General features: G+C 39.5%; 5 protein-coding genes, 4 non-coding genes and 2 pseudogenes across 10 annotated transcripts; 6 read left to right on the top strand and 5 right to left on the bottom strand.

Annotated features, from left to right (window-relative positions):
- Nucleotides 1–4,155: 4,155 nt before the first annotated feature.
- LOC147945405 (uncharacterized) lies at nt 4,156–4,710 on the bottom strand. The gene has a single exon (XM_087509235.1). The coding sequence runs from the start codon at nt 4,708–4,710 to the stop codon at nt 4,156–4,158; it is 555 nt and encodes a 184-aa protein (XP_087365361.1).
- Nucleotides 4,711–16,101: 11,391 nt separating this feature from the next.
- LOC147945406 (uncharacterized) lies at nt 16,102–19,674 on the top strand (annotated as a pseudogene).
- LOC147945407 (small nucleolar RNA R71) lies at nt 16,498–16,604 on the bottom strand. The gene has a single exon (XR_015597809.1). It is a non-coding gene; the product is annotated as a small nucleolar RNA R71 (small nucleolar RNA).
- A 6,232-nt stretch (nt 19,675–25,906) lies between the features above and the next one.
- LOC147945408 (small nucleolar RNA R71) lies at nt 25,907–26,012 on the bottom strand. Its single transcript, XR_015597891.1, has one exon. It is a non-coding gene; the product is annotated as a small nucleolar RNA R71 (small nucleolar RNA).
- Nucleotides 26,013–28,650: 2,638 nt separating this feature from the next.
- On the top strand, nt 28,651–28,757 carry LOC147945409 (small nucleolar RNA R71). The gene has a single exon (XR_015597938.1). It is a non-coding gene; the product is annotated as a small nucleolar RNA R71 (small nucleolar RNA).
- A 9,971-nt stretch (nt 28,758–38,728) lies between these two features.
- On the top strand, nt 38,729–40,563 carry LOC147945410 (uncharacterized). The gene is made up of 5 exons (XM_087509236.1): nt 38,729–39,046; nt 39,128–39,334; nt 39,379–39,786; nt 39,892–40,057; nt 40,142–40,563. Exons 1-5 carry the CDS (start codon nt 38,729–38,731, stop codon nt 40,561–40,563), a joined length of 1,521 nt encoding a protein of 506 aa, XP_087365362.1.
- Nucleotides 40,564–42,007: 1,444 nt separating this feature from the next.
- On the bottom strand, nt 42,008–43,443 carry LOC147945411 (uncharacterized). The gene is made up of 2 exons (XM_087509237.1): nt 42,777–43,443; nt 42,008–42,732 (listed from the first exon to the last, which is right to left on the bottom strand). Exons 1-2 carry the CDS (start codon nt 43,441–43,443, stop codon nt 42,008–42,010), a joined length of 1,392 nt encoding a protein of 463 aa, XP_087365363.1.
- An 855-nt stretch (nt 43,444–44,298) lies between these two features.
- On the bottom strand, nt 44,299–45,638 carry LOC147945412 (uncharacterized). The gene is made up of 3 exons (XM_087509239.1): nt 45,510–45,638; nt 44,755–45,425; nt 44,299–44,575 (listed from the first exon to the last, which is right to left on the bottom strand). The coding sequence occupies exons 1-3, from the start codon at nt 45,636–45,638 to the stop codon at nt 44,299–44,301; spliced, it is 1,077 nt and encodes a 358-aa protein (XP_087365365.1).
- Nucleotides 45,639–48,308: 2,670 nt separating this feature from the next.
- LOC104779858 (BTB/POZ domain-containing protein At3g26490) lies at nt 48,309–51,018 on the top strand. Its single transcript, XM_010504271.3, has 4 exons — nt 48,309–48,842; nt 48,983–49,052; nt 49,148–50,389; nt 50,464–51,018. The coding sequence occupies exons 1-4, from the start codon at nt 48,784–48,786 to the stop codon at nt 50,851–50,853; spliced, it is 1,761 nt and encodes a 586-aa protein (XP_010502573.2). The 5' UTR covers nt 48,309–48,783; the 3' UTR covers nt 50,854–51,018.
- A 433-nt stretch (nt 51,019–51,451) lies between these two features.
- Nucleotides 51,452–52,728, top strand: LOC104779859 (cytosolic sulfotransferase 18 pseudogene; annotated as a pseudogene). Its single transcript, XR_015596576.1, has one exon. The product of XR_015596576.1 is annotated as a cytosolic sulfotransferase 18 pseudogene (transcript).
- A 15,119-nt stretch (nt 52,729–67,847) lies between these two features.
- LOC147945413 (small nucleolar RNA R71) lies at nt 67,848–67,954 on the top strand. Its single transcript, XR_015597934.1, has one exon. It is a non-coding gene; the product is annotated as a small nucleolar RNA R71 (small nucleolar RNA).
- Nucleotides 67,955–71,180: the final 3,226 nt, after the last annotated feature.

Genomic DNA, 71,180 nt, shown 5'->3' on the forward strand with positions numbered 1-71,180 from the left:
ACGTTGAATCATACACGATATGCACAAAGAATTCTTGAAGAAGCAAGGATGAGAGACTGCAATTTAGTGCATACACCGATGGAGATTGGTCTGTAATTGTGCAAAGCAGAAAAGGAGAAGGAGATTGATGCAACAGGGTATAGGAGAAATGTGGAATGTCTTCGTTATTTGCTCCATACTCGACCTGACTTGTCTTTTGCAGTGGGAGTTTTGAGCAGGTACATGCAGAGTCCTAGAGAATCACATGGAGCTGCCATGAAGCACTGTCTACATTATTTAAAGGGAACAATAAGTCTTGGTTTGACATACGGCAGAACAGAGATACCTCTGGTCACATTTTTTATCTAGGTGAAAGTCCAATAACTTGGTGTTCACAGAAGCAAGACGTTGTAGCTTTGTCCTCTTGTGAAGCCGAGTTCATGGCTGGAACAGAAGCGGCAAAACAGGCAATTTGGCTGCAAGAGTTGCTTTGTGAGATCACCGGTGCACCTTGTGAGAAGGTTACAATACGTCTTGACAATCAATATGTGATTGCACTGACAAAAAAATCCAGTGTTTCATGGACACAACAAACACACACACAGGCGGTTTCACTTCATCAGAGAGTGTGTCGAGAATGGAAGAATGGAAGTAGAGCATGTCCCTGGAAGTGAGCAGAAGGCAGATATTTTGACAAAGGCCCTAGGAAGAATCAAATTCAAGGAGATGAGGGATCTTATTGGAATGAGTAATGTGAAGAGTGAAGTCAAGCTTAAAGGGGAGAATGTTGTTGTTAAGCTTGAAGGAAGCTTGAAGAAGAAGGAATCCTTGTCCTAATCGAGTTATGATTAGGAAAGTGATAAGGCTCAAGTCTTGTCTAGGAGTTATCTAGACAATAGTGTTTTCCGATTAGGAATAGGTTTTGGTTTTCACTATATATATGCTTGTCGAGTTATGACAAACATAAGAGTTTTGAGAGATTGACTTGAGGTTTTAAGAGAAAGCAATTGTGAGAGAACTTTAGTTTTTGAGAGGAATTTTTCTAAAGTTAATAATATGAGAGAAATTCTTATTTACATCTTTGTTCTTATAAAACCTGCAACTTTTCTATACCCCCTCCGCTGTAATCCCTAGGGTTTGTTTGATCACCATCTTAATAGTGTCAGGCATCTTGCTTCCAAAAGTAACCGCAGACTTCTCAAAACTGATTTGCTGCCCAGATGCCTTGCCATATAATTGTAGACATCCTAGGATTTCTTCGCATTCCTCCTTGGCTTCACGACAAACCAGGAGACTATCGTCTGCAAACAGTAAGTGTTGAACTACAGGACATGATTTCTTGAAACGGAAGCCAGTGAGTCTCCCCTGTGATATCCTTTTTTCCATGACATGAATCAGAGCCTCGTCACAAAGGATAAACAAAAATGGTGAAAGAGGATCTCCCTGTCAGATTCCCCGTTTTGGTGTAACAAAGCCAAACGGACTCCCGTTGATGAGTACTGAATAGCTTACAGATCTCACACACATCATTATCCACTGGATCCACTGATTGTTAAAACCCATTCGAAATAGAAGATGCTCAAGAAAGTCCCATTCAACTCTGTCATATGCCTTTGACATATCCATCATAATAGCAACAAAATGAGAGTTGAACTTAGCATGAGTACGTAGAGCATGTACCGTCTCGTGTGCAATGAGTATGTTGTCAGAGATTAGTCTCTTAGAAACGAATGCACCTTGGGTCTCAGATACCAAATACGGAAGACATTTTTTAAGCATAGTACACAGCACTTTAGAAACGATCTTGTAGAGAACTGAGCACAAGCTGATTGGCCGCATATCCTTCACCTGATTGGCATTGTCCTTCTTTAGGATAAGACAGATTTGTGTATGATTCCAGTCTTGTGGAAAGACTCCAGACTCAAAAAAACATTGAATCTCCTTAACGATATCAACACCAACTATCGACCAATAGCGGCGAAAGAAAGTGCTTGTCCATCAGGTTGACATTAACAAATGTTTCTAGCCGGTACAGTGCTCGAGGATGCTTATCAAAGAACCATTACTCTTTCCAAACAAAGGTGTCCATGCCATTCCCAATCATCTTCATTAAACCCTTCTTAAAAGATTACAACCATGTAATATGCTCCTCCATGCGTAAGATGGTCTCGAACCCGAACCGCACTCCAATATAGAAGATTTGCAAAAGTAACGACTTTTGTAAAAGCATGATACCAGCGACTCCGGTTTGTTGAGGATCCGCCAAGCCTGCTTGGCAAGTAAATCTTGATTAAAATCTCCCAAATCTTTGAAGCCCATACCATCATCATCTTTGGATTTACGCATTGCAGACCAAGCCACCCAAGCTATTTTTCTTTGCCCCTGACAACTATTCCAACAAAACTCACGCATGTGACTTGTGAGTTTTCTGCAGAGATGCTTGCTCAATCGAAAACAAGACATTGCGTATATCGGCAATGCCATCGCTATAGAATTAAGTAGGATCTCTTTTCCACCTAAGGATAGAGACTTAGCATCCTAACCATGCAGTCTCTTCTTGAGTTTATCCCCGATAAAGGCTAAGAGGGCCTGTTTCGATCCACTGAAACATTTCGGCAAACCCAAATAAGACACCGTTCCCCCCTCCTCTGTAATCCCCAAGGTTTGTTTGATCACCATCTTAATAGTGTCAGGCGTCTTGCTTCCAAAAGTAACTGCAGACTTCTCAAAATTGATTTGCTGCCCAGATGCCTTGCCATATAGTTGTAGACATCCTAGGATTTCTTCGCATTCCTCCTTGGTTGCACGGCAAACCAGGAGACTATCGTCTGCAAACAGTAAGTGTTGAACTACAGGACATGATTCATTGAAAATGAAGCCAGTGAGTCTCCCCCGTGATCTCCTTTTTTCCATGACATGAATCAGAGCCTCGGCACAAAGGATAAACAAAAATGGTGAAAGAGGATCTCCCTGTCTGATTCCCCGTTCTGGTGTAACAAAGCCAAACGGACTCCCATTGATGAGTACTGAATACCTTACAGATCTCACACACATCATTATCCACTAGATCCACTGATTGTTAAAACCCATTCGTAGGAGAAGATGCTCAAGAAAGTCCCATTCAACTCTGTCATATGCCTTGGACATATCCGTCTTAATAGCAACAAAATCAGAGTTGAACTTAGCATGAGTACGTAGAGCATGTACCATCTCCTGTGCAATGAGTATGTTGTCGGAGATTAGTCTCCTAGAAACGAATGCACCTTGGGTCTCAGATACCAAAGACGGAAGACATTTTTTAAGCCTAGTACACATCACTTTAGAAACGATCTTGTAGAGAACTAAGCACAAGCTGATTGGTCGCATATCCTTCATCTGATTGGCATTGTCCTTCTTTAGGATAAGACAGATTTGTGTATGATTCCAGTCTTGTGGAAAGACTCCAGACTCAAAAAAACATTGAATCTCCTTAACGATATCAGCACCAACTATCGACCAATAGCGGCGAAAGAAAGCGCATGTCCATCCATCAAAACCCGTTGCACTATCCCCATTAATTTTAAAAGCCACTTGCTTAATCTCCTGCACCGTCACCGAGGCCACTAGTTGTTGATTCATCACATCAGATACTCGTGGCTCCATACCCTCTAGCAAGTCCTCAAAATTACCAGGATTAGTGGATTTGAACAACTCTGTGAAGTATTCCGCAGGAATGTTACCCTTAGACCCCTCCTCAAAACATTCAAAACCGTTTCTGTCAACTAAAGAGTTGAGTTGGTTCTTCAGTATCTTATACTGCACACTCCTATAAAAAAAGCTGTGTTTTTATCTCCTTCTTGAAGCCATGATTCTCGACTCTTAGACCTCCAATATGTCTCCTCCTCTCTACAAGCAACTGTAAGGGCCCATTTAATCTGACGCAATCTCTGAAAATTTGGGAACATCTTAGTAGCCTCCTCTTCCAAGTCCCTGCGAAGCAATTGAATCTGTGTTGCAGAGTTAGTAGGATGAGTCCTCTTCCACCTGAACAAGGCCTTTCTTCACCGAAATAGTCCACTTAACACTGATTTACCCTGAGTAGCACCTTCCGAAGCCCACTGCTCTTGAATAATATATGTTGTTTCTTGCTTGTTGATCCAGCTCTTATCAAAGATGAACCTCCCTCTAAACTTTGCATCATCTCCCACTAGTCTTGTGATGATCGGATCCCATCACTTCTAAATACTCCGTGTTAGCCCTCAGAAATAAGTTGAACCAGCCATTGTTTCCAAAGCTTCTATTCAGCCGACATTGGACCCATACATTGTCTCTTCTTCCACCCCACGAGAGTTTATTACTACAACTAGGTATTTCCTTGATCCGACTACTTATTGCCATAGTTCTGAAAGGGTAGAACGAGCTTTCTAGTCGCCTTGGACCTCCCAAATTTTCAGAATTATCCATTATTTCATTGAAATCGCTGGTAAGTAACCAGGGATCATCTCTTTGGATACCAATTCGGGTAATGCGTTCCCAAACCTCCTCTCTCATGTGTCTAACTGGGTCCCCATAGAAAAAGGTTATATAAAACACCTTAGAGCCTTGACAGATCCTTGTATCAATCACCCTTGAATCAGACTGTAAGATCTCCACCCGATACAAGTCTTTCCAAAAGAGTGCTAGGCCACCACTCAGCCCAACGGGATGTACAATATCTACTTTGTCATAACCCATCCATTCTTTCACCCCCATAACGTGATCAATGGAGTTTTTGGTCTCCATGAGGAACAATAAGTACCGAATAATGCTCACTACGTATTTCCTTCAGACGTTGAACTGTCGAGGTGCTCCCCATGCCTTGGCAGTTCCAACTGAGTACACTCATTGAGAACTGGGTGGTTTTTGGAAAACCACCAAACCCGACTTCTCAGCAACAAAGTTCACACCACCTCTTATACTTGCAGCCTCCATACTCATTCGAAAGACACCATCCACTGCTCCATCCACTTTCTCAGTTACTTGTTGGTTTACCACATGGACAGTCTTTAAGACCTTAGATGATACTTCACCATCCTCTAAGGCTTTTCTTTTAGCAGCAGGACCAACCTGGTGCTCTTTTACCGCCTCCTGCGAAGTATTAATAGAATCACTGCAGGAATTAGCCCCCTCATTCTTTGATCTCCGTTTCCAAGAGGAAGTCTTTTTCTGATACTGTTTTTTTACTACCACTGAGCGTCTCTTTGATTCCAGCTAATAGACCCATGTGGAAGTCTGTAGAACCGGCTTGTTCCATCGCCAATATCTTACTGTTCAATACCACGGGGCAGCATTGTTGTTACGACCTTCCTCCACTTCATTCTCACCCGTCGCAACAGTCAAATTCTGAAATGGTGTTTCTACCAAAGCCTGCGGATAGCCAAAAACCAAGCCTTTCCCTTTACTAAGATCAGGAGTTAACGTAGGTGGAGCTTCTAGACGGAGCATTGCATTCTGAGCACGAGTGTCTGAGGCAATAGAGTCCAACGTTGCTCGTAGGGCTTGTTCCCTCTGAACCGCCAGAGAAGGGTCCCCTGATTGCAAGAACTTTTGCATCTCAGCAAGAACTTCAGGGACAACCACATTAGATTTTGGTGATACACATGGGACCACTAGTTGTTTCAGCAAAGACATGATTGTATTTGCGAGTTCCTTGGGAAAGCGATTATCTCGAGTTAAACCTTTCCGCGAGCTCTCTAGAGCAGACACCTGCCCTCTATTATCGCGTTGTAGGAAGGGACATCTTTGTTTATCATGTGTAAGCCTCAGACAGTGGAAACAAGACTTACAGACTCTTTCATACTCAATATTGACCACCGCAAAATCCTTTAGGTAACTGGACGGACTTCGTTTTGACCAGAGGATTCGTGGCATCAAAGATCACCTTAACCCTGACAAAAACGTTGTACTGAGATCTCTCCGGATCAAAAGCGTTCTCCTTCACATAGCCAACTCTCCCTGCAACCGCCTCAATAGTCTTGAGGGTAAGGAAATTGACCGGTTTGTTGCTTATCCTAATCCAAATGGGGAATGTCCCTAGGAAGTTCGCCGGTGGAGATTCAACCCATCTCTCCATGATCAAACCCCACTCATCAAAAGTCCAAAATCCCATCCTCAAAACCCTCTCCAAATCACTATCTAGTTGAAAAATGAACTGGAAGGTATTGTGGGATAATGCAATAGCTCGAATTCTCTCATAGACTCCTCAGACTCGTGGCATCTTCATAATCATCTTTGCCATCTTCTGGCACTCAGGGTTGAGCAGTCTCCCCAACAGGCTCAGTTTGCACTCAACCGCCACTCCAAAGTCACCTTCCTCTATAAGGACATTCGGCGTGTCATCTGCAATCGTCATCGAACCCATAGCTAGATTTAGAATTGCTTCCCTTACCAAGAGAAATAACCCAATCGCTGCTTGTGAATATTTCCGATAGCACCAAACTTGTAATATCCACGGCGGCGGGTAAAGAAACCCTAATTCTCCCAAGGAAGATCTGATAATATTGCGAGAATATTCTCTCAATATCCATCGAAATAGGAAGATTTTGTAAATCTTTTGGTATCCCAAAGAGATTGCAACCCATTGTTGCCTTTTTCGGGCTAAGAAAATATTTCTCCAGCTGTATAACCCATCATCCTTTAGGGTTAAGTAAAAGAATCTCAATGAAACCGAGGGTCCTAAGCTAAAACACATATTTTTTATCATGAATGTATTTTGTTTAGTTTTGGTTAAATGAAAAAAAATTGTTTCCCCTTGGTTTATATAAAGAACTTGACGGTAAAAAAAACATGGTTTCTACGTTTCTTTCAATCATTTGATAGTACTGCATGCTAAAAGCCTTCTCTTCATCATTTTTCAACCTACACCGAGTGAGTATTAATATTGGGGGTCATACTAGTACACACAAACCATCCAAAAGTTTCGATATGGTTGATATGCTTAAATTTACCCTAGAGTTACTCTCTCAAATTAAGAGATCAATTGTAGTACTTAGGGATCGTATCCACAAGGACTCTAGATCATACAATAGACTTATTAATCTTTTAATTATGCTAAACAGAAATATTAATTTAAAAGCAATGCAAAATCAGAATTGAAAAGTGTTGTAAATTAGGAATTAAAAACGCTACGCCTAGGGAATTTCTCAGGAATTTATGAAATATTAAATCAATCAATAAATTAGGATTCAAGCAATTAAGATCAGATCTAGAACTCTAAACTCATCTGTAAAATAAATCAGTTCTCACTGCAAATATTATCTAAATTTAAAACCAGAAAATCCAAATCTCTTTGCAAAATTCTAGGTAATAAATCAGCTTTAAAAACAAGTTTAGATTGTTCACAAATTCACAAAATCAAATCTCTTTACAGAAAGTAATTTTGCTCAACAAAAGGTTTTATCAGAAAAAATTAATTATATTCTCATATCAATTTATTTTCCTAGGTATTAATTCTAGGTGATCAATCAAGAATTAATATGAAATACAACCTAAGATGAAGATCTAGAAAGATAAAGAATCCTAAAAATAACAGATCTAATAAATCATAAAAACCTTATGAAAAACCCTGAACCTAACAAGAGATCTACTCAGACATGATTAATGAAACAAAAACCATGGATAAAATAGATATCATTAAATTCAAAAGAGAAGAACAAAGGAGTTTAGAAAAGCTTCTCTCGACAGGGCTGAGTTCTTGTCTCTCCCAAAAAGCTCTCAAGGTCTCTCTCTCAAAAGGTGGAGATCTGGTAACTTCTTTTCAATCCTACTCTGGATCATTGCACTCACTTTCTCAGAGACAACCACCTTCTCTTTCCTCTCTTTCTTTCTCTGTGGAGGCTGATTCAACATAATTGAGCGGACATCCTTGGTTAGCAAAGCTCCTTCTTCAGGGCTCAAACCATTAGTGACCATCCTCTTCACATATCCCTTAATCCCAGGAGAAAATTTGACAGCATCAATTAAAGGCATCTCAATCATTACCTTGTCCATCATAGCCTTGCATCTAGCTTCTTCAATCTCCTGTTTGGACCTCCTAGGCTTAGGAAAAGGAACCTTAGGCTTATAGGCTTGCTCTGAAGCATGTGGAGCTTGAGGAGAAATCAGAGTTGTCTGTGGGGGGTGTTGATCGACACTAGATGGTGCATCGATCGACACTAGATGCTGCTGCATATTGGTTGATGCAAGCTCTGCAACTGTATCATTGTCTCCTTCCTTCACCAAAATTACATTGCAAGCATTCCTTGGATCGGCCTCTGTTCTTCTAGAAAGAAGTTCCTCTTGTCTTTTAACAGACCCAGCAGTCTGAATCACTTGATTCTCTAGCTTTTTGACATGAGTGTTTAAGGCATCAAACTTCCCAGTCAGCTCAGTGTAAACAGAATCAATCTTTCCATTGAAGTCTACTGTTAATTTCTGTTGACCTTGGTAAGAAGAAGATCCATAGGTCCTTGTGAAGTTGCTGTTTGGATTTCCTGAGAATGAATTCTTCTGACCAAATCTCTGATTTTGATACCCAGCTCCATATACATAGTTGACATCTTCTGTAATCTCTGGCTTTGTCTCAAAAGTCTCAACTTCTTCAGCAAAATGGACAGACTTCTTTCCCAAAAGAAGATTGTGGACTGTATCTAGCTTAGCATTCACCGCAGCAAACTGATTTGAACCATTGCCTTCATGTGATCTTTTCTGCTCTAAGTTTGCATTCTTGGTACTGTTGCTTGATGCTATCCTCTCTATCAACTTTTCAGCCTCATCTTGGTACCTTGTCTTGAAGTTCCCATCACTAGCAGCATCCAAAGCCATCTGATACCTCTAGTCAATACCACTGAAGAAGATGCTAATCAACTGCACTTCTGAGAACCCATGATGCGGACAATCTCTCTGGTATGCTTTGAACCTTACCCAAGAAGCTTTGTAAGATTCAGCTGGTCCTTGTCTAAAGGTGGAGAGCTTAATCTTCAGCTCATCAGACATCGCATCATCGTAGAAGTAGTTCAAGAATGCCAACTTGATTTCATGCCATGTTGTCAGAGATCCCGGTTTGAGTTGTCTTAGCCAATGAGAAGCTTCCCCAGCAAGAGAGTAGGGGAAAAGCTTGCAGTAGAGATAGTCCTCTGTGACTCCATTAGCCTTGATGCTTGTGACTATATCCTCAAAATGCTCAATGTGGTCTAGAGGCTTCTCATGCGGCAAGTTTTGGAATGGTCTTTGGCCGACAAGAGCAAAGTAGGCAGGCTTCAACTCAAAATCATTCCTTGGGAATGGAGGAAGGACAATTGCGGAACGGTTCTCATAGAATAAGTCTGACCTGTTAAAGTCCGCAAGAGTCTTGACAAGCTCTCCATTGTTTTCTCGTCTAGGCTGAAGGTCCAAATTGTTTTCCCTTCCTGTTTGCGTCGATCGATGCATTGCGTCGATCGATGCCATCGTGCATCATCCTCAACAACGACGAGTTCTTCCTGAATAACTCGTCCTTCAGCATCAAATTTCTGGCCTTGCTCGTTGTACACATTGCCCTCTTGATCCCTCATCCAGCCTCATCAGGTCTCAATATGAGTGTTTTGACCATCTTCGCTGACTTGGCTGCTTTCTTGTTGTCATGCTCTAGTCTTCCTAACTCTTGGTTTGTAAGCTTAACAACTGGACCAGTATGATTTTTTCTGGTGCTAGGCTTAGGCATGTACCTGAAAGACACAAGAGAAAAGAAACAAAAGTGTGTGAGTAAATTAGAAAAATAAAAATCTAGACAAAATCAAAGACTTTAATCTAATGGTGAATCAAAAGAGTCCCCGGCAACGGCGCCAAAATTTGATATGCTCAAATTTACCCTAGAGCTACTCTCTCAAATTAAGAGATCAATTGTAGTACTTAGAGATCGTATCCACAAGGACGCTAGATCACACAATAGACTTATTAATCTTTTAATTATGCTAAACAGAAATATTAATTTAAAAGCAATGCAAAATCAGAATTCAAAAGTGTTGTAAATTCAGGAATTAAAAACGCTAGACCTAGGGAATTTCTCAGGAATTTATGAAATATTAAATCAATAAATTAGGATTCAAGCAATTAAAATCAGATCTAGAACTCTAAACTCTTCTGTAAAATAAATCAGTTCTCACTGCAAATATTATCTAAATTTAAAATCAGAAAATCCAAATCTCTTTGCAAAATTCTAGGTAATAAATCAGCTTTAAAAACAAGTTTAGATGGTTCATAAAATCACTAAATCAAATCTCTTTACAGAAAGTAATTTTGCTCATCAAAAGGTTTTATCAGAAAAATCAATTCTATTCTCATATCAATTTATTTTCCTAGGTATTAATTCTAGGTGATCAGTCAAAAATTAATATGAAGAACAACCTAAGATGAAGATCTAGAAAGATAAAGAATCTTAAAAATAACAGATATAATAAATCATAAAAAACCCTATGAAAAACTCTGAACCTAACAAGAGATCTACTCAGACATGATTAATGAAACAAAAACCATGGATAAAATAGATATCATTAAATTCAAAAGAGAAGAACAAAGGAGTTTAGAAAAGCTTCTCTCAACAGGGCGGAGTTCCTGTCTCTCCCAAAAAGCTCTCAAGGTGGCAGAAAATAAAACTTGAAAATAACTTAGGTCTAAACAATGACTCAAAAATCCTATTTATATTCCTAAAAACGTCCAGGGACTAATGATGCAAATATGGAAGACTTTGGGGCAACTTTGTAAATCTTCAAAACTTGTGAGAAAACTTCCGATTCTTCTGTTGGATGATGCATCGATCGACACCATAACTTGCATCAACCGATGCAAGTCTCTGAACTTGTCTCCCAACTTCACAGCTTAGCCTCAATACTTGAATGTGCTCCAAATCCTCCTATTTAGCTTCATTATGCTCCCATTCATGCTAAATCCTATAAAGACTCGAAAGACTCTAAAAATACTAAAAAAAACTCTACAAATAAAACTTATATCATAGCTAAAAACACCTAAAAATCATGATATATCAATGGTAATGATATGACCCCAATATTAATAATGCTCACTAAAACATATTGTGATATGACCCCAATATTAATAATGCTCACTAAAACATATTGAGGCCAAGTGACAAGTGTTCGACTCGTATGCTCTCTATCTTTCTCCTCCAAAAATATAACGTCGTTGTCACAGTGCTGCATAATATTGGGGCCTTGAGGGTCATGATAGGAGTTTATTTTCTAATTTGGTAAACTAATGCCCAACCACATTATTGACGTGGGTGGCCCTTTGATGTAGTGGATCGACAAACACACAACTCGAGTTACTCGACCACCGACTCTTTTTTTAGTTTAACGCATGGCCTCTGTTTCTAATTTAGGCTATTATTTTACTTGGGTTTGAAGCTTTTTTTTTTGTTTTGGTTTTCCGTCTCTCTTATTTCTTAGGGTTTATATTTATTCTTTTAATTGTTATTTAAGGTGTCTCTTATGCTTGTGAGTTGTGAGAAGGTAGATGTTTATTAAATAAAAAACCTAGAGATTCTAAGCTTCTTATCTCTCTTGATTATCGGTCATTCTCATAATCAACCAACGATTCTATTTGTTCGGTCATGTGAATCAACGAGCTAAAGACACCACTCTTGTTCGACTATTCAAGAGAATCGACTAACAAATAAAGCATGCCCCAAAGGCCCGAACACACTAATAGTCAGGACAAGTTAATATGAAAATATGTATAATCTTAAATGACTATTTTAATAATTTATAGATTAAATTTATTATAACATATTTTGCCTAGAACATGCATAGTACTAAAACAATTGTCATATTTTTGTAGAACATGCGTAGAAAAGTAAACGAAATTTACAAACTTGTCAAAAACTCTCTTCCACTTTTTTTTTACAAATTAAAATTCATAACATAATCGATTTCATACAAACTTTTCATCGAAAAACTATAGGAAATTCATGTATCCCAAGATTTTTCTACGTTTCTAGTCGTAGAAAAACTAGCTAAACCAATCGTAATCTTCATCGGAAAGAAATTAACGGTGTTAAGTTGCTTCACAAGAATGTGTTGAGATGGTCAAAAATGTTACAAGACAACCCATCAGCTTTCTCTTGTGCAATTACATCGAAAAAACCATGTACTTACCAGCATTGTCCATAGATACAAAGGACGATGAAAAGCCGAGAAAGGCGAGCGACATGTTTTATTCTTTCAACAGCTCTCATATAACTTCATTATTATATTTTCTAGGTTCATTACGATGGAAAAGCCTTGGAATATGATGAATTTGAATGGCCTAAGCGGAAGATACATGTGAGTGTACCTAATCAAACTAAGTGGTAATAAACACTTCTCTTGCCTATTTCTCCAATCCCATTGATCCCAAAATTCTTGTAAACCTTTTGAATATGTTTCTATTTGATTTTTGTATTCTAACTTTATGGGCTTATTCCTAGATTTGAGTTTAACTTAAATAAGGCCCGGTTAAAGAAATATTATATTGTTGTACTGGTCATGTGTTTGGTAACTTAATATAAGGGGAATTGGGCTGTATAACTAAAAAAAATACTATAATTTAAAAACTAACTATATTTATTAACCATGTACTAATTATATACCCTATATTATATGTATTAATGATAATTTTTACCCCTTCACTAACCTACCTCCAGCCACCACTAACACCACCACCATCCTTTCACCACTACCACCACCACCTTCCGACCACCGGACATCACCACCCCCGAACGCCACCACCTCCGGCCACCTCCTCTGGCCACCGGTCTCCAGCAACCTCCTCCGACCATGGTTTCCGGTCACCGCTGTCGGCCACCGCCTCTGACCTACAGCCACCACTGCCCTTCACCACCTAAAGAACACTAAATTGGTAATTTTGCACTGCCCTCATCCTAATCTTCTAATTTTTTTAAATATAGTGTTATTTTCTACTCTGATTTTTTTGTTTTAGCTATTGGGCTAATTCACCCTTAATATAATTAATGAGACTGGTTTTGTTGTTTCTAAAGAGGACCAATCAACTTAATTGGTAAAGATCTAAGAAACTAGATTTGATTGCGTAAATAAAAGTCTACAAGATGATCAATCCATATAGATAGTGATATTGCTGCATAATATTGGGGGTAAACACTAAAATATCCAGTTAAAATATGTGATATTTGATATGCTCAAATTTAACCCTAAAATATGTGATATTTGATATGCTCAAATTAAGAGATCAATTGTAGTACTTAGGGATCATATCCACAAGGACTCTAGATCACACAATAAATTTAATAATCTTTTAATTATGCTAAACCAAAATATTAATTTAAAAGCAATGCAAAAACATAATTCAAAAGTGTTGTAAATTCAGGAATTAAAAACGCTAGGCCTAGGGAAATTCTCAGGAAATCATGGAAAATCAGATCAATTAATTAAGTAAACAGGATTCAATAATTAAGCATCGTTCTTGAACTCTAAACACAATTGTAAAATAAATCAGTTCTCACTGCAAATATTATCTAAGTTTTAAAACCCGAAAATCCAAATCTCTTTGCAAAATTCAAGTTAAAAACCAGCAATAACATCAAGTTTAGATAAGTTCACAAAATCACTAATTCAAATCTCTTTGCAAAAAGTAATTTTGCTCACCAAAGGTTTTTGTCAGGAAAATCAATTATATTCTCATATCAATTAATAATCCTAAGATCTAAATCCATATGACTAATCAAAGATCTAGCATTAAAAACAACATATTGTGAAGAACATGAAAGATAATGAATCCAAAGAATTAGTCAATCTAATAATCCAAGAAATCCCTAATGAGAAACCCTAAACCTAACAAGCAGATCTACTCAGACATAATCAATGAAACACAAATCATATTCTGAATAAATTGCATTAAAAGATTAAAAGAAGTAGAAAAGGAGTTCTGCATCTTCTCTGGAAGGAGTCTTGATTCTTGATATGTCTATGTTTTGTCTCTGCTTAGCATGTATTTGTCATGCATTTAGCTAGGATAACTAGTCGTTTTGCATCAATTTCTAACCTCTTTTGTACACTTTGCATATTTAGGTAGTTCTTGCATCATCCTTGATACATTGTGCATTTCAGAGTATTTCAGGTATCTGGGAGACGTCAGGAACACATCGTCCGAGACGCTGTTCGAGTCGCCATTCGAGTCCACGTCCTTCAATTCGATCCAACACCATTCGAGTCCACGTCCTTCGAGTCGACCCAACACCTTTCGAGTCCACCACTCGAGCCACTCTCGAGTCACCACTAGAGTCATCACTCGAGCCACTGGTAGATGGATTCAGCTTTCGACGTTTTCATCAAAGTTGTAGAAACTTGAATCCTCTTTCCAATTCCGTTTATTTCAAGACGATCGGAGGTGTAGTTCAAAAGTTATCATCGTTTTAGTGTATGCGTATACACCTAGCTCGAGCCAAAACCACTCTGGATCGAGTCATTCCACTCGAGTAGGATTTAGCTTTTGACGTCTTCATTAAAGTTGTAGAGAATTGAGTTATCTTTCCAATGCCGTTTATTTTAAGTCAATCGGAGGCGTGGCTCAAGAGTTATCACCGTTTTAGTGGATACATATACACCCAGCTCGAGTCGAATCACCTGCACTCGACCCAGCTCGAGTCGCATCACCTCCACTCGACCCACCTCGAGTATATGACCTCGACTCGATCTGTTCCACTCAACCGCACCCCAGGGAGAGACGACAAGCGACTCGACCGCACATGTTTGGTTTCACACGCTTCAGGAGATTCCCGAACCAACACTCTATCTTGTCGTTTTAAGTTTTAGGGATTCACATGTTTTTACTATATATACATTTTGTTAAGTCTTGGTTTGGGACATCTTAGGTTTTATCTCGTTTTCTTTTCTAAGGTTTAACCTAGCCACCAAAAAATGTTCTGAGACTTGTAATCCGACATCTCCGAGTTTATTCAGTTTTCGCACTTGATTTCTTCTACAAAGTTGTTCTTCTCATTTTTATCTATCTTACTATGCTTGATTCAATATTTTCTAGGGTTGCATCCTTGAAGATGATTTTCAGATCTGAGTAGTGTTAAGTTTCTTGGGGATGAGATAGACTAGGTGGAGGATTTTAGGATGTAGGGTGTTTAAGCGTTGATTTGTATGATTTCCTTCTGGACTAGTGTTAGAATTACTAGTTTCTCTCTGATCAATTGGAACTAGGTTCGAGACATTTCCACATCCAAAAGGTGTTTGATGAAATGTCTGACCAACTAGTGCCAGAGACTTACGTTCCTAGCCTAAGAGATTAGTTGTCTAGGATGTTTGTTGACGTGAATGAACTTGTTTGCCATGCCATGCTTGACCATGTTTCTCTAGCGAGAGCTAGGTATGGAATTGGTTGAGTCTGAGTAGCTTTTGCCAAGAGATTGGATTAGCTAAGTTGTGATGTTCATTGTTTAGGGATAGTTTGCTTGTGGCATGTTAAACACTTTGTAGACTAGGAGACTCCGCCGACATCAATTACTCCCATCCTTAGGACTTATATCTTTTTTTATTGATATTGCATTCCTGAGACTGTTTCGTTTCTTGCTTTTTAGTTCATGCTTAGACTCGTTTCTGTTTTTATCCATTTTCTCTTCTTGTCATACATTTTCGTTTCTAGTTCTATGTCTCATTTCCGTTTTGCATCTTGATCACTCTAGGATTGTTAGACAAACACTCTTTTTGAATTGGCTTAACTTGTGATTTCTTGATTACATCTCTCTTGATAGCATCATCCCAATTCGATTGACACCTTAAGTATTACAACTGCATAAGGTTAATTGAACCTACTAGGACACACAAAAATTATAGTATAAATTTGGCGCCGTTGCCATTTGGGATTATCTTTGCTACATTTAAGATTTCAAGTTTTGCAAGATTAAGTTCTGTTACACTTGTTATTTTGAGTACTGACTTGTTTTGGTTGTCTGCTTGTTTATTTTGCATCTCAGGAACCTATTGAATTCAACCTTGCATGCACACCAGATCAAGAGGACATCAAAATCTCCTTCCTGCTATCGACGACATCAGTCGGTTACAAAGACCGCGACAAGCTCGTCATCTCATTGATCATCCCGCACCAGTCACTATGGAACAACAGAATGGACCAAATCCGAGACCGCAAAACATTAGTGTTGGGGATGCACCTAACACTCACACTCAACGTGCTGGAATCGTCCCTCCCGCCGTGCAGAACAACAACTTCGAGATCAAAAGTGGTATGATCTCCATGATCCAAGGAAACAAGTTTCACGGTTTGCCTATGGAGGATCCACTCGACCACTTGGATGAATTCGACCGTCTGTGCAGTCTCACCAAGATCAATGGAGTGAGTGAGGATGGTTTCAAGTTGCGACTCTTCCCATTCTCCCTGGGAGATAAAGCTCACCAATGGGAGAAAAACATTCCCAAGGGATCCATCACCACTTGGGATGACTGCAAGAAAGCATTCTTGGCAAAGTTCTTCTCCAATGCCAGAATTGCACGTCTCAGGAATGACATCTCTGGTTTTACTCAGAAAAGCTCAGAATCATTCTGTGAAGCCTGAGAGCGTTTCAAGGGTTACCAGAGCCAGTGTCCTCACCATGGGTTCAACAACAAGTCACTGCTGAGCACTCGATACCGTGGTGTACTTCCAAAAATCTGCATGTTGCTTGACACTGCCTCTAACGGTAATTTCCTGAACAAAGAAGTGGATGAAGGATGGCAACTAGTTAAGAATCTCGCCCAGTCTGACGGCAATTACAATGAAGATTATGACAGCACAGTTAGAGACGACACTGGGTCAGAGGAGAAGTACAAAAGGGACCTTAAGAATGTCAATGACAAGCTTGACCGCCTCTTGCTAAGTCAGCAGCAGACTGTCCATTTCGTAGCTGAGGATGACCTTTTCCAAGTTCAAGATGGGGAGGGTGAGCAAACTGAGGAGATCAACTACGTCCAGAATCAAGGTGGTTACAACAAGGGCTACAACCCCTATAAGACAAACCCCAATTTGTCTTACCGGAGCACCAACGTCGCAAATCCACAGGATCATGTGTACCCCCCCTCAGCAGCACCAACAAGGTCAACAAAAACCTTTTGTGCCTTACAATCAGGGATTCGTACCCAAACAACAATTCCAGCAAGGTTACCAAGCTCCCTCAGGACCACCACCAAGATTCCGCCCTCAACCAGTTCAGCCTACTCCAGCCCCAGATCAAGAAATGAAGCAAATGATGCAATAACTTCTTCAGGGTCAAGCTAGCGGATCTATGGATACTGCTAAGAAGTTTGCTGACCTTAGTCAGAGGATGGAATGTTCATACAATAATCTGAACGTCAAATTTGAAGCTCTGAATTCGAAGATAAGGTATATGGAGGGCCAATCAGCTTCTACTTCTGCACCAAAGCCTCACCAATTCTCAGGGAAGGCTGTTCAAAACCCCAAGGAGTTTACAAACGCAATTACGCTGAGAAGTGGGAAAACATTGCCTCCCAGGCAAGGAGTACCAGAAGTCATTGAGGACAGTAAGGAATTAGCTGGGGAGGATTTTGTTCAAGATGAAGCTCAGATGAGCAATCCAGTCGAAGCAGTCAAAGATCCGATCGAGCCAGTGAAGCAGTCCGAACCTGAAGCAGTTAAGGAACCTGTTGTTTCTGATGACAAACCTGCGAGGTTCATCCCTCCACCATACAAGCCTCCTCTACCATTCCCAGTGAGGTTTAAGGAGCAGCTTATTGAGAAGTACAAAGCTCTGTTCGAAAAACAAGTCAAGGAGATTGAGTTGAGAATGCCATTGCTGGATGCATTCGCACTTGTTCCTCACTACCAGAAATTCCTCAAGGACTTAGTGATGGAGAGGTCAAAAGAAGTTCAAGGCATGGTGGTACTAAGTCTTGAGTGCAGTGCAATCATCCAGAAGAAGATTGTACCCAAAAAGCTCAAAGATCCTGGATCATTCACTCTACCTTGCTCCCTTGGACCTATATCTTATGACAGATGCCTATGTGATTTGGGCGCTTCAGTTAATCTGATGCCACTCTCTGTTGCTACGAGGTTGGGTTTTACAAGGTTTAAGGGTTGCGACATCTCTCTCATCCTTGCAGACAGATCAGTGAGACTTCCAAATGGTATTTTAGAAGACTTACCCGCCAGGATCAGAGACGTGGAAGTGCCAACCGACTTTGTGGTTTTGGAGATGGATGAAGAACCAAAAGATCCTCTGATCTTAGGAAGACCGTTCCTGGCGACAGCTCGAGCCATCATTGATGTCAGAAATGGCAAGATTGATCTCAATCTGGGCGACAACTTCATTATGAAGTTTGACATCAATGATACCGTGAAGAAGCCAACAATAGGAAGACAAGTCTTCTACATTGAAGACATGGATAAATTGGCTGATGAGTTTTTGGAGGAATTAGCTGAGAAGGGTTCCTGCATGAGGAGACCACTTGTTACAAGAATCTGCTAGACTCCCACAGAGAAACGGATGGACTAGAGGAATTCGAGCAGTTATCTGACGTAGAGGGGATACGTGCAGTTGAGACAGAGAGTTCATAACGTGATATCTCCCACTCGACTGACGTCAAGACCCGACTCAAGACACTGATGTCCCGCACCCATCCCACTCGACCGTGATCACTCAAGACTCCCATTCTGACGACTGGTCGAAACTGAAAGCTCCAAAGGTAGAACTCAAAACTCTCCCTTTTGGACTAAGGGTATTGACGCGCTGTGAGGAGACGAACCTGGTGCTGAACTGGGAGAAGTGCCACTTCATGGTTGAAGAAGGGATCGTTCTGGGACACAAGATTTCTGAGAAAAGAATTGAGGTTGACAAAGCTAAGATTGAGGTCATGGTTCAGCTTCAACCGCCTAAGACAGTGAAGGACATCAGAAGTTTTCTGGGACATGTTGGGTTTTACAGGAGATTCATCAAGGACTTCTCAAAAATTGCAAGACCATTAACAAGGTTGTTGTGCAAGGAGGTTGAGTTTGAATTTGATGCAACATGTCTAGAAGCTTTCAGCAAGATCAAGGAGGCCTTGGTTTCAGCACCCATAGTACAAGCTCCGAATTGGGATCATCCGTTTGAGATTATGTGTGATGCTTCAGACTTCGCAGTTGGAGCAGTTCTGGGACAGCGTATTGACAAAAAAACTTCAAGTCATCTATTACGCAAGTTGCACCTTAGATGAGACTCAAGGGAGGTATGCTACCACAGAGAAGGAACTCCTAGCAGTTGTGTTGGCATTCGAAAAATTCAGGAGTTATCTTGTGGGTTCGAAGGTCATAGTGTATATTGATCATGCTGCTCTGAGACACATCTACTCGAAGAAGGATACCAAACCAAGACTGTTGAGATGGATTTTGATTCTTCAAGAGTTTGACATGGAGATTGTTGACAAGAAAGGCATAGAAAATGGAATTGCGGACCATCTGTCAAGAATGAGGATTGAAGATGTTGTACCCATAGATGATTCAATGCCTGAGGAACAACTTCTGGTCGCCCAAGTTTGTGAGCAGATTCATGACACAGAGCTTGACAACCTCAGAATCAGATGCATGGCAATCACTTCTGAGACTGCACCATGGTATGCAGATGTCGTGAATTACAAGGTTTGTGGAGAAGTTCCTGATGACATGGATCCCTACAGGAAGAAAAAGTGTTTAAAGTAGGTCAACCACTATCTGGGATGAACCCTATCTGTACAAAAGAGGTTCTGATGGTCTATTCAGAAGATGCATAGCAGAAGGGGAAGTGCAGGGCGTGCTTGAACACTGTCACGGTTCCACCTATGGAGGTCACTTCGCCACATTCAAGACAGCTCAGAAGGTTCTTCAAGCGGGTCTATAGTGGCCAACCTTGTTCAAAGACGCTCACAGTTTCATCACCAAGTGTGATGCTTGTCAGAGGATGGGCAACATCACAAGGAGGAACGAGATGCCCCAGAATTCGATCCTGGAAGTGGAGATATTTGATGTTTGGGGTATAGACTTCATGGGACCTTTCAACCCTCCATCTAATGGTAATGTCTATATTCTGGTAGCAGTTGATTACGTCTCTAAGTGGGTTGAAGCCATCGCCAATCCCACCAATGATCACAAGGTTGTTCTGAAACTGTTCAAAAGCATAATTTTTCCAAGGTATGGGATACCCAGAGCAGTGATCAGTGATGGTGGAACTCAACAAGGTGTTTGAGATTATGCTGAGAAAGTATGGTGTCAAGCACAAGGTGTCCACTGCGTATCACCCTCAGACCAGCGGACAGGTTGAAGTCTCGAACAAGCAGATCAAGTGTATTCTGTCAAGGATTGTTGGAGTTTCAAAGAAAGATTGGTCTGTCAAGTTGGACGAGACTCTCTGGGCGTACAGAACAGCGTTCAAAACGCCAATACGACAAACACCATTTCAGTTGATCTATGGTAAAGCATGTCATCTCCCTGTGGAGGTTTAGTACAAGGCGCTTTGGGCTATCAAGTTGCTGAACTTGGATATTGACACGGCTCAGGCTAAGCGGACTCTAGACATCCACGAGTTGGAAGAAATAAGACTTGATGCTTATGAGAGTTCCAAGATTTACAAGGAAAGGACAAAAAATTTTCATGACAAGAAGATTATTGTCAAAGAGTTCAAGGCTGGAGATCAGGTTCTGCTGTTCAATTCCAGACTTAAGTTATTTCCTGGAAAGCTTAAGTCTAGGTGGTCTGGACCTTTTGAAGTCAAGGAAGTTCAGCCATTCGGAGCAATCACTCTTCTGAACAAGGATGGTAGTTAATTCACTGTAAATGGTCAGAGAGTCAAGAAATATCTAGCTGATCAAGCCGACCAGAGGGGTCTTCTGTGCTCCTCTATGAACCCCAAAAGGAATAAAAAGCTGAAAAGTCAAGCTAGGGAATTTAAACAAGCTCACTTGGGAGGAAGTTCCTAAGGTATCACTGTAAATATTTTTTTTTAGGATCCTTGTGTTTTTAATTTTTGTTTTTGGCTTTCTTGGGTTCAAAATACACAGAAGGGAGTATGAGAAATAGAAAAGGAAAAATGTGAGTAGCAGTCAGAAGATTACATCCAGCCCACTCGACCAGGAAGCTTAACACGCGTGGAAAGCGATTCAACCCATCCGGCGATCCCAGCTTGTTACACGACTCGACCGACGCCACTCGATCCTCTGTTCTGAAGTATCCCGCTCGAGTCAACTCTACTCACTCGACCACTCTAACTCGAGTCGACCATCTCCCACTCGACCAACAAGCTCAACACACATCCCATCGTCACTGTTGTTCGTCACCCACGACCAGTTCTGACTTGATCCTTCCGAAGCTTTAGTCGCAGTCCCGGAGAACAAACACGCATATGTCACCCTTCGACTCCCCTCGTTGTTACACCACATGAGCTGAACGGCTCGACCACCGGATCATCCACCTCGCTCGAGTCGACGTGCGTCCACTCGACCCACATCGACCTGCTCTCCAATCGACCTGCACAAAGATCCACTCGCGTATTATCACGGCGCTGCGACTCGACCGGACCATCTAACCTGAATCGATGACATGCAGTGCGACGAGCAGCAGAACGTTTATCATAACACGCAAACGGTTGAGCAGCAAGTCGACCAGCAGCTGATGCCACTCCCGCGGATCCCGAACAAGGTGAAGGACAGAGCCAGTATCACGCACCAACTCCTTGGGCGAGCACGGATTCCTTCTTCGACTACTGAGGTACTCTCACCTTTCCTTTGTATATACTATTTCATTCATGCAATGTTTTTGTTGTGATTCTCAAATCCTTCTGCAAATTTTTCTTACACAAGAGACTGTGTAATTTAAGTTTGGGGGAGAGTTTGAGATGATGTATCTGATGTTGTTTTTTGTGGTTCTTATTTCAAATTTTTGCATCATATCATGTTTGAGTCTGCATTCATCTATTTGCATAGAAAAACCATAAAAATTTGAAAAATTTCGAAAATTTCCACAAAAACAGAGTGTTCATGTAGTTTGCACTTCCATATTAGGATTGAGTCTAGTGTCATTCATATTGGGTTGTTGCATTTAGCATAGGGGTTGATGATGATTGTAACCTTGGTAGCATTCTGAATTCAATAGGATAGGATCAAGGCCCTTGTTATTAGTTCTTTGATACATGTTGATTGAATTTGAAAATGTAAAATTAAAGCATGTTTTGAATTGACGTCACTCCCTATCTATCTGAACCTAATCCTGACTTGCAATTATCTTGTTATGCATTGAAGTCAAACTCATGGATACCATATACATACTTAGATTGTCTTTCACATTTTACCACCCTTGTCAATCCAAGTAGCTGATTCTTATTTTTGGAACAGTTTCCTGCGCCCTTAACCAACCCTTCTTTCAAGCCAATTGTATTCTTGAGTGTCAGGCCTTTTCCGAGTTGAGCTTGTTAGAAAGTGTTAGGTTCTAACCGACAAGAGTAGGATCCTGTGTAGTTCTTGTTCGCGCTATCCGGACTAGTAGGACTAGATGAGAACTCGATTTTGGGTATTGGGTATGGATTTGTGCAGAAAAGAAAAGGGTAGTAAGTCTTAAGGAGGGGGATGTGTTTTCAAAATTTACAAGTCTAGTAAAGGATTTGGGTTGAGCAAAGTAAAAAGAGTTATTGGTTCTGGGCATAAAGTAAAAGGTTAGACAAAGAAAAGAAAGTAAAATGTTTAAGATGTCTAGAGTCCTTGGAAGAAAAGAAAAGGAACCATAGTGATCATAAAGATTTCCCAATTCGCTAGAGTGAAAAGAAGTGAACTCCTCCTAAGACTAAGTGAAAAGAGTTTGAGATGATGTTTCTGATGAAGGGTAGAGATAGGACGAACTTTTGGGTTAGAATGTTAGGACTGAGTTTCTTTGGGGACCCTGGGGTAGACAGGGCACTGCTCTTGTATGTATCAGTTGGTTTCAACCTTTAGCCTTCTTTTGAGCTCAACTCCTTTTCATGAGAGAACCTTATTCTGTATTGACAAATTCACTTGAGAAGGAGACCATCTTCGTCTTTGACCTTTCGCCCTAGCCAAATGAGTTCAATGACATTGCATAACTTTATTCATGGTTCTCTGTTAATAAATGTTAAAGGGGGTGATTGATAGGATTGCATGTGTAGATTAAATAAACAAAATTTCTTCACCATGCATCATAGAACTAAAAACAAGGACCTTGATTCTAACTACTCTATTCAGCATGTTTTAGGTTCTGAGACCCCATCTTCACACCTTTTCTCCATACGTTGTTCTTGAGTGTTTGCTTGAGGGCAAGCAAAGAATAAGTTTGGGGGAGTTGATATGTCTATATTTTGTCTCTGCTTAGCATGTATTTGTCATGCATTTAGCTAGGATAACTAGTCATTTTCTAGCCTCTTTTGTACACTTTGCATATTTAGGTAGTTCTTGCATCATCCTTGCATACATTGTGCATTTCGGAGTATTTCAGATATCTAGGAGACGTCAGGAACACATCGTCCGAGACGCTGTTCGAGTTGACATTCGAGTCCACGCCCTTTGAGTCGACCCAACACCATTCGAGTCCACGTCCTTCGAGTCGACCCAACACCTTTCGAGTCCACCACTAGAGCCACTTTTGAGTCACCACTCGAGTCATCACTCGAGCCACCGTTCGAAGGATTCAGCTTTCAACGTCTTCATCAACGTTGTATATAATTGAATCATCTTTCCAATTCCATTTATTTCAAGACAATCGGAGGTGTATTTTGAAAGTTATCATCGTTTTAGTGGATGCGTATACACCCAACTCGAGCCAAAACCACTCTGGATCGAGCCGTTCCACTCGAGTGGGATTTAGCTTTCGACATCTTCATCAAAGTTGTAGGGAATTGAGTCATATTTCCAACGCTGTTTATTTCAAGTCAATCGGAGGCGTTGTTCAAGAGTTATCACCATTTTAGTTGATACATATACACCCAGCTCGAATCGCATCACCTCCACTCGATCCAGCTCGAGTCGCATCACCTTTACTCGACCCAGCTCGAGTCGCATCACCTTTACTCGACCCAGCTCGAGTCGCATCACCTCCACTCGACCCACCTCGAGTAGTATGACCTCGACTCGATCTGTTCCACTCGAGCGCACCCCAGGGAGAGACGACACGCGACTCGACCGCACATGTTTGGTTTCACACGCTTCAGGAGATTCCCGAACCGACGCTCTATCTTGTCATTTTAAGTTTTAGGGATTCACATGTTTTTACTATATATACATTTTGTTAAGTCTTGGTTTGGGACATCTTAGTTTTTATCTCGTTTTCTTTTCTAAGATTTGACCTAGCCACCAAAAAACGTTCTGACACTTGTAATCCGACATCTCCGAGTTTATTCAGTTTTCGCACTTGATTTCTTCTACAAAGTTGTTCTTCTCATTTTTATCTATCTTACTATGCTTGATTCAATATTTTCTAGGGTTGCATCCTTGAAGATGATTTTCAGATCTGAGTAGTGTTAAGTTTCTTGGGGATGAGATAGACTAGGTGGAGGATTTTAGGATGTAGGGTGTTTAAGCGTTGATTTGTATGATTTCCTTCTGGACTAGTGTTAGAATTACTAGTTTCTCTCTGATCAATTGGAACTAGGTTCGAGACATTTCCACATCCAAAAGGTGTTTGATGAAATGTCTGACCAACTAGTGCCAGAGACTTACGTTCCTAGCCTAAGAGATTAGTTGTCTAGGATGTTTGTTGACGTGAATGAACTTGTTTGCCATGCCATGCTTGACCATGTTTCTCTAGCGAGAGCTAGGTATGGAATTGGTTGAGTCTGAGTAGCTTTTGCCAAGAGATTGGATTAGCTAAGTTGTGATGTTCATTGTTTAGGGATAGTTTGCTTGTGGCATGTTAAACACTTTGTAGACTAGGAGACTCCGCCGACATCAATTACTCCCATCCTTAGGACTTATATCTTTTTTTATTGATATTGCATTCCTGAGACTGTTTCGTTTCTTGCTTTTTAGTTCATGCTTAGACTCGTTTCTGTTTTTATCCATTTTCTCTTCTTGTCATACATTTTCGTTTCTAGTTCTATGTCTCATTTCCGTTTTGCATCTTGATCACTCTAGGATTGTTAGACAAACACTCTTTTTGAATTGGCTTAACTTGTGATTTCTTGATTACATCTCTCTTGATAGCATCATCCCAATTCGATTGACACCTTAAGTATTACAACTGCATAAGGTTAATTGAACCTACTAGGACACACAAAAATCATAGTATAAATTTGGCGCCGTTGCCATTTGGGATTATCTTTGCTACATTTAAGATTTCAAGTTTTGCAAGATTAAGTTCTGTTACACTTGTTATTTTGAGTACTGACTTGTTTTGGTTGTCTGCTTGTTTATTTTGCATCTCAGGAACCTATTGAATTCAACCTTGCATGCACACCAGATCAAGAGGACATCAAAATCTCCTTCCTGCTATCGACGACATCAGTCGGTTACAAAGACCGCGACAAGCTCGTCATCTCATTGATCATCCCGCACCAGTCACTATGGAACAACAGAATGGACCAAATCCGAGACCGCAAAACATTAGTGTTGGGGATGCACCTAACACTCACACTCAACGTGCTGGAATCGTCCCTCCCGCCGTGCAGAACAACAACTTCGAGATCAAAAGTGGTATGATCTCCATGATCCAAGGAAACAAGTTTCACGGTTTGCCTATGGAGGATCCACTCGACCACTTGGATGAATTCGACCGTCTGTGCAGTCTCACCAAGATCAATGGAGTGAGTGAGGATGGTTTCAAGTTGCGACTCTTCCCATTCTCCCTGGGAGATAAAGCTCACCAATGGGAGAAAAACATTCCCAAGGGATCCATCACCACTTGGGATGACTGCAAGAAAGCATTCTTGGCAAAGTTCTTCTCCAATGCCAGAATTGCACGTCTCAGAATGACATCTCTGGTTTTACTCAGAAAAGCTCAGAATCAGTTTGTGAAGCCTGGGAGTGTTTCAAGGGTTACCAGAGCCAGTGTCCTCACAATGGGTTCAGCAACGAGTCACTGCTGAGCACTCTATTTCGTGGTGTACTTCCAAAAATCCGCATGATGCTCGACACTGCCTCTAACGGTAATTTCCTGAACAAAGAAGTGGATGAAGGATGGCAACTAGTTAAGAATCTCGCCCAGTCTGACGGTAACTACAATGAAGATTATGACAACACAGTTAGAGATTGGTGAATAAAATAAAAATAAAAATAAAAATAAATCAAAAGAAAAAAGGAAAATGAAAAAACTACCAGTGGGTTGCCTCCCACTAAACGCTTGTTTTATGTCATTAGCTTGACTGTGTCGGATCTCAGGCATCCGGTGGATCGGAACAAGGCAATGAATGCTTCCGAGAAAATGTCTTCTTCATCCAAGGGGGTGTATAAGCTTTAGGTGCATGAGACTTGCCAAGTATATGAGAAACAGGACCAGGGCGGGACTTAGGTATGGGTGGCTTTCTTTTAAGTACTGCAAAATCATCAACAAAAGAAACAAGCGCTCTACGATAATCTAGTGGCTTGGTTAACTGCAAAACAGTTTTTGTACCTTTGAAAGTCTTATTGATGATAGGAGAAGGTTTGGGTGAAGAATATGCATACCTTGGCCTTACCTGTGGGTTCTGGACTGTGGAATGGTGAGATTTCAGCTTTACAACTGGTTTAGGACTTGTAGCTAAGGAATCAACTCGAGTATATTTGGTTTTAGACAAGTCCAGGTCGACTCGTGGAGGTGTGTCGATCGATGCAATAGCTGCATCGATCGATGATGTGTCTGCAACTCGTGTCTCTTCAACGATTCTGCAACTTTCCTCAGCAATCCGTGTTTCCATCACAAAAACATCATATACCAGCGACTTGTCATGGATCAGAACCTCATCATGGTCTCTTGTAATGATTAGATGATCTCCACTCCAATCCTAAAGCTTAACAGCTTGCTTACTCACTTCCTCAACAATCTCCATCTCTTTGACATACCCAGCAGTAATGTCTCCAAGAAGCTCTATGAGCGGATTGTCATCAGAAGCAATCTCCATAGAAAATGTCTGACCATCAATAGTGGGAACTCTTCTCAGCTTGTTCATCTCAAAGTTCATCACCAAATCATCTACATTCAACGTTATGTGTCCCTTCTTCACATCTATGATGGCACCAGCTGTAGCCAAGAAAGAGCATCCTAAGATGAGAGGATCACTAGGCTCTTTGTCATACTTCAACACCACAATGTCATTGGGAATCATGCAACCTCCAATCTTGATTGGAATATCCTCTAAGACACCTTCAGGAATCCTTTTGGACCGATCAGCTAAGAAAAGAGATATCTTAGTTGGCTTGAAATCTGTCATCCCAAGTCTCACAGCAACAGAATGTGGCATCAAGTTAATACTAGAACCAAGATCGCAAAGAGAGTGAGCAAACCGTTCTGCAGAGATAGAACAATCAAGAACAAAGCTTCCAGGATCTGGTAATTTCTCTGCAATCCTACACTTACTTCCTCTGAGACAACCAACTCCTGCTTCTTATCCTTCTTCCTCTGTGGAGGCTGCTTCAACAGAATTGAGCTGACATCCTTTGTAAGCAGTGTTCCTTCCTCAGGACTCAAACCATTAGTGACCATCCTCTTCACATACCGCTTAATCCTAGGAGAAAACTTGACTGCATCAACCAAAGGCATCTCTATCATCACCTTGTCCATCATAGCTTTGCATCTAGCTTCTTCAATTTTCTGTTTGGATCTCCTAGGCTTAGGAAAAGGGACCTTAGGCTTATAAGCTTGCTCTGAATTGATTGGTGGAACTGGAACTGAAACCGGAGCTGTTCGTGGGATGCGACGATCGTCAATGGTGGTGCATCGGTCGATGCTTGAGTTTGCATCGATCGATTCTCTTGTGTATCGGTCGATTCAAAATCCACTACAGTATCATCGTCTCCGTCCTTCACCAAAATCGCATTAAAAGCATGCTTGGGGTTTGACTATGTTCTTCTAGAAAGAAGTTCCTCTTGTCTTTTAACAGAACCAGCAGTCTGAATCACTTGATTCTCCAGCTTCTTGACATGAGTATTTAATGCATCAAACTTCCCAGTCAGCTCAATGTATACAGAATCAATCTTCCCATTGAAGTCCACTGTCAACATCTGTTGACCTTCCAAAATCTGTCCAATCATTGATTCCATCTTGCTCTCTGAACTGGGTGGAGGGAGGGGTTGGTAAGAAGAAGAACCATAGTTCCTAGTGAAGTTGCTGTTTGGATTTCCTGCGAAGGAATTTTTCTGACCAAATCTCTGATTTTTATATCCAGCTCCATACACATAGTTGACATCTTCTTCTGTAATCTCTGGCTTTGGCTCAAAAGGCTCAACATCTTCAGCAAAATGGACAGACTTCTTTCCCACAAGAAGATTGTGGACTGTATCCAACTTAGCATTCACCGCAGCAAACTGATTTGAACCATTGCTTTCATGTGCTCTTTTCCGCTCTAGGTCCGCATTCTTAGTGCTGTTGCTTGAGGCTAGCATTTCTATCAACTGTTCAGCTTCATCCGGGTACCTTGTCTTGAAGTTCCCATCACTAGCAGTATCCAAAGCCATCTGATACCGCCAATCAATACCACTAAAGAAGATACTAATCAACTGCAATTCTGAGAACCCATGATGCGGACAGTCTCTCTGGTATGCTTTGAACCTTACCCAAGCAGCTTTGTAAGATTCAGCAGGTCCTTGTCTAAAGGTGGAGAGCTTAATCCTCAGCTCATCAGACATCGCATCATCATAGAAATAGTTTAGGAATGCCACCTTGATATCATTCTAGGTCTTCAGAGATCCTGGTTTGAGTTGCCTTAGCCAATGAGAAGCTTCCCCAACAAGAGAGTAGGGGAAAAGCTTGCAATAGAGATAGTCTTTTTTGACTCCATTAGCCTTGATGCTTGTGACTATATCCTCAAAATGTTCAATGTGGTCTAGAGGCTTCTCATGCGGCAAGTTCTGGAATGGCCTTTGTCCAACAAGAGCAGAGTAGGCAGGCTTCAGCTTAAAATCGTTCCTTGGGAATGGAGGAGGGATAATTGCGGAGCGGTTCTCATAGAATAAGTCTGGTTTATTGAAGTCCGCAAGAGCCTTAACAAGCTCTCCATTGTTGTCCCGTCTAGCCTGATTGTTACCTTCCAAATCCGCACCGTTTCTGGCATTGCGTCGGTCAACGCCAATGTTCCATCGGTCGATGTCGTCTTGGTTGCGTCGATCGATGCCATCGTTGCATCGCTCGATGCTACGTGCATCATCTCAACCACGACGAGTTCTTCCTGAATAACTCGTCTTTCAGCATCAAGTTTCTGGCCATGTTCGTTGTACACATGACCCTCTTGATCCCTCAAAACTCCAGCCTCATCAAGTCTCAATATGAGTGTTTTGACCATCTTCACTGACTTGGCTGCTTTTGTGTTTTCACGCTCTAGTTGTCCTAACTCTTGGTTTTTAAGCTTCACAACTGGACCAGTAGGATTTTTCCTAGTGCTAGGCTTAGGCATGTACCTGAAACACACAAGAGAAAAGAAACAAAAGCGTGTGAGTAAAATAAAAAAAAGAAATAGACAAAATCAAAGACTTTAATCTAATGGTGAATCAAAAGAGCCCCGGCAACGGCGCCAAAATTTGATATGCTCAAATTTAATCCTGAGCTACTCTCTCAAATTAAGAGATCAATTATAGTACTTAGGGATCGTATCCACAAGGACTCTAGATCACACAATAGAATTAATAATCTTTTAATTATGCTAAACCAAAATATTAATTTAAAAGCAATGCAAAAACAAAATTCAAAAGTGTTGAAAATTGAGGAATTAAAAACGCTAGGCCTAGGGAAATTCTCAGGAAATCATGGAAAATCATATCAATTAATTAAGTAAGCAGGATTCAATAATTAAGCACCGTTCTTGAACTCTAAACACAATTGTAAAATAAATCAGTTCTCACTGCAAATATTATCTAAGTTTTAAAACCCGAAAATCTAAATCTCTTTGCAAAATTCAAGTTAAAAACCAGCAATAAAATCAAGTTTAGATAAGTTCACAAAATCACTAATTCAAATCTCTTTGCAAAAAGTAATTTTTCTCACCAAAGGTTTTTGTCGGGAAAATCAATTATATTCTCATATCAATTAATAATCCTAAGATCTAAATCCATATGACTAATCAAAGATCTAGCATTAAAAACAACCTATGGTGAAGAACAAGAAAGATAATGAATCCAAACAATTAGTCAATCTAATAATCCATGAAATCCCTAATGAGAAACCCTAAACCTAACAAGCAGATCTACTCAGACATAATCAATGAAACACAAATCATATTCTGAATAAATTGCATTAAAAGATTAAAAGAAGTAAAAAAGGAGTTCTGAATCTTCTCTGCAAGGAGTCTTGATACTTCTCTCCAAAAACTCTCTAAATCTCTCAAAAGTTACAGGGAAAAATAAAGCTTAGGTCTAAACAATGACCATAGAAATCCTATATATATTCCTAAAACACGTCCAGAAACTAATGATGCAAATATGGAAAACTTGGGCAAATTTTGTAAATCTTCTAAAGCTTGTGAGAAAACATCTGACTAGCTTGTGGCAGCTGCATCGATCGACACCATCAGTTGCATCGATCGATGCCTTCTCTTGAACTGCTCTCCCAACGTCGTAGCTCAGTCTCAATGCTTTATTAAGTTCCAAATCTTCCTATTTAGCTCTATTATGCTCCCATCCATGCTAAATCCTATAAAGACTTAAAAGACTCTAAAAATACCAAAAAAACTCTATAAATAAGACTTATATTATGGCTAAAAACACCTAAAAACCATGATATATCAATATTCATTGTTAGTTCGATAAAATATGAAAAGGTTGTCGTTAAATGGGAATACGCATATTTTGAAACATATGCACAGTATCATATCAGAAGTTAGAGTTATTGACATGGACGCATGAATTGAAGTATAGCAGAGCTGTTGAAATGATGAGCAAGAGACTGCTAACATGACAAGGAAATAAGAGGCAATAGTTGGTGTGAAAATTTCGTAAATTTCGTAAACTTTCGTAAATCCTTAAATTTCGTAAATTTCGTCATGAACGATCCATGACTAAAAATGGTAGACAAAGTGGGACTTTTGTAAGCCTATGTTAAACTTAAATGAATAAGAATGTTGAAAAAATAATCATATTTTGAGAGATATTAATTGTTCCTTTCAATGGTTGCTTAACCAACTCATCCAATATATACATAGACATTTGTTCTTAAAGATTTGTTTGATTATGGATTTTGCAAAATACTTTATCACTGATGATATTGTAATAACATCTTCATTGCTTAAAAATGTTTTTTTTTTTTATCAAAATTTTATTAGTGACCTTGTTTGGAATCAAGGTGGAATACAAACGCCTAAACGAGGAAAGCTAAAACTGACGAAATAATATTATAAGTATTTTAAAATAAAATGATATCATTTTTAATAGATTTTAGTTATGTAGTATTTAATTTAAGTTTATTTCAAAATTAAACAAACAACTAAATGACATATGTAATATAAGTTTTTTGTTGATATATAGATCATGAGTTATTGTTTAAGAACCTTTCTTAAACTCTTTTTTCTTAATACTAATTTTGGTGTAAGTAATCTAGTTTAGAAACTACTAATGGTGTTGTTTTAAACTGAAAAGTTTATAAGAAATCAAAATGTAATATATGAATGTATGAGGCCCTTATATGGGACAATCGAGTTACCATATTGATAGACTCAAAATAATATTCTATGTGAAAAGAAGGGAATATCAATTAATATATACACATAATTTTATTTATCTACAACATATAAATCAAAACCCAACTAAAAATATATGGGAAAAATGTCAAAAAACCATAGACTTACCAAAAATGGTAAAACTTATGAATTTTTTTTGTGATAAATTAAATGTCTAACTTTTATTGAATTTTCAAATAAATTACGAATTTTTGTTGACTTTACTAAATATTGCACGATGTTAACAAAATTTGTTAACAGATATTTATTAACTTTCTAAAAAAATCATGAAATGTTTTTTACTAATTGACATTACATTTTAACTGATAATCAAACCGTTAAATTGTTGCATCATATTATTCAAAGCCGTGTTTCATTTGGTAAAATCAATGCATGTTAGTGTTTTTTTTTTTAAATCCACAAAGTTCATGATTTATTTGGAACCCAAAAAAAAATAAAGTTCATGTGTTTTTACAACTTTTTATAAATTGATTTTTTGGACATTTTTCCCAAAAAAATATATAATTTGCAACTTGGGCCAGAAGAAAATGATGGAAAATGAAATAAGATATTATAAAAATAAATTAGAAAAACTGGGACTAAAATTAAAAATAAATTAGAAAATTGGGACCAACATTAATTGAAACAAAGACAAAGTGTGTTTGTGGTGATGTGATGATACGGTCCCATCGGGATGATGATTCCTCTATCGTAGACAGACCTTGGACAAAACCATTATGGTAATTTATCTTCATTTATCAATAAGACCAAACATAAATCTTGTTTCTTCCTTGTCTCGCTTTTCTATTCCATGGGTTTGCTTAAGTGTAATCTAAAACCCTAACTGTGGAGACAATGAACGCCATTTTTCAACTGTATGTTGTATTTAGTTGCACAAACGTACAACAGACGTTACAGACTTATTCAAAGATTGATGATTTAGAAACACTACTTGTCCCATTTACAACAACCCCCACATATAAGAGTCTAAACAAATTACTATTTGCTACTATCACGATTTCTAGATAAACAAATTTGATAATAAGATTTATATAATCAAAACTGATTTAAAACGCTAGCTAGTTAATATTTGCATATATAGAGGGAAAATATCTCTATGATCTTTATTATTTTGTACGGTTTAAAGCTATAACCAAAGTTGTTTATCAATTTTCATTTAAAAGCAATGAGAAATAAACGAATTAAATTATATATATATATATATATATATATATATATATATATATTCATATATTATACTAACTATAATCTCCTCATATCTCATATATACAAGATTTTCATCAAGTTAGAAGTTTTTTTGGACCATTCATTTCAACTAAACATATTATATGATTGGTTCCAAGATTAGTTATGTGTGTATTTTATAAGTTTTAACCATACTTTTTACATTTGTTTTGAGTCTTTTATTGAGTCAAAGTGTGTTTTAGAGTCTTTTTAGTCTTTTGTGAGTTTGTACAGGTTCTAAGTTACTTTGGAAGGAAACTGAGTATTTTGGGGATGAAAACATGCATCTTGAACCAATTTGGTGAAGACTGATCGGACTAGCAAGCATATGGAGCAAACACAGAAAAAACATCCAGGATCGATTGATCCTCATTTGGGATCGACCAGTCCCATACCCGAAGCAACTTTTCTTTTTTCGTTTTAAACCGAATTTTAGGGTTTCATTTTGATATTTAAGTTAGAGGCTCGGCCTCCAGAGACATAAGCTTTATTTTCTAAGACTATTCTGTATTGAGAGCTGAAGGGAGAAGATCTATAATCCTTCTTGACACTTTGGAGTAGATTTCTAAACCCTATTTTCTATTCTTTTGCAATTCAATTATATTTTCTTCATCATTGATTTGTTGTTTCTGTTTCTCCATGTCTGAGTAGATCTCAATTGGGTTTAGGATTTCAGAAGGGTTTATATGATTAATTGATGCTAGGTTTGTTAGATTAGGGATTGATCTTATTGTTCTTCATCTATCGTTGTTCTTAATACTTAAGCTAGATTGATCACCTAGATTAAGATCTTAGGTTTAATTCATCGGGACACCAAAAGTGTTGTTGAGTTGCTGGAAAAGAACATAGGTGAGCAAGGTGATCCTTAGCCAACAAGAGTTGAAGTTAAGGCACCTTGTGAACTAATCAAACCCGAACTTGTTAATGCTTGCTTGGTTTGCTAGATTCAAACGAGAGTTTAGGGTTTAGTAAATTCATTGCTTTGATAGTTAACCCTGCGAGAGTGGGTTAACTTTACAGCCGTGATTTAAGTTCTAAAACGGTGTCTAATGCATTTCTATCTAATCATCTAAATTCGTGATCATAAACCCTAAATATTTCCTGCACCCAATATTTCTCTATTGCCTTAAAACTAGTTGTTTACTTCCCGTTTTTAGATAGTTACTTGATTCACAAACTTTTCCATTGTCTTACTTATATTTAATTTACATAATTTTATTGTGTAATTGTCTGGTCTCTGACGATTTGATTCTAAATTGTTACAACTATACCACTAGATCATGGTTGAGTACACACTAGATTATTAATTGACCTTTGATCAATTTGGTGCTGTTGCCGGGAATCAAAACGATTACTTTTGAGATTCTAGGTTCAAATTTAGTATAAGATTTATTTTATTTTTATATCCTAATTAGTTCTTGTGCTCTTTCTCTTGTGTTTCAGGTTTATGCAAACAAGAAGTGAAAAGCCTATTGATTTGCAAAATTTGAACGAGAAAACAGAGACGAAAGCTAAAGCTGATAAGACTTTGTGAATTTTTATTTACAAAGACAGTTAGCAATTAGTAGATGAACTTTAATTCTTACATATATATATATATATATATATCACGTTAAATCTCATCTTTTTCATATGTGATATATTGCTCCTAACACAACACAAGTTAATCCAATTTAATTTATAAAGTAACAAAATTTACGCTACAAAATCATTAAAGAGCGTATTTGCATGTAGCTTACAAATTACAGTAACGTAAGTTTCATTCGTTAATTTGACAAGATGTACGTTCTTGCCAAACACTTTGGATAACATTGGTTATATATGTCTCGAATTGAAGATAAGACAATGAATTAGAACGAAATGACAAAAACAGAATCCTAAGGTGATTACGGCTGTGGGGAGCATGAAAGGGAAACCAAATAGAAAAATCCCAACCAATTAGCCTATCTAAACCAAAAGTAGACCTATTTGAGAGTGACTTTTACCTGACTATCATCTTTTTTTATTAATTGCTGTTTTCATTTATTTTAATTGTACAAAAAAATTGCTAAATACCAAAATTCATAATTTTCTTCATTTTGAACAATTAAAATACCACTAAAACAAGTTTTATGAACAACTATAGCACATATTTCATAAATTTCTAAAAATAGTATTATTTAATATATAAAAATATTTAAAATTAATTTTAAAATTAATTTTAAAATTTTTTTAAGTTTGAGTTCTCAATTTCACATTTAGGGTATAGTTTTGAAGAGTAAGGTTTAGTATTTTGAATTTTAAAATTTAATTTTAAAAGATTAAGTTTGAAATATAGTGCTATTTTTAGAATTTTAGAGATAGTTGTGCTAAATTTAGATAAAACTTATCGTACACAATATAATACTAATATTAGCTTTGAGTTTATATACTAGTTTCAGCTCATACATACCACTTTTGTGTATTCTTCATCATTCCAATCTTGTTTTATTAAAGTTCATCTCATCTCTCTCTCCTTCTTTTTATATAAACTAATAATACTCGATAAAGTAATGATTTGGGGGTACAAAAATACTTGAAAAGAGTGTTTGGATCTTTTTTAAGTAAGAAAATGTTAATAAACTAATAAAAACAAGCGGCGTCAAATTTGCAATGATCAGAAGACGATGGACAGACAATTCACATGGCGTTTTGCCTTTTGTAGTCACGAAAATACAATCTATTAAGATTTTTTTCCAATTATTGGTTTTATTCTCTTTTTATTTTTAAATTGAAAATCTAATATGGAGATTTTGACTCAAAAACAGGGTTAACCTTTTCAAATGCTGTTTGATCTTAATATCCCAACATTTTTCTAATTCTTAGAAGTAAATGTACTTAAATTTTATTGTCTTTTGACCAAGATATTTTTAGTTGAGTTATACTGTGTTAATGTCGTTACTGTGTTGCCACATGTGTTCAAATGTCTATAATCTATATTGTTCACGGTAAAATTTGTTTCGTTATTGTTCAGTATTAATCAGCACTATTTTATATTCTAAGTATCATATACTATTTTTAATGTGATTGATGCATTATATACGATATGTAAGGTTATTGGTGAACATAGTATACCACCTAAGTACGTATATTCTTACATTTATCTTTTTACAAATGAGAAGTTGCCTAAAGTGACATTCCATGAATACGTAAAAGTACCTACACACCACATGTCATGCTTTGACATTCAATACAAATATAAAGGCTTTTTTCATTCGATTAAATAACATATCATACATACTTTTCAATATTTTCATCATTTCAGGAACAATCATCAGCTTTAAAATTATTGATATTAATACCTCGAGTTCGTACGAAAAAGAAAGTAATAATAGTAGGAAAAAGAAAACAAAAAAAAGTATTGTTTCATTAGATGGGGTATCCGATACTATTATATTACCAACTATGAAAAGAGAAATACAAAACCTAGTAGATCCATTATATTAGTAGAAAAATAACAAATAATTACATGATATAAACGGAAAAAGTTCAAGGTAATCATGGTAAATGCTGAGTTTTATAAAAATATGGTTGGCAAAAATAATATGGATAGTAAAGTGATGAAAAATATTAAATGAAACAACCCAATTAGTTTTTTTTAAGATAAAATAATTAACTAGTGGCCTTATACCGATTAGCCATCTAACCACAATCAAACCAAACAATGGAATAGCCAAACAATATCATTAAACCAACAACTAATAAATAATAGACCAATATTCAAAACTATAGAGTCATAAAACATAAAACCATCAACCTAGCAATATTCTACTAATTCAACTCTAGCAACCTAACAGAAGCCAGACAACACACCAACAAACCACTAGAACATCCTTCTCTTCATCGCTTTGATTCCACGATGACACTTTATCTTTACCTGCACCACAACACATATGAAATGCGTGAGTATTTTATAAACATTCAGTGAGACAATCTTCCCATCTAATAGGCTATACACACAAGCAATTGAGATAACTCGAACCATCACACAATAATCAACAAAAAAATCAGGACAACTGCATCGACCGACACCAACCGATGCATCGATCGACACCAACTGGGAATTCATCAACCGACACAAGTCTGCATCGACCGATGCAAGACTAAACTGCATCGACCGATGCAAGACTAAACTGCATCGACCAACACCAACACTGCATCGACTGATGCATGCTTGACATTTCACGAAATCCCTAATTGCATCGATCGACACCTCCACATGACATCGACTGATATTCCTAGGTCAAATCGCGCCGTCCTCGCATTGTTCTTCCCCGAAGCTTCTCGCCGGATCTCGTTCCTAAATCATTAAAAGCATGATCCAAAGCCACAAAGAGACCTCACAAAGCCTCAAGTGACTCATAAACAATCTAACAACCCAAGGAAACAACCATATAACACATAAACAAGAAAATCAGAGAAATCTCAAGCTTAGATAAGTCATGGTCCTGTACTCACCTTTGCCAAATAAGATTCTGACTCTAAACTGACAGATCTACACTCCTAGCAAGCTTTTACAACGACCTCAGCTACAGATCTCCCCAAGAACAGCCACAAATCTCCCAAAATCCTCAAGAACAGTTTCCTCACTTTTCTTTCTCTCAAAAACGGCTAAACTCGGCCACAAGACGACAAAAACTCATTTTATATACGACTCAGAGGTTTCCCTAACCCAAAACGCAACGTTTAACTTAAGTTTTCGCGATAAATCGATCTTATATCGACCGATGAACACCTGCATTGATCGATGTATATTTCAAATCAGGATTCTGATTCGCGGATGTTACAATAAAATACGGTTAAAACTCATAAACCCACGACTTCAATGTGGTAATTGTGAGAACTGCCGGAACTGAATTCTCCTTCTGAAGTGTTTCTGATCGGAGGAGCCTTCCACCGTAGTAATTCCGAACTAAACTTTTCGATCGAGTATTGTTAAAAAGTGTCTGTTATTGCTCTCAAAAAAAATTCCCCTTATTTTGGTGACTCCCCTTACATATGTATACCCGTTTATTACAATAAATGCCTACGTAAATCTTGCACCCTAATCAATCTCGCACCCTAATAAATTCTCTACGTAAATCTCGCACCCTAATATATTCAATTAATTTGTGGGAATCTTTGACTAAACGCGAGCTGCAAACTGATTCAAGGGATGTTTTCCTGCGCTCAAACCTTCCATCTGGCCTAGCGGACTAATTTGTTTTATGCCCTTGGCCCACTTTGCTTATTTGGTCTGGGCCTTAGCCCACTATCCGAGATGGACAATCGTGGGTACATTAGTTGCCCCCCAAGTCCTCTGAGCTGATTAGCTCGGGGTACTTTTGATCTTCAATCGGCTATTTCTGAGAAACTGAATATCCCCGTATCTCATGATTTGATCGTAGTAATGATGAGATTTGCCTTCCCGAATAAGCTCTGGGGCCCGCCAAGAGTCCTAACACGCTATAAGAGAGAAAAAATGAAACATGACTTCTCGCTTTCCCAGGCAATCATTACTTCTTCTTGGTTTGGCGTATAAAGGTAACCCTCCCGACTTCTTCCGCTTTTATTCTGAAATTCTTTTTTATTTGCACTATGCGCTTCGTTTTGCTCTCGCCTCCTCTGTGCTTTGCTATTCGCCGGAAAGTTCTTCAGTTCTTCCCTTTTTAGGCCAATTTTCTCTACTCTTGCCCGTGAACCATGTCGCCCCTAAAATCCACGCAAAGTAGAGTTGTAAAGCCTCTAATTCCGGCAGTTTTCGGCCCCCATCAACCGTCGATTCTCTCCGTAGAGAACATGGCCGAGATTAGGGGGTCTACCGGGATTCCCCCTGAGATTGAGCTTCGGTTCCCGGAAGCCCACGAGTCTCTGGAAAACCCGCCGCCAGGTTATTGCTGCGCGTTCGAGATCTTTTTCTCTGCATGCAGTCTATCATTCCCGCTTCCCGAGCTCATCGTGCGGATGATGTTCAAGTTGGGTTTCGCACTTCCCCAAATGTGCCCGAATTTTATTTGGATCGTTCTGTGCCTTCAGACTCTAGGAGAGGAGTTCGATTACCAACTATCCTTGGCTGATTTCCTTCAAGTTTACACCGTGTAGACAGGTCGCACCAAGGGTACTCTTAACGTAAGTTCGCTCTCCGGACTGAAGGTCCTTGATGACCTCCCCGAAAAGGATGAGAAATGGCGCAAGTCGTACTTCTTATTCCCAGTTAACGAGCTCACCTACGGACATCTCTCGAGTTCGCACGTGTCGAAGTGGTCTTCTAAAATTGGTAGAGTGGTGTTCTTCGTTAGGAACCGGCTTGTTTTTAGTCTTTGTTCTTACCATTTTCTTGTTTTTTGTTTCAGCCCCCTTCGAGCGAGGTCTACTTTGTCCCACGTTTGCGGAGTTCTTTTCGTGGTTCTGCAGCCAAGGTCAAATTGCCTGGCATTCCTTTTCGTGTGAAAGAATCAGAGAGTCCGGAGCCCGACTCAGAAAACGCTCTCTTGTTCGTTCCGATCCCCCCCAGCACTTCCGGTATGAGCTACAGGGTAGAAAAGGCTTGCAAAAACGCTGAGAAGGAAGCGAAGAGGCAAATGGCTGCTGCCCTTGCTGAGGACAAAGTTCGTATTCCTTCTAAGAAAAGCTACTCTTCAGCCTCCGAAGTGAGCGAAGCTTTCGTTCCCCCTGCTGCCCCTTTCGAACTCCCTGTTAGTTCTTCTGAACCCTCCGTGATCGTTATTGCTGACTCCAGCGACGAACCGCGGGAGATTGAGGTTCGTCTTCCGTCATCAAGCAAGGGTCCCACCGAGGCGAGCTCTGAGCGGCTTGAGCCAACCAAAAAAAGGAAGTAACCTGGGACTTCCTCTTCTTCACACGAGAAAAGCCGAGCCTGGACTAGCTCGTCGGGAGATGAGCGGGGCAAAACCAGTTCGAGAGACGGAGCTCCCTTCTTGGGGAAGAAATCTAGGGATCCCCCTAGTACCAAGGAGTCTGGGGGTTCTTCCGGGAAGCTGCCTTCGAGGGAACAGCGTCATTCTCCTCGAGGTAAGCGTGATTTTGGGATACTTCACTTCTCATTTTTTTAAAAATATATATCTTAAGTAGAATGACGTTGTTCATGCCGTGTAGCTCCCCCTGCTTCTCCAGCTGACCTAATGAGGAGCTACACTCGACTTGGAGTTCGGATTCTGACATTTGCTGACATGTCCGAAGTCAACCGCACAAACTTCTTCCGTTTCGCGGACAAAGTCGGCGAGGTCAGTGGTTTTTTTTTTGGACTAACTAGCCGCCTTTCCCAGCTGATGATCAAGTTTAACAGTTCGGTGGCATCTTACGAGGACCAACTCTTTGCTTCCCCGTCTACCTCTGAGCTGACCCATCTTAAGGAAAAAGTGGCTGACCTTAAAACCCAGGTGGCAGATTTCACCAGATTGGAGGCCATAAATTCTGAGGTTGTGGAGAGAGTCGAGCAGATCCGAGCTCGGATGAAGAAGGCTGAAGTGGAGGTGCTGGACCTTAGGGTTGCCAATGAAGATCTCCGAGGGAAGTGAAAGAAGACGGACGATCTTTACTATGAGGCCGCGGAGAATGATAAAGCAGCTAAGAATAAACTGCACGAGGTCGAGCTCTGCAACCAACTTGTGGAGGCCGGCAACAGCTGCGAGATTGAGAGAGTGCGGAGGGAGGAGAGACAAGCGATGAGGCGAACCCTCTGTCCACTGATTGAGGAAGTCAAAGTTCACTTCGAGGAAAGGGAGACATTAGCTCCGGCCAAGATCCGAGCTGCTGAGATTAGGTCTAACTGAATGCTGGTTGAAGAGATCTCCAGAGGGGAGATACAATATATTGAGGCTGAGCTCGGTCTCTTGCGAGCGGACGAGGAGAAAGCTGACGAGGAGGTTTCAAAGGTAACTCTCCACGACTTTGATCCTTCTGCATTTTCTGGCCTCTTGGTGGACATGCCCGAGCTATTATGCAATGAACACCCCTTGAGTATCACCATTGATGAGTTCGGAACTAACTTCATGTTCACAATGGTTACCACGACCAAAAACTCCGAGCTAGGTTCAAAAAAAAAACAACCAACAAAAGGGGGGCAACTAGAGCCAAAAGAGTATCAGAAGAGTGAGGAGGAGCTGACACAGCTTCAGGAAGGACCAGGGGACGGAGGTGTCAGAGATGAGCCTGGTCCTTCCTGAAGCGGTGTCAGCTCCTCCTCACTCTTCTGATACTCTTTTGGCTCTAGTTGCCCCCCTTTTGTTGGTTGTTTTTTTTTTGAACCTAGCTCGGAGTTTTTGGTCGTGGTAACCATTGTGAACATGAATATCTCCTTTAAAATCAAGATCTCTTTTGCCCTTTATAACTCGTAAATTCCGAATTATTATTTCGCATTTGTGTTGATACTCGTAGGGCCGTAGTTTCGTTTTTATCTAAAAGTACGAAGTGAGATTTTGATTCTGAATTTGCGAAGTTTAACTCCGGATTCTCTGATTAGATTTGGGCGTTATTAAGCTTTTGGATACGAAGTAAGACTTCAGATACGAAGGAAACCTCGGTTTTTCTGAGTTTCACTAACATCACGAAGTTTACTCCGGATTTTCTTGATACGAAGTTAGACTTCGGTCTTATCGAATACGAAGAAATACTTCGGTCTTGTTGATTTACGAAGTGAGACTTCGGTTTTATTGATTTACGAAGTGAGACTTTGGTTTTATTGAATACAAAGAAACACATCGGTTTTAGTGATTTACGAAGTGAGACTTCGGTTTTAACTGAATTTTGCGAAGTTAGACTTCGGCTTTTAACTGAATTTTGTGAAGTTCAACTTTGGCTTTTAACTGAATTTTGCGAAGTTAGAGTTCGGCTTTTAACCCATTGTTAAAAAGTAAGAAAACTTTTGATTTTATTGAAAATGGATAGCTGGACCCGAAGTGGGCTGCCTACGTACCGTTATCAGTATCAAGCCAACCATAGTTCGGTACAAGATTACTCAAGCTAATTATAGAAACGTTTGAGGTGCAAGGAGTTCCAAGACGTCGAGACTGGTTTCCCCTTTGAATATTCCAGCTGATAGACTCCGTTGCGTACTTCGCGAGTGATTTTGTAAGGTCCTTCCCAGTTGATTCCTAGCTTCCCAGCATTGGGCTCTTCGGTGTTCTCATAGACTTTTCGCAAGACTAGATCTCCGACTGCGAGAGGTCTACCTCGGACTTTGGAGTTATAATAGCAAGCTATGACATTTTGATAATTCTGCATCCGAACCAAAGCTTGATCCTGATGCTCGTTAATGACATCCAGTGTGTCTCGCATAAACTCTTCATTCTCTGAAGCTCGAAGTGGATTCAGGGTTGTGTGAACTCTGGGTATCTCGAGATCGGCTGGGACTACGCCGTCGACTCCATAGACCAAGGAGAAGGGTGTTTCATTTGTAGCTCGTTGGGGAGTTGTTCGGATTGCCCAGAGTACTCCTTGTAGTTCGTTCGGCCAACGCCCTTTGCGAGAATCCATTCTTTTTTTTAAATTTGCTAGTATAACCTTGTTCATTGCTTCGGCTTGCTCGTTCCCTTGCGGGTAAAAAGGAGTTGACTTGCTAAGCCGTATTTTCCACTTGGCATAAAACCCTTCGAACATGATTTCGTGCAAAACGCCGTACCGGTAGATTATGCTCTTTAGCACGAACTGCTCCACTTCCTCACTTGTCACTTTGGCATAAGCCGCCGCTTCAACCCACTTAGAGAAGTAATCAGTAAGGGCTAATACGTACTGAACCCCCCCTCGGGTCCTTGGTGTAAGGGGCCAATGATATCCATAGAACACCTCATGAACGGGTAAGGTGCAGACACAGAGGACAGGAGCTCGGTAGGTTGGTGAATTGAAGGAGCATGCTTTTGACATTTCTCACAAGTTCGGGCATATTCTTCGTAGTCAGCGACCATGGTGGGCCAAAAGTATCCCTGCCGTTTAAGTTTGAAGGCCAATGTCCGTCCTCCGGAGTGGTTTCCGTTGGGGCCGTTATGAACAGTTTGCATGAGAGTCACGGGCTCCTCGCCAGCCACACACGTTAAATAGGGACCTGCTATACTCCGGCGTAGGAGTGTCCCGTTATAGATGCAATACCGTGCACTAACAATTTTAAGTTTCCTAGCCGCCCACTTGTCAACTGGGAGTTCGCCTCGTTTCAAGTAAGTCCAGATCGGACTCCGCCAGTCTCCTGCCCCCCAATTGTTAGTGTTCGTGTTTTTTGGAAGCCCGTCGGGTAAGAGGATCGGACTCGGGCACGAATACTGAAGTATCTCCGGAGTTTGGACTTTGGAATTGGGTTCATGCTCATCGGAGATAGGTGTGACTATTGTAGATTGAGAAAGTACTTCGGGTGAGGGGATGGGAGCTATTGCGCGAACTGCCTCTTCAAGGGCTATCTTCTTTTTCATCGTCCTTGTGACGACAAGTCAACTTTCTAACCTTATGCTCGGATATTCAATAACTTCTACTGGTATAATTCTTGTGGTTGTTGGGTCCGAGGTCGAGGCTAGTGATGCCAGGGCGTCCGCGACTGAGTTTTCAAAATCTTCAAATTTTGCCGCCAATTCTTTGGCTGCAGCTAAGTAGGCTGCCATGCGTCCGCCCTTGGTCTCGTACTCCCCCAGAAATTGGTTGGTAACTAATTGCGAATCTCAAAAGGCTCGTAGTTTCCGCACACCAATTCCTACAGCGAGTCTGAGTTTGGCTAAGAAAGACTCGTATTCAGCTTCATTGTTGAATGCATTGAAAGCCAGGCGAAACGACTGTTCGATTGCTTCGACGGCAGGAGAAACAAGACGAAATCCAATTCCTGCACCTGTTTTGGAAGATGCACCATCCACATGTAAGGTCCATGGGACATCGATATTATTCTCGACCGAACTAGCAAGTGGGAGTTTGATGAGGAAATCTGCGAGGACTTGAGCTTTTGCGCAAATTTGAGTTCGGAACTCTATGTCGTACTCACTAAGCTCTACTGACCATTTCGCAAATCTACCGGATTGGCTCGGGCTGTGGAGGACTGTCCAAGCGGTTGCATCGTTAAGACTACAATCGAATGAGACTGAAAGTATGGTCGCAACTTCCTCGCTGAAATTACTACTGCTAGAGCCAATTTCTCCATCATCGGATACATGGACTCGGCTCCGGTGAAAGACTTACTGATGTAAAAGATTGGCTTCTGCTCCCCCCTTTCTTCACGAACTAAAACTCCGCTCATTGCGCTTGCGGAGACGACTACATAGAGGAAGAGAGGTTCGCGAAGCTCAGGCTTCGCAAGAACTGGTGGCTCGGACAGGTAAGTTTTTAGCTGGGAGAACACCGCCTCGCACTACTCGTCCCATGCGAAGTGCCTTCCCCCTTTCTTTAATAACTGATAAAATGGGAGGCATATGTCCGTTGAACGAGAAATGAAGTGGGTGAGTGCTGCTATCCGTCCATTGAGGCATTGTAATTCTCGCAGCGTCTTTGGGGAACTCATGGACAGGAATGCGTTTATCTGCCTTGGGTTCGCTTTGATTCCTCTTTCGGTTACGATATAACCTAAGAATTCTCCGGATGGAACGGTGAATGTACACTTCATGGGATTAAGTTTCATCCCGAACTGATTTAAGATCTCGAAACAAACTCTTAGATTTGCGAAGTGCGAGCTTGACTCCATGGACTTTACCAACATGTCATCGATATAGACTTCCATAGTCTTCCCGAGTTATTTCGCAAACATCCGATTTACCAATCGCTGGTAGGTCGCCCCATCATTCTTCAGGCCAAATGGCATCACTTTGTAGCAGTAGGTTCCGCGGTCCGTGATGAAAGCGGTCTTTTCTTGAACGTCCGAGTTCATGAGAATCTGATTGTATCCGGAGAAAGCATCCATAAAGGACATTAGCTCGTGCCCAGAAGTGGATTCGACTAGCCTATCAATGTGAGGAAGAGGGAAACAGTCCTTAGGACACGCCTTATTGAGGTCAGTGAAGTCAACGCAGACTCGTGATTTCCCATTCTTCTTTTTGACAACCACGGTGTTGGCGAGCCACTCTGGATATTTCACTTTGCGTATTTGTCCGGCCTTCAATAGTCTATCCACTTCCTTATTGACAATTTCAGCCCGCTCGGGGCCGAGCTTCCATCGCTTCTGCTTCACGGCTCTAAATGTCGGATCTACATTGAGCTCGTGCGAAATTATTTCGGGTTTTATCCCTTGCATCTCGTCAACTGACCAGGTAAAGGTCGTAATGTTTTCCTTGAGAAAAGAAATCAAACTAGCTTGGAGCTCGCTTGCCAAACCAGCCCTTATCTTGATTTCTAGATCCGGGAATTTTGGGTTTATGAAGACGGCTTCTGTGAGGCCGCCTTGCAGCTGCTTACGAACTGGATTTTTGTTGACCTCCAGCTATGGTTGCTATTGGATTAGGAGCTTATGGATTGCGAGGTAGCAGCTTCTCGCCACTCTCTGGCTTCCCAGAATTTTCCGAACTCCTTGAGGAGTTGGGAACTTGACGTACTGGTGGTACATTGATGGGACCGCCTTCATCTGGAACAGCCAAGGCGTCCCCATTATCGCGTTGTAGGCTGCAGGTCGGTCGAAAACCGTGAACTCCACCATCTTAACAAACAGGTAAGGTTATCGTTCCTAGAGACATTGATCTTTCGCTGGTGAACGAGACTAGTGGAGATGGAGGTCCTGCGATGTGCTCTTTTCCGATGCCCATCCTAGTGAGAGTCTCCAGGAAAATTAAGTCTACCGAGCTTCCAGTGTTAATCAGGATTCGGCATACCTCGTGGTTCGCTACATCGAGTGAAATAACAAGCGCATCATCGTGAGGAGCATCTAGATCCTCTGTTTCTTTCTCCGAAAAAGTGATCTCAGGTAGATCGCTCGGAGTGAGCTTTGCCCGTTTAGACCCTGGATTAGTGAGCTTGCATTGATGGTCTTTGATTGCCGTTATCGAGTTGCAGAATAAACGCGAGCCCCCCCATAATGACGTCTATTTGTTTTTTGGGTCCAGGATCCATATCCGCTTGCTTCGGCTTTTTTGGAGGAGGGACATCCGCATCGAGCTCGGACGCCGTTTTTTGGTCTAGCTCGTCAATGGACATGCTTGGCATCTTGCCGGACATGAATTTCTCAGCGAGAAGGTGCATCAACTTCTTGCGATCCCGAGTCGAGTGTCCATTAGTCTTGTGGAGTTCGCAGTACGCGTTTTCATCCCACACCCATTTGTTGCTTGGAAGTATTCCGCTTTTGGAGCGCGGCGAGAATGGTGGCTTGGAAGGAGATCCCCTAGGGCATTCTTTCTGTGGAGACTTATCAACCGCAAAGGTTCCGGGCCCATACTTCGGAGCTGCTGGAGGTATCTTTTTGGCTGGCACCTCAAAATGAGGCTTCGATATTGCTTTATGCTTCTGAAGTGCTGTCGCCTTTTCCTCTTCGTCGACTATCCAGTCAGAAGCTCGATGGAGAGCATCCTGGATGGTGGCAAACCGATTCACAGTCAACTCTTCTCGGAAGCGGGACTCGTGCCAGAGGCCATTCTTCAGAGCGGCCAAGGCAGTTGAGTCTGAGAGCCCCAGAATCTGGACTTGAATTTCTTTGAACTTTGTTATATATGAGCGAAGTGACTCTCCTGCATTTTGAGTCAAATTCCAAAGTTGGGTATCTGTGACCGCTATTTCTATCAAGCTCGAATATTGCTTGACGAATGATGTTGACAGCTATGTAAAATTGTTAATAAAACCAGCCGCTAGGGACACGAACCAAAGCTGAGCGGGTCCGCAGAAAGTTTCTGCAAACAGCTTACAGTAACCGGCATCAGCTTCGTGAGATTCTAGGTCTACACGGATGGTCGTAAGCAGGAAAGTTTTAAGATGCAACGTCGGATCCCCTTTCCCTTCGTAGTTCAAAAATTTGATTTTTCCTGTGTCCTTCACGCGGACTCCGGCTATCTGATCTAAGAATGGAGTACGGTTTGATTCCTCAATTACTCGAAAGATATCCGGTGCCGAGGTGGTTACGCTGTGCATCCTGGATCGCATGTCTCGGATTTCGCCCTGCATCCAATGGAGCTTGGGCTTGTTGAGATACCCGGAGTCAGGCTTTCTTGAAGAACATTTCCTCCTACAGGAGGAGGAAGCCGAACTAGGAGTACTGAAGAACCAGCGACCTCTGGCTGGACCAGGGTATGGCCATCCCTAGCTGGTAACGACGTAGTCTGAGAAATGGTATGAGGTGAGTTGGTATTCCCCGGAGTTGTTGCCTGCTGTGGAATGAACGGCGGAATGATACCAGTGAGATCCAGAGCGCGTTGTCACGGGTTTTGCTCAGAAGAAAGGAAATCAACCCGATCGGCATACGCACGGTGGGAAGCTGTAAGATCAGCGACCGAACTGGTGACTGCTTCTAGGTGAGTAGAGACTTGCCCTTCTAGAGTGTCAAAGCGCTCGGACAGAACATCAGAGGCTGCCTATTGCCGATCAGACTTATCTGACAGATCCTGCAAAAATTTTTGGATTGCTTCCAAAGTTACCTAGTTGGAGGTCTCGCTAGCCATAGCGATGCTTGTACGGCGTGGATCCGGGGGTGGTGATCAGAAGTAGCAAGAGTTACAGGTGGTAAGTGCCCTCCTTCTAGCACCAAATGTGAGAACTGCGGGAACTGAATTCTCCTTCTGAAGTGTTTCTGATCGGAGGAGCCTTCCACCGTAGTAATTCCGAACTGAACTTTTCAATCGAGTATTGTTAAAAAGTGTCTGTTATTGCTCTCCAAAAAAATTCTCCTTATTTCGGTGGCTCCCCTTACATATGTATACCCGTTTATTAGAATAAATGCCTAATCAATTCTCTACGTAAATCTCGCACCCTAATCAATTCAATTAATTTGCGGGAATCTTTGGCCGAACGCGAGCTGCAAATTGATACAAGGGATGTTTTCCTGCGTTCCAACCTTTCATCGGGCCTAGCGGACTAATTCGTTTTATGTTCGTGGCCCACTTTGCATATTTGGTATGGACCTTAACCCACTATCCGAGATGGACAATCGTGGGTACAACAGTAATGGTATTATAAATTTACAGCTTGATGACGGCAAAAAAACAAAAATTACGGCTTAATTTTAGTAGAGAAAATTTTGTGAAACTACTATCTTCTTTTTTATATCAAACATGCAACTACAAATTAAGATAATTACTTTATCATTCATTATCAACTTTTAGTTTAACTTTATTTTTTCAAAAAATAAATATTATTATCTGGTGAACCATATACTTTTGTGCTTTCTGCTAAATTTGATTATACGAAAGTTCTCAGGTGTGTGACAAAAAAAAAAAAAAGCTAATGATTTCTCAAGGCTAAACCTTAAAAAAATTACATCTGACAAAAGAAAATAAATTATTATTTATATTAGTACAACAACCACTCATATACTCTATGGTTTCTCTATAACAGATCCTTCCTTCTCTACACAGAGTCCAAAAATTGAAACTTTCATATAAAGAACTGTTTTTTTTCAAATCAAACTCTGTTCCCGCAGATCATTACATCGTTCCTGGTCGAACCAATTGACGAAATCTCCACCGTCAAGCTCTCTACCATCACTGTCTTCTGTTAAGTTTCCGACGAACTTAACGGTGAACAAAACCGGACAGTACCAGTCTCTGGCCGTAATTTCGCTGGAGACCCTTTGTTACGAGTAGAATCACTTCCCCATTTCTAATTTCCGGCGAACCGGATCCGAATTCTCCGGCTAACCGGAGATGAAGTTCATGGAATTAGGGTCCCGACCTGACACATTCTACACTGTGGAAGCTGTAAGGTAAAAAGAAAGAACCAATTCGTCTCTCTCTCTCTCTCAAATTTTCGAATCCTCTGTTTTAACCAATCTTAGATCTTTTGACTGCTCTGTTTTAACCAATCTTAGATCTTTTGACTGCTCTGTTTTTAAAAAATTTCCAGGTCAGTGTCTTCTGATTTGATGAATGATCTTATCATACAAGTCAAATCCACCAAATATCTTCTTCACAAGGTTTTAAAAGTTTCAATTTTTTTTTTAAATTCTCGTAACATTTTCAAGTTTTGATTTCTGATTATTTATGCTTTCTTCGCAATGCAATTTGACAGTTTCCGATGTTATCAAAATGCTTGCGTTTGAAGAACGTAGTCTCTTCTCAATCATTAGAAACCGAAACCTCCCAAGAACAGCAAGTGATTCAACTCGTTGATTTCCCCGGCGAAACAGAGGCTTTTGAGCTCTGTGCTAAGTTCTGTTACGGCATCACAATCACTCTTTGTGCTCACAATGTTGTTGCGGTACGTTGTGCAGCAGAGTATCTCGGGATGACGGAAGAAGTGGAGCTCGGGGAGACTGAGAATCTTGTTCAAAGGCTTGACCTTTTCTTGAATTCTTGTGTCTTCAGAAGTTGGAGAGACTCTTTTATTACACTTCAGACAACAAAGGTGTTACCTTTATGGTCTCAAGATCTTGGGATCACAGACCGATGCATCGAGGCAATTGCCAACGGTGTAACTCTATCCCCTGGTGAGGAGTTTTCGACACAATTGGAGACGGGTTTGTTGAGAAACAGGTCAAGAAGAAGAAGAGATGAAAGCATGTGTAATGGTGGAGTAAGTAAGGGGGCAGAGAGTTTGAGGTGGTGGGGAGAAGATTTAGCTGATTTGAGTTTAGATCTTTACAGGAGAACAATGGTAGCGATAATATCATCAAACCGGAGTATATCTCCAAGATTAATCGGGAATTCTCTTAAGATCTATGCATCTAAATGGCTACCGAGTATTGAAGAAAGCTCTGCAGATTCAAATCTTGTTTTGGAATCTGTTATTTCTCTTCTGCCAGCGGAAAAATCTGCTGTTCCTTGCAGTTTCTTGCTTCGGCTACTAAAAATGGCAAATGTTATGAATGTTTCGTCTTCTTCGAAGATGGAACTCGCGATAAAAGCCGGGAATCAACTGGATAAGGCAACCGTTAGCGAGCTGTTGATACCGTTACCGGATAAGTCAGGTATGTTATACGATGTAGATGTTGTGAGGATGATGGTGAAGCAGTTTCTGTCTCAGATTGGTACTGAGATAAGGCCAACAAGAACAAGAACAGAACATAGAAGGTCTTGTTCTGAAGAAAACATCAATTTGGAAGAGATACAAGAGATTAGAAGATCTCTATCTATTTCTTCTTCTCCTCCATTGTTGTGTAAAGTAGCAAAGCTTGTTGATTCGTATCTTCAAGAGATTGCTAGAGATGTGAAGTTAACAGTGTCCAAGTTTGTTGAACTGGCTGAATCAATACCTGATGGTTCAAGGATTTGTCATGACGATTTATACAAAGCTATTGATGTCTTTCTCAAGGTAAAAAGCAATCAAGAAAGTGTTTTCTAATAACATACATTGAGAAAGCATCTCACACTCTCTTTGTATTGCAGGTTCATCAAAAGATTGAAAAGTGTGAGAGAAAGAGGTTATGCAGAATCTTGGACTGCAAGAAACTATCAGTAGAGGCAAGCAAGAAAGCTGCACGGAACGAGCTGCTTCCGTTGAGAGTGATCGTGCAAATCCTCTTTGTCGAGCAAGCACGAGCCACAATTGCTACAACAGCAAACAATATCACCAGGAATGAAACAGCGGTTTTAAAGAGAAGCTTTACAACGAGAAGAGAAGAAACAGTAGAAGAAGAAAGAGATGAAATCAAACCAATCGGAGGGTTTCAAAGCACACCTTCTAGGTTTATGGCGCTTTGTGCGATCCCGAGACAACCTAAGAAGATGTTATGCAAGTTGTTGTCGATCAGTAGGAGTTTAAGTCAACGAATTTAAGAAGTATTGATGGTGTGAGTATTTTTTTTCATACTGGTTTCTTGTTGCTCAAGTCAAATTGTCTTTGTCCTCCCTGTGAATTTGGTTCTGAACAATTCATTTGTCACATGACATTGTATGACCCAACAATAAAGAGAATATATATATAATCTTTATTTGATAAAATTTGTTTAATAAATTGAATATTTGTAATTTCTTGATATTATGTTTCTTTATTAGTTCACTTCAGGTAAAGATTTCCACTCAAAACTGAACCAAAAACAAAAAACAAAACCTAAACCTAAACACCAAATTATTTAATGGGACAATTTAAAAAAATGCCCTCTTTCTGATAAGTGATAACACTTATCGACGACATTAGAGTCAAAATAATCAAGGCATGCATCTACTAACTGTCTACAACCACCGTATTATCGACGACATAATTGGAGTAGTCTATCTAAGTTGTTTTATGTAAATTTAAAATTTCCAAATATCGGAATGGCTCAAAATTATGACAGTAATATAATATATATATATATATATATATATATATATATATTATGAGGGCTGTGGGGATGATCTATTTCAATTATGGCATTTTAGAAACGTCGGTGGAACTAACTTCATTACTTAACCAACAAACCAACCTCTGTCCAGACACAGAACACAACACGACTTCCTCATATCCTGTTTCTCTATCTCCACTAATGGAATCAGAGACGACCATACTACCGAGCCACCAAGACGAGACCAAGACGGAGTTCGAGAAGAATCAGAAACGGTACCAAGACTTGATCGCCACGTTTCCTCACGTGAAAGGCTGGTTTTCGAAAGCTCCGCTGATCGAGTATGGTGGTTACTGGTTCATACAGCCTGTTCTAGAAGGTTGCCTTCACGCGCAAAACTTCTTCCAAGCACGACCCATTGACATCCTCGTTTGTACCTATCCAAAGTCAGGTACCACTTGGCTCAAAGCTCTAACCTTCACCATCGCCAATCGATCTCGCTTCGAAGACGAAGATTCCTCCAACCCTCTCCTAAAACACAACCCTCACGAGCTTGTTCCTTTCATTGAGACAGATTTCTCTTTGTTCCCTGAAGGTGATTCCCTCAAAGAAAAACAAAACACTCTGTTTGCGACTCATATCCCGCACGATTTGTTACCCGAATCGGTTGCAAAATCGGGTTGTAAAATTGTTTACATATGGAGAGACCCAAAGGACACGTTCATCTCCAAGTGGGCTTTCTTTGAAAAAGAAAAGTCAGATGTTGGCTCTCTCAACACTCTTGAGGAGTCTTTTAATATGTTCTGTCGAGGTGTTTCGTTGTTTGGTCCTTATCTAGATCATGTATTGGGGTATTGGAAAGCTTACCAAGAGCATCCAGATAAGGTTTTGTTTCTAAAGTACGAGATGATGAGGGCTGATCCTTTGCCGCATGTGAAAAGATTGGCTCAGTTTATGGGTTATGGATTCACAGCTGAGGAAGAGGAAAAAGGTGTCGTTGAGAAAGTTGTAAAACTTTGCAGTTTCGAGACGCTGAAGAATCTTGATGTCAACCAAGGGGACAAAAACAGAGAGATCAGTCCTTCGGTTTATTATCCGAATAGCGCGTTTTTCAGGAAAGGAAAGGTTGGAGATTGGCAGAGCTACCTGACGCAAGAGATGGCAGCTCGGATCGATGTATTGATGCAAGAAAAATTCAAGGGCTCTGGTCTGCTTGAACATGGTAATATGACCGATTAAATCTTGTTTGGTGCAATGAATCATCCTTATCTCTTTTGATTACACCACACGTTGTATTAAGTTGTTGATTATTTGGAAGAATAAATCTTGTGTTGTACTTTGTGCAAATGTACTGAATTCTAATAAAAAGGAATTGGCTTTGTAACCATTCATCTTTAATTGATGTGTGCAAAGTCTTCATCCTCCTCTGCAACTTGTGTTTCCATCAATCTCTTCTCTATACATATTCAGCCTAAGAAGATGTTATGAAAGCTGTTGTCGATCAGTATGAGTTTAAGTCAGGGAATTTAAGAAGAATTGATGGTGTGAGTATATATTTTCATACTGGTTTCTTGTTGCTCAAGTCAAGGTTTCTTCGTCGTCTTGTGAACCTTATTTGGTTCTGATAATTCATTTATCACATGAAATACTATAAGTGATAACACAACAATAATTTAAATAAATATAATCTTTATATGAATTTTTTTGTGTAGTTTGTGTAGTATGGCGGTTCAATAATAAATTGATTCTTTGTATTTATTGTTCTGTTTCAATTGATTGTTTTGTCCATTTAATATGTTTATTGATTAGTTCAAGTAGAGAAATCTACAGGAAAATACCAAAAACTGATTCAAAAACCGAACCAAAAATAATAATTCTATGGAATTGAGGTTCGATATATAATTGACCTGTCATATGTTGGACTTCCCAAATTACTACCTACCGGAAGAACCCTCTCCCATTCCTCTAATCCCTAACCAAAACAAACCTAATCTCAGATCACCTCATTGCTAATATTGCACGGAATTCACTTTTCTTTTTCATTTGTGCAAACGGGGAAGAACGAAAATAGAAATGGTTTTTCTATTAGATTTACTACTAGATTTTAACCCGCGGTACACCGGATGCATGTAATTTTATTATTATTTATATTTTATGTTGTATTTGTTTGTTAAATATTGGATGTTTTGTAAATAGAGCAATAAGTAATTTTTCCGGCAGTTTGTACAGCAAAATATTTATACTAATTTTTTAACCCGCAATATACTTCATGACCATTTGTTTGTTATATTTAGTTTGTTTTGTTTAGTGTTTGAGATTCTATTTTGATTTTTAATTATTATAACAAAAAAATAAGAGATCTAAATACATAAATACGCTATGATTAAGTCACATTGTTCCTAATTATTTAATTATTTTACACAATCTTAGTTAAATCAACTTGATTTTATATGTCAAACATTCTAATATTAATAGTGTTGAAAAATAATTAAATGAGGATTTAACCCATGTTAGCACAAATTTAATGATATTTTATTAATTCAAACATGTCGTCTTTACAACTCATCTACTATATAACCATATCATATTGTATTTAAAACTTTTTTAATTTTACATATTCATAATATTTTAAAATTTTATTAAGTTTATATATGTTAATTATAATATTTAAATAAATGTGAATCAAAGTTCTTCTTACGTTAAGAATCAAAGCTCACAGATATTGAAAAACAAAATGGGAATCAAATTAATGTTTTCTGTGTTTGCAAATGATTCAGAGATAGAAGGTGTGGTTAAAAATATCATTTTGTTTCCATATTGATTTTGCTATAATTTTTTTAGCTAGAATGGAATGTAAAACTTTTAGGAAACAAAATCTGAAATAATGTTATTTTTGGAAGTTTTTGAGGGGTTAATGTTGTAAATAAAGATTTAAATAATGAAAACTAAAATGATATAACACAAAATGTACTTCAATAGATTATGGAAAAAGGATAAAATGATTTTCAAATAATATCGAAGGATGTATTCACACTGCACTAAAAGATCAACAAATGAATTCTACAACTCGATTCTCCTCCCTAAAAATGTAAGATCATCAATCACGGTCACGGCCAATGTGTGGCTATTCTTACTACATGGTATATGAAGATGTATTTTTCTAACTGAAGGAGTGTCTATGTGATAAAAGAAGTGATAAAAGATTGATGTTGGTTTGTGTGCATGTAAAGTTTCTAGAAAGTTTGAAAAGGCAAGATTGAAGGACGGTCTAACGATGAATCAAAGAAGAAAACTACTATTTCATTGGCTGATTAAATTGGAGTTTTACAAGGAAACAGAAAATAGCAAAAAGACAAAAGGTTTTTCTTATAAATTTTGGAAATCTTCTCCTATGTTGATTAGGAAGTCTTGTTGTATATAAGCAGGTGTTGGGCACGTCCTAGAGAGGAAAGAAAGTTGAGGCATAAAGATAAATCATAGAGAGCTTTCCGTGTTTGTGTGCGGCTTAGTTTCGCGGTTTGGTGGTTTGGTTTTTGTGTGATCAAGCTTCTTTGTTCGTCGGTGTGACGTGTGTGTGAAGGTTTATCCAAAGAGTTGGAGATCTGAAGTCTAGGCTTAGGGGGAGTTTCGCCCAAGGTTAGATTATCTTGGTTGAAATCTAGGCTCGGTGTGAGTTTAGTTAATATCCTTAAGGTTTCATGTAATAGAACAAAGCAGTGAATTAAGAGGGTTGTGCTTGATTTACGCATTTACGAATAGGTTGTATTTGTTTTTTTTTCTAGTGGAATCGAAATCTGGACGTGGTCTCGAGGAGTAGGAAAAACTGAACCTCGTTAACAAAGTTCTTGTGTTGTTTACTTTCTGCACTTTATTATTCGTACCTCATCCGCATTAACAAATGGTATCAGAGCGGGTTCTCGATAGAAATTCAGTCTAGTTTTGGGTAGATCAAGGGTGAGGATAGTTCAAGAAGTAAGGTAGATCTTTGAATCAGTTGTGATGAAGTCGTATAAGGAAGCACATCTATGACAAGACCATCGTTGATTGATTCATCTAATTATGGATATTGGAAGGTTCGTATGCAAGCATTTATTAGTAATCTTGATGAAGATTGTTGGAATTCGATTGAGCTTATTTGGGAGCCTCCTAAAGTTGTGGTTGATAAAGGATTTGAGAGTCTTAAGCCAAGAGATAAGTGGACTGTTGTAGAGAAAAACTATCAAGTTGCAATTCTACATCCAAGACAGCATACAATGCTTTTGATTCAAGCCACTGCAAGTTAATTTCTCTATGTGCTTCTGCTCAGAAAGCGCGGAAGTCATTTGAGAATATTCTTGATGGGACTTCAAGTGTTAAGAGAACAAAGTTAGATATGTTGGCATTACAATTTGAGAATCTAAGGATGGAAGAAAAAGAAACTGTGGCTGAGTTCAGTGAAAAGTTATGTGATATATCTAACGAGGCTTTTATTCTTGAAAAGCATTACAAAAACAAAAAAAAACTAGTTAAGAATCTGAAGAGATCATTGCCTACAAAATTTGAGTCAAAAATTTCTGCAGTTGAAGAAGCTCATAATTTAGATGAGATGGTTTTTTATGAATTTGTTGGGATTCTCAAAGCTTTTGAGTTAAATGAAACAAATGAAGCTGAAGGACTAAATAAGAAAGAAGATGAAGTTAAGGATGCGATAAAGAAGAAAGTTGACATTGGAGTTGTTCTTAAGGTATCATCTTATGAAGATTCAATGGCTTTGATATCAAAAGAATATGCTAAAATTTCTAAAGCTTAAGGGAAAGGAGAAGAAAAATAGAATGGCTAAAGAGATTATAAGTTCATCAAAAAATGTTTAATGTTTTGAATGCAAAGTGTAAGGACATGTACGTTCTGACTTGCCAATCTGCACAAGCATAAGAAAAATGCTATGAATGCTGTTACTAGTGATTCTGAAGCTGATTCACATGAGAAAGAAGATTTGAAAAACTTTGTGGCGTTTACAACTTTTGAAGACAGTACTGCATCATTGTCTGCAACAGTGTCTGCAACTGCATCTGAATCTGCAACTACAGCAAAACATGAATCTGGAAGTGATAGTGATATAGAGGGTATGAGTTATGAAGAACTTGGTAAGAATTATGGGAAGTTGTATAAACATTGGCTTTAATTAGTTGAAGAGAATTCAGTTTTGATCAAGGAGAATCTCAAGTAAGAGGCTAAAGTCGTTGAAGCAGAGAAATAAGCAACAAAAAAAAGAAGATGAAACATCACAAGCTATTACTAGACCAGATATTTGGTTTGCTGTGAATCAGGCAAGTCAGCATATGCAAGCACCAACAATTCACCACTGGAATATAGTAAACCAGATCCTCAAATACATCAAGGGATCACCGGGGCAAGGTATTTGGATGGGATGTAACGCCAATACAGAAGTGGTCGACTATTGTGACACGGACTATGCTGGATATCGAGAAGATCGACGCTCAACCACCGGCTACTACACATTCGTAGGAGGCAATCTTGTCACATGGAAAAGCAAGAAACAGAAGGTGGTGTCGCTATCAAGTGTTGAAGCTGAGTATAGGGCCATGAGGAAGCTGACTACCGAACAAATGTGGCTTAAATCCTTACTAAAGGATCTTGAAGTCGAGACACCAAAGCCTATCACAATGCACCGTGACAATAAAGCAGCCATTCACATAGCCTCTAACTCAGTGTTTCATGAAAGAAAAAAACACATCGAAGTTGATTGCCATAAGGTTCGAGAACAAATCCAACTCGGCGTCACTCTCCCATGCCACACCAAAAGCTCCGAGCAACTGGTGGATATCTTTACTAAAGCTGCGAGTCCACCGGTGTGCAAGTACATACACTCAAAACTTGGGCTCATGGATATCACCAAACCATGACCCCTCCCTCTTAAACGAGATTCCTACACTCTTTTTCCCTTATGTATAGTTTTCCCAAGTGGTTTTCTATACTAAGGTTTTTAATGAGGTAGGTGATCATTGTTGAAAGATTAATCTTTGTAGTTTGACGATTAAGCTTGAGGGGGAGTATAAGTTGTCACCATGATCAACTAGCGACAGTACAACTATTGTCTGTACATTCTCTCTCTGTCTATACCGTCTCACGAAGAGGGCCGTCCGTACAACTCAACTGCACAACATGGAAAGTCCACAAGAAGCCTCACAAGTCTCATGTGAAGCAATGCCACATTCTCTAGATCCTTCTATTCTAACCGTTGGCGAGTTCGAACAAGTGGGAAGCAGAAAGTCAAACATAAGTCACATGTTATCTTAAGTATAGGATGTCACTTTCATACTATATTAAATGTGCAGCATCTTGTATAGAATATTCTCTTTGGTAGTGTCTATATTTAGTTTGTATCTAGGTTCTAAATTAAGTAAGAAGCAAGAATTCTTCTTCTACACTATTCTCTTTACTACCAATCTACACTCTATACTCTTCTATACTTAGCTACAATCAGTCGTTACTTCTTATACAAGCTAAACTCTTTTTCTCTTCTAGACTTACATGATATCAGAGCCAATTTACGACATCTAAATCTCATTCTCATTATCTCATCAAAACACTTCCGCTCCAAACTCTCATCTTTCCTTCTGTTTTATACTGAAGCGTCTCTCTTCTTTATCCATTGGATATTAGCTTTAACCAAAGTTTATTTCACCATGGAAGGCACCAAAACCTTGATTGTTCCAGTTACTCTCAAAAGAGAGAACTATTTGTTGTGGGCAAGAACCACAAAAATGGCACTGTGTGGCCGAGGGCCTTGGACCCATATTACCTCAAGTGAAGCTCCAAAAGAGATACCAACCGAAGAAGGCAAAGAATTTGTCAAGACTGGTGAAGACAAGTGGTTTCAAGAAGACCAAAGTGTGCTTGCTATCATTCAGAACTCCCTTGATGCTCCAATACTTGAAGCATACTCTTACTGCGAGTCAACTAAAGATCTATGGGATACACTTCAAAACGTATTTTCGGGAACACTACCAACTTAAACCGAGTGTTTGAGATCAAGAGAGCCATCAACAACCTCAGCAAAGTAGATATGGAATTTACCAAACATTTTGGTAAATTTCGATCTCTTTGGGCTGAGTTAGAAATGCTTCGACCGATGAGTCTCGATCCTACCATCTTAAACGAACGGCGAGAGCAAGATAAGGTGTTTGGACTACTGCTGACACTAAATTCTTCCTACAATGATCTCATCAAGCTTATCTTGAGGTCAGACAAACTCCCAAGCCTAGATGATGTGTGTAATCAGATCCAAAAGGAACATGGCTCTATTGGCCTGTTTGGAGGCAAGGGAGAACTTGTAACTGCTAATACGGTGGAACTTGCTTCAGTGAACAAGGGATACTACAAACATGACGATAAGAACCCACCTATTTGTGACCATTGTAAGAACCCTGGCCACTTCAAGAGTCGGTGTTGGATTCTTCACCTTCATCTTCGAGTCAATCGACAATTGTCTAACCGTGGAGCCCCACGAGCACATCAAGCAACCATGGCGGGGGAAGCAACGACCTCCGAGTCAAATCATCAAGTCTCCGGAGGGAATGGAACTGCTTTAGCAGCTTCTTCAGAGTTGGTGAGGAAATCAGACCTTGATGCTCATCAAAGCCCTCAAGGAGGCCTCCGGTAACACTTACCTTGCTTTAAAACCTTCTAAACCTCTTATTGTTGATTATGGAGCATCACATCATATGATTAGTGATTCTAAATTAATTAGTGACATTAAACCTGCTGTTGGAAATGTGATCATAGCTAATGGTGTGAAAGTTCCAGTTGAAAGAATTGGAAATTTGAAATTATTTGATAAAACAACTAAAGCGTTTTACATGCCAAGTTTTACTTCAAATCTTTTATCAGTTAAAAGAGCTACTACTGACTTGAACTGTTATGCAATATTTGGTCCTAACAATGTACATTTTCAGGATATTGAGACAAGTCAAGTGCTTGGTCAAGGCGCCTCTAAAGATGATCTCTATGTGCTTGAGGACCTGAATTTATCTTCTTCTAATGCATCTTGTTTTAATTCGAATATTGTTCAAACAAATAATGCTATTTGACATGCTAGGCTAGGACATCCTCATTTTCGAGGTTTAGAACTTATGTTTCCAAGTATTTCTTTTAAAAATGATGAATGTGAGGCTTGTATTCTTGGTAAACATTGTAAATCTGTTTTTCCCAAGTCTCTAACTATTTATGAAAATTGTTTTGATTTGGTTCACTCTGATGTGTGGACATCACCATGTCTATCTAGAGAAAATCAAAAATATTTTGTCACTTTTATTGATGAAAAATCTAAGTATACTTGGTTAACTCTCCTCCCTACTAAAGATAGGGTTCTTGAAGCATTTATTAGCTTTCAAAGTTATGTGACTACCCATTATAATGCTAAAATTAAGATTTTAAGATCAGATAATGGTGGGGAGTACAAAAGCCATGCCTTCAAACAATACCTTACCAAACATGGTACAGTAAAACCTCTATAAATTAATAATGTTGGGACCAAAATATTTTATTAATTTATAGTGATATTACTTTATATATAAATTAATAATTATTATTTTATAGTGTAAATTAATAATTTTAAAGTTATAGGTATATTTTTAATTGTTTAATTTTTTAAAAATTATGAATTGAGACAGTTTTTGCAAAATAAGATTATAATTTTGGATGTTGTAAATTTTATGGTATTGGAATTGAATTTGAAATAATAATAAAATATTATTGACAATGAATTACAAATATTATAGACAAATTCACTTATACACATGACATAAATATTCAAATTTATGAGTAAGAATATCAATTGTCGTATTTTAATAGTCTATCAAACTATCAAAATATAAATGATGCATATTTAGAAATTAAAAACTTTAAAAAGTTTTAGAGTTTTTATGAAATGTTATAGAATATTTTATATCATTATAGTTTGAAGATATAACATAACAATTGTTTTATAGATATGAGGTTTAAGAGAAACATACTTTATTATATCAGCATATATATATATATATGTAAATTTATATGATTATTAATTTATGATATTATTGGGACCATATTTTACATGGGGATTTCAAAAAAATTATTATCTTATTATCTTATCGAATTTTGTTATTTTTTACACTGTCCCAACTTGGGACTAGCAAAATTTATTAATTTATAGTGTTTATTAATTTATAGAGGTTTTCCTGTATTATTCATCAAACAAGTTGCCCTTACACCCCACATCAAAATGGCGTTGCTGAACGCAAGAACAAGCATCTAATGGAAGTTGCTCGGTCCATGATGTTTCACACGAATGTCCCAAAAAGTTTTTGGGGAGATGCAGTCCTTGCGGCATGTTACTTAATCAATCAAACTCTCACAAAAGTGTTGCACGACGTCTCACCATTTGAGGTATTAAACAAAACAAAACCACATTCAAACCTTTGCGTGTATTTGGTTATGTTTGCTTTGTTTTGAAACCAGGTGAACTGCGAGATAAGCTTGATGCTAAGAGTACAAAGGGCATGTTCATTGGGTATTCAACCATGCAAAAAGGCTACAAATGTTATGAACAAGAGACTAAGAGAGTTCTAGTCTCTCGTGACGTCAAGTTTGTTGAGTCTCGAGGTTACTACGACAAGACAAACTGGGAGGATCTCAAAGACCTGTCTACATCTCCCTCTGATCGAGCAAGAAATCTCCGTATCTTACTTGAACGGGTAGGGACCACCAACAACTCGGACAACCAACATTCTACCGAGACAAACTCACCTGGAGAGACCACTTCACCTGTTGACACTACTACGAGTACCACAAATGAACCAAGTCCACTTTCCGCTCTAGTTGAAAAGTCAAGTGACGATGACGATGAGGAAGAATTACAAAATCTTGGTGATGATATAAATGTTGAGGAAGAAACTCTATCGAATGAAGGTGAATAGGAAGAAAATGATCATGAGGAGATTATCCCATTACGGTGAAGTCAGCGGCTCATGAGGAAAAACACTCGTGTATACTACAACAATATTGTGGTCGCTCATCCCATCCAAGCTGTGTGTACACTTGCACACTTCCCTTTGGAGCACCAAGTGTTTCTTGGACAAGTTGATAAGCATTGGATACCTCAAACCTATGACGAGGCCAAGGAACATAAGGTGTGGCGAGATGCGGTCAGTGCTGACAAAACGGCCATGGAGCAGAATCACACATGGGATGAGGTTGACTTACCAAAAGGGAAAAATGCAGTGATGTCTCGGTGGATCTTTACCATTAAATACAAGAGTGGCTGGGAGATTGAACGGTACAAGGCAAGATTAGTCGCACGAGGGTTTACGCAAACGTACGGGGAGGACTACTTTGATACGTTTGCTCCGGTTGCTAAGTTACACACGGTCCATGTGGTCCTTTCATTGGCGAAAAACTTGCGGTGGGAACTATGGCAAATGGATGTCAAGAACTCATTTCTTCAAGGGGAACTTGAAGATGAAGTCTATATGCGACCACCACCAGGCCTGGAGGACACACTTGGACCAGGGAAAGTGTTCAAACTAAACAAAGCTATCTATGGGCTGAAGCAATCACCAATGGCGTGGTATCATAAATTAAGTACAACCTTAACCAAGAAAGGCTTTAAGAGATCAGAAGCTGATCATACACTCTTCACATATCCAAGCAATAAAGGTATCATAGTCATTCTTGTATATGTTGATGACATCATCATATCCGGGAATGACAAGGTAGGGATTCAAGACACTAAAACTTTTTTAAAGTTAGTATTTGATATTAAGGATCTTGGAGAGTTGAAGTATTTTTTGGGAATAGAAGTGTGTCGTTCGCAAGAGGGACTATTCTTATCTCAAAGAAAATATGCTCTTGACCTTTTAAATGAAGTAGGTAAGCTCGAATCAAGGCCAGTAACCACTCCACTGGATGAGAACTATAAAGCTAGTCGACAGGGGGAGCTCGAAGATGCACCATTTGAAGATGTAACTCGATATCGGCGACTAGTGCGTAAATTGATTTATCTAACTATTACTAGACCAGATATTTGGTTTGCTGTGAATCAGGCAAGTCAGCATATGCAAGCACCAACAATTCACCACTGGAATATAGTAAACCAGATCCTCAAATACATCAAGGGATCACCGGGGCAAGGTATTTGGATGGGATGTAACGCCAATACAGAAGTGGTCGACTATTGTGACACGGACTATGCTGGATATCGAGAAGATCGACGCTCAACCACCGGCTACTACACATTCGTAGGAGGCAATCTTGTCACATGGAAAAGCAAGAAACAGAAGGTGGTGTCGCTATCAAGTGTTGAAGCTGAGTATAGGGCCATGAGGAAGCTGACTACCGAACAAATGTGGCTTAAATCCTTACTAAAGGATCTTGAAGTCGAGACACCAAAGCCTATCACAATGCACCGTGACAATAAAGCAGCCATTCACATAGCCTCTAACTCAGTGTTTCATGAAAGAAAAAAACACATCGAAGTTGATTGCCATAAGGTTCGAGAACAAATCCAACTCGGCGTCACTCTCCCATGCCACACCAAAAGCTCCGAGCAACTGGTGGATATCTTTACTAAAGCTGCGAGTCCACCGGTGTGCAAGTACATACACTCAAAACTTGGGCTCATGGATATCACCAAACCATGACCCCTCCCTCTTAAACGAGATTCCTACACTCTTTTTCCCTTATGTATAGTTTTCCCAAGTGGTTTTCTATACTAAGGTTTTTAATGAGGTAGGTGATCATTGTTGAAAGATTAATCTTTGTAGTTTGACGATTAAGCTTGAGGGGGAGTATAAGTTGTCACCATGATCAACTAGCGACAGTACAACTATTGTCTGTACACTCTCTCTCTGTCTATACCGTCTCACGAAGAGGGCCGTCCGTACAACTCAACTGCACAACATGGAAAGTCCACAAGAAGCCTCACAAGTCTCATGTGAAGCAATGCCACATTCTCTAGATCCTTCTATTCTAACCGTTGGCGAGTTCGAACAAGTGGGAAGCAGAAAGTCAAACATAAGTCACATGTTATCTTAAGTATAGGATGTCACTTTCATACTATATTAAATGTGCAGCATCTTGTATAGAATATTCTCTTTGGTAGTGTCTATATTTAGTTTGTATCTAGGTTCTAAATTAAGTAAGAAGCAAGAATTCTTCTTCTACACTATTCTCTTTACTACCAATCTACACTCTATACTCTTCTATACTTAGCTACAATCAGTCGTTACTTCTTATACAAGCTAAACTCTTTTTCTCTTCTAGACTTACATGATATCAGAGCCAATTTACGACATCTAAATCTCATTCTCATTATCTCATCAAAACACTTCCGCTCCAAACTCTCATCTTTCCTTCTGTTTTATACTGAAGCGTCTCTCTTCTTTATCCATTGGATATTAGCTTTAACCAAAGTTTATTTCACCATGGAAGGCACCAAAACCTTGATTGTTCCAGTTACTCTCAAAAGAGAGAACTATTTGTTGTGGGCAAGAACCACAAAAATGGCACTGTGTGGCCGAGGGCCTTGGACCCATATTACCTCAAGTGAAGCTCCAAAAGAGATACCAACCAAAGAAGGCAAAGAATTTGTCAAGACTGGTGAAGACAAGTGGTTTCAAGAAGACCAAAGTGTGCTTGCTATCATTCAGAACTCCCTTGATGCTCCAATACTTGAAGCATACTCTTACTGCGAGTCAACTAAAGATCTATGGGATACACTTCAAAACGTATTTTCGGGAACACTACCAACTTAAACCGAGTGTTTGAGATCAAGAGAGCCATCAACAACCTCAGCAAAGTAGATATGGAATTTACCAAACATTTTGGTAAATTTCGATCTCTTTGGGCTGAGTTAGAAATGCTTCGACCGATGAGTCTCGATCCTACCATCTTAAACAAACGGCGAGAGCAAGATAAGGTGTTTGGACTACTGCTGACACTAAATTCTTCCTACAATGATCTCATCAAGCTTATCTTGAGGTCAGACAAACTCCCAAGCCTATCTAATGCGGGTGTAGGACAAATACCAGCAACCAAGTCTCGCAAGCCAAAATACAATAAAATCAACTCTACCACTCGCATCTTGTTTGGCTCCATCTTACACAGAAGTGTGTGCCCAATAGCACGAAAAACATACCTCAGGACCGGATGTCGAATATCTATCTGTGTAGATGACTTAGAATGATACTGCCCATGTCCAAACAAACTCCAGAAATCTTGGACATTAGGAAACTTATCCGGAAGTGCAACCGCTGTAAAATCTCTCTCAAATCCATAAATGCCACAGAGATCTCTAAGTGGTAGCCTATAGCGAATACCCCTGATGAAGAAAGATAGAAACCCTTCCTGTGCATTCTTAACCGCCTCATTCTGGTAATAAACTCCCACCGTGGCCATGAACTGACGAACAAGATCAGGATACAAATTATACTGCCTAGACACAATGGTTCCCAATCCTATCCTATCCAACATAGCAAGAACTTCATCCTCAATACCCAACTGCCTCAAAGCAACCAAATCAAGTGTCTTAGTGGGATTAATCTCAACTCCTAACCATCCATTGTAGAACAATGTATCATACTCATCCCAATCTTCTAACACTGGCCTATTGATATACTCTGATTCCTCAAATTCCATTCATAATATCATCATTCCAAATCCTATGACATCTAATCTTTCTACCCTCTAACCTTGGTCATGGAGGATGAGTTGGGACTCGTGGAGCAGGAGGAGTGGTCGTCGGTAGCGGAGCATCACCCGTTGGAGCTGACGGAGGTGGACGGCGAGTTTGGCGAGAAGTTTAAGTTTCGCTAGTGTTCGTTCGTTGCTTTTAATTGGATGCCATCTCACCAAACTCTGAAAAGGACACCGGATCTGAAAAGAGGGCTCGAAATCGAGTGGGATAGAGCTTTGAATCGTTGGATTTGGTGAAGAAACGAAGAAATTGTGATGATTTGAAGTTCTTTTCTTCGGGTTCGAGTATGTGCACGAGTTGGAGGAAGAAGACGAAGCCGCGGGTCAAAAGGTAAAACCCTTGTTTTCAACGGTGTCGATCGACACAAATCTTAGTTTGGCAAATGGACTTGGACCGGCCCACTTCGAATTCGAAGCCCAACCAACTTTTCTCAATAATCTGCAAGCCCAATAGCCCACTGGTCGTCTCTGGTCCATCAGTGGTGCTGACCGACACCCAGACGGTGTCGCTCGATACCAAACGTTTGATCATCATGATGTCCGAATGTTTTTTTTTCCTGAAACAATTAAAACTCAAAACCAAAAATTAGTAAGTTAGTAATCCTAAAAAAAAAAAATTGAAAATAATTAGTTCCTACCAGTGGGTTGCCTTCCACTCAGCGCTCGTTTTAAGTCATTAGCTTGACTGTGTCGAAGCTCAGGCGTTTGGCGGATCAGAACGTGGCATGGAATGTTTCTGAGAGGAATGTCTCAGCATCCAAGGTTGTGTATAAGCAGCGGATGAATGAGGTCTACCAAGGACATGAGAAACAGGACTAGGGCGATACTTGGGTATGGTGCATCTGCTTTTATTTCCTTTGATGGTCTTATTGGAGAGAGGAGGAGGTTTGGATAAAGAAGATGTATACCATGGCTTTACCTGAGGACTCTGGAGTGTGGAGGGGAAAGTCTTCTGTTTGGAAACAACTTCATAACTTGGAGCATCAGTGTTGGACAAGGTTTGGCTCGGATGTGGAGGGGTGTCGACCGACACCCAGTTGGTGTCGATTGACACTGAGCCTGATGCTAGAATATCAGACACTTCCTCAACAGAAAAAGTCTGTCCATCAATAGTAGGAGCCCTCCTCAGTTTATCCATCTCAAAGTTCATACTCAAACCTTCCACATTCAGTGCTATGTTTCCCTTCTACACATCTATAATGGCACCAGCTGTAGCCAAGAAAGATCTTCCTAAGATGAGAGGATAACTAGGCTATTTATCATACTTCAGCACCACAAAGTCAGTGGGATCATGAAGTTTCCAACCTTAATTGGAATATCCTCTAAAACACCTTCAGGGGTTCTTCGGGATCGATCAGCTAAGATAAGAGATAATCTAGTTGGCTTGAATCCAGTCATCCCAAGTTTCACAGCAATAGAATGTGGCATCAAGTTGATACTAGAACCAAGATCACTAGGTGAGTGAGCAAACCTTCCTGTGGAGATAGATAATCTAACACAAAACTTCCAGGATCTGGTAACTTCTTTGCAATCCTACTCTAGATCATAGCACTCACTTTCTCAGAAACAGCCACCTTCTCTTTCCTTTCTTTCTTCCCTTGAACAGACTGGTTCAACAGAATTGCACTGACATCCTTGGTAAGCAGTGCTCCTTCTTGAGGGCTCAAACCATTGGCCACCATTCTCTTCACATACCGCTTAAGTGGTGGTGAAAGCTTTACTGCATCAATCAAAGGCATCTCAATCATCACCTTGTCCATCATTGCCTTGCATCTAGCTTCCTCAAACTCCTGCTTGGACCTTCTTTGTCTAAGAAAAGGGACTTTAGGTTTGTACACCCTTTCAGCAGCTAGAACCTGAGATTTTGCAGTTTCGGGTTCTGTCTGAGATGAGTGTCGACCGACACCCAGGTGGTGTCGATCGACACCATCATCTGGAGTTGACACCTCTGTCTCGGGTTCGGCCGATTGCTCTCCCACTTCTGCAGAAGCACATTTACTATCATCTTCATCTCCCACTGATATGGCATTGCAAGCATGTTTGGGGTTTAATTCAGTTCTTCCAGGAAGAAAACCCTCTTGCCTTTTAACAGACCCAGCAGTCTGTGCCACTTGACTCTCCAATTGCTTGACATGAACATTCAGTGCATCAATCCTTCCAGTAACCTCTATATAGACATTGTCAATCTTTCCATTGAATGTCACTGTCATATTCTCCTGTCCCTGAAGAATCTGATCAAGCATGGCCTCCATTCTACACTCTGAAGAAGTCTTAGGAGGCGGAGACTGGTAGGACGAGTTACCATAGGTCCTAGTATAACCATTGTTCTGTGGTTGCTTCTGATAATCATGTTTGAGAGTGTACCCTGAAGAGTTCCCACTGTAAGGCTTGTTGCTTTGTTGATTGTCGAATCTCTGTCCTTGATACCCAGCTCCATACACATAGTTGACATTCTCTGCTGTATTCTCTGGCTCTGGCTCAAATGTCTCAACCTCAGCAGCAAATTGGACAGACTTCTTACCCACTAGAAGATTGTGCACTGAATCCAGCTTGGCATTAACAGAAGCTAACTGGTTTGAATCAAATCCTCCATGCAATCTCTTCCTTTCAGCATCTGCTCTTTTAGTGTTATTGCTGGAGGCCAAATACTCAATCAAAGCTTCAGCATCTTCAGGATATCTTGTCTTGAAATTTCCATGGCTTGCAACATCCAAAGCTAACTGATACTCCCAGTCACATCCTCTGAAGAAGATACTCAATAATTGTACTCTTGAAAAGCTATGGTGTGGACAATCCCTTTGATAAGCCTTGAATCTCACCCAAGCTGCCTTGAAAGCTTCATCTGGTCTTTGCTTGAAGGTGGACAGCTTGACTCTCAGCTCATCAGACATTGCATCATCATAGAAATAGTTCAGGAAAGCCACCTTGATTTGATGCCAAGATGTCAAAGATCCAGCTGGAAACTGCTTCAACCAATGAGATGCTTCTCCTGCAAGTGAGTATGGAAAAAGCTTGCAGTAGATGTAGTCTTCAGTCACCCCATTGGTCTTGATACTGGTCACCAAATCTTCAAAGTGCTCAATATGGTCCAAAGGTTTCTCATGGGGCAGGTTAGAGAAAGGTCTTTGCCCAACTAGCTGGAAGTAAGCAGGCTTAAGCTCAAAATCATTCATGGGGAATGGAGGAGGAACAATTGCAGATCGGTTCTCATACATCAAATCAGCCCGGTTAAAGTCAGCAATGGTTCTGATTAATTCCCGGTTGTGCTCCTATCTTTGAACCGGATTTTTTACATGGTTTGCAGCTCCACGTTCGTCTGCTGGAAGGGGTGTCGATCGACACCAAGTTGGCGTCGATCGACACCATCATCCTGCTCGTCTCCGACAACGATTTCAGCAATTAGGTTGCCCTCAGCATCAATCTTTTGGCCCTGCTCATTGCGCAAGTGGCCCTCTTGATCTCTCAAAGCACCGTCCTCACCACGAATCAAAATGATTGTGTTAACCATCTTCAATGATTTGGCTGCTTTTCGGTTTTCACGCTCAAGTTTTCCCAACTCTTGATTTGTAAGCTTCACAGTAGGACCAGTCTTGTTGCTCCTTGTGTTAGGCTTATTAGGCATGTATCTGAAACACCAAAGAGAAGAAAAACAAAAACGTGTAAGTAGAAAATAAAAAAGAAAAATTTAGATGAAATTAAAAAGTCAAATCTAATGGTAGATCAAAGAGTTTCCGGCAACGGCGCCAAAATTTGATATGCTCAAATTAATCCCTATAGCTACTCTCTCAAACAAGAGATGACTGTAGTACTTAGGGGTCGAATCCACAGAGACTCAAGATCAAACACAATGGATTATAGAGTTTTGTTATTACGCTAAACAAGTTAATCTAATTATTTAAAAAGCAATGCAAAATATTTAAATAGAAGTGTTGTGAATTCAGAAAATCAAAAGGTTAAGCCTAGGAAATTTTTTCAGGAAAATATGAAATATTAAATCAGTAAATTAATTAAAGTTCAAGCAATTAAAATCAGATCTAGAACTCTAAACATAATTTGTAAAATAATTCAGTTCTCACTGCAAATATTATCTAAATTTAAAACCAGAAAATCCAAATCTCTTTGTAAAAATTCTAGGTTAAAAATCAGCTTTAAATTCAGGTTTAGATAAGTTCACAAAATTACTAAATCAAATCTCTTTGTAAAAAGTAATTTTGCTCATCAATGCTTTAATAGGAAAACAACTATATTCTCATATCAATTTATTTCCGTATGATAATAATTCTAGGTGATCAGTCAAGAATTATTATGAAGAACAACCAAGGATGAAGATCATAAAAGATTAAGAACCCTAAAAATAACAAATCTAATAAGTCATAAAAACCGTATAAAAAACCCTAAACCTAACAAACAAATTACTCAGACATGTTTAATGAAGAACAAATCATAATTCTGAATAACATGCAATAGATATTAAAAAGTAAAAGTGGGAGTTTAGAAATCTTCTCTCTAGAAAAGAATTCAGATTCGTCTCTCCCAAAAAGCTCTCAATATCTCTCTCTCAAAAACTGCTAGAAAATAACTTAAGGGTTTCTAAAACCCAAAAATAAAATATATACATCCTAAAACACGTCTAGGGGCTTATGTTGCAATTTTGGAAAACTTTGGGCAAAATTGTAAAACTTCCAATTCTTGTTCTCTCGTCGGATAAACAGAGGTGTCGACCGATGCTGCAAAGGTGTCGATCGACACCATCACTCTGATTCGACTCCAAGTTCGTTTCCTCCGGATTAATGCTCCAAAATGGTCCAAATTGCTTCACTTCGCTCCATCCGTGCCAAAATCCTTAAAAACATGTTAATACTCAATAACATCCTTCAAAACAATTGAAAAAACTCAAAAAGCACACTTATATCATGGTTAAAAACCGTAAAAACCATGATATATCAGTCACATCAGCTGTCACTTATTTTTTATAGTGATGTTGGTCGTCCTTCTCTCTATGGAGGTCTTGCCTTTAACAGTCATCACTGCTTATATTCTTCTTTTTTGACCTTAGTCACATACATCGTGGTTATTGACACAGGTGTTGGTAATCATGACATTTTTTTAGTAAACTATGACATGCTTTAAGTCTATTATATCACATTCCGAGTAGGGAGTGACTCTTTAACAACTTTTTGTATCAAGTACATCACCACATGATTCATGTTAGCAAGTTGTTTGCTTTCAAGCTTCTGTATCGTGTTTCTAACCATCAGGCAGACACAAAATTCAAGAAAAATTTAGAAGTGAACGTCTCGTTAACAAGTTTTTGCATCGAGCGCCTCACCTAAAATTGTGTTAGTGTATACTTACTGGAGGAGTAAGCAACTACTAACTTTTTGAAGGATGTTGATAAGTTAACACTCATAAACGTTGTAGGTATGCTTCTTCGATGACTAAGCAACTACTTAGATTGGATTTTGCTTTCTCAGTGAGTAAGCGTTTTCTAAATTTTATAGTGAGCTCATGGCTACAAGTTTGTATAGCATGCTTCCTTGATTTGTAAGCGTCTAAATTTTTGTGCAGTCTGCTTCCTCGGTGGGTAAGAATATCCTGCACTTCTGTTTTTGCTATCTTTAAAACCAAAGCACATTTTATTGAAAGAGTCACTTCATGTTTGGAAATGGCTGAAACTTGAAAATAATAATAATAGATAATAACTTGTAAACCTTATGAAAAGTTGATATAACTGGTCAATGGAACCTGATAGATTGTTGATGTCTTGTCATGTTGACGATATACGCTCTTTACTTTCAGCTCTGCTCAAAAGTTGGTGGTTGCCTTCAATATTACCTTTGTTGCTTGCGTTTTCATTTTGAAATATTTGGTAAGGTTTATCATCTTTAGTCGTCCTTTCACTTCTTACCACATAAGAATCAGAATGTGACGAGTGTCGCCGTCGATATTGTGTGTCTTCTTCCCACTTATTTGTGCACATGCCCGGAAAGCACATCTACCATGGTTCTGCAGTTATATTTGGTAAGTTCTTTGTAAAAGTCACCATCATGGAGTAAGCCACTTTTAAATGCTAAGATGGCAGTTGACATGTTACAACTAGATATCGGC

This window comes from Camelina sativa, chromosome 4, assembly GCF_030686135.1.
Source record: "Camelina sativa cultivar CO46 ecotype springtype chromosome 4, ASM3068613v1".
NCBI lineage: Eukaryota > Viridiplantae > Streptophyta > Magnoliopsida > Brassicales > Brassicaceae > Camelina > Camelina sativa.

Coding starts and splice junctions, on each gene's coding strand:
- LOC147945411 (XM_087509237.1), bottom strand. CDS start 43,443: ATGAAAAAGAAGATAGCCCTTGAAGAGGCAGTTCGCGCAATAGCTCCC. Junction 42,733..42,776: donor AGGACCCGAGGGGGGGTTCA/GTACGTATTAGC, acceptor AGTGGGTTGAAG/CGGCGGCTTATGCCAAAGTG.
- LOC147945410 (XM_087509236.1), top strand. CDS start 38,729: ATGTCGCCCCTAAAATCCACGCAAAGTAGAGTTGTAAAGCCTCTAATT. Junction 39,047..39,127: donor GCCCGAATTTTATTTGGATC/GTTCTGTGCCTT, acceptor TACACCGTGTAG/ACAGGTCGCACCAAGGGTAC. Junction 39,335..39,378: donor TCTTCGTTAGGAACCGGCTT/GTTTTTAGTCTT, acceptor TTTTTGTTTCAG/CCCCCTTCGAGCGAGGTCTA.
- LOC104779858 (XM_010504271.3), top strand. CDS start 48,784: ATGAAGTTCATGGAATTAGGGTCCCGACCTGACACATTCTACACTGTG. Junction 48,843..48,982: donor TACACTGTGGAAGCTGTAAG/GTAAAAAGAAAG, acceptor AAAAATTTCCAG/GTCAGTGTCTTCTGATTTGA. Junction 50,390..50,463: donor CTATTGATGTCTTTCTCAAG/GTAAAAAGCAAT, acceptor TTTGTATTGCAG/GTTCATCAAAAGATTGAAAA.
- LOC147945412 (XM_087509239.1), bottom strand. CDS start 45,638: ATGGTGGAGTTCACGGTTTTCGACCGACCTGCAGCCTACAACGCGATA. Junction 45,426..45,509: donor AGTTCCCAACTCCTCAAGGA/GTTCGGAAAATT, acceptor TAGCAACCATAG/CTGGAGGTCAACAAAAATCC. Junction 44,576..44,754: donor CAGCGATTGGTAAATCGGAT/GTTTGCGAAATA, acceptor GAGAATTCTTAG/GTTATATCGTAACCGAAAGA.
- LOC147945405 (XM_087509235.1), bottom strand. CDS start 4,710: ATGGGGGTGAAAGAATGGATGGGTTATGACAAAGTAGATATTGTACAT.